The 58,494-nt window shown below is 53.5% G+C and overlaps 3 protein-coding genes across 10 annotated transcripts; all 3 read right to left on the bottom strand.

Moving 5' to 3' along the window:
* Positions 1-6,241: 6,241 nt before the first annotated feature.
* Positions 6,242-22,626, bottom strand: OAS2 (2'-5'-oligoadenylate synthetase 2). Of its 2 annotated transcripts, none has more exons than XM_081285059.1 (11): positions 22,358-22,626; positions 20,175-20,445; positions 17,180-17,358; positions 15,891-16,126; positions 15,360-15,504; positions 12,817-12,990; positions 11,378-11,660; positions 10,648-10,835; positions 9,509-9,747; positions 8,463-8,637; positions 6,242-7,298 (listed from the first exon to the last, which is right to left on the bottom strand). In XM_081285059.1, the coding sequence occupies exons 1-10, from the start codon at positions 22,532-22,534 to the stop codon at positions 8,469-8,471; spliced, it is 2,061 nt and encodes a 686-aa protein (XP_081141185.1). In that variant the 5' UTR covers positions 22,535-22,626; the 3' UTR covers positions 6,242-7,298; positions 8,463-8,468. The 2 variants fall into 2 exon arrangements, with proteins under 2 accessions (XP_081141185.1, XP_081141184.1); XM_081285058.1 differs by having other exon boundaries at positions 6,242-7,452; positions 8,484-8,637.
* A 2,120-nt stretch (positions 22,627-24,746) lies between these two features.
* OAS3 (2'-5'-oligoadenylate synthetase 3) lies at positions 24,747-41,306 on the bottom strand. Of its 7 annotated transcripts, none has more exons than XM_081287237.1 (16): positions 40,996-41,306; positions 38,912-39,194; positions 38,392-38,567; positions 36,739-36,977; positions 35,677-35,830; positions 34,936-35,289; positions 33,504-33,786; positions 30,869-31,044; positions 30,236-30,480; positions 29,732-29,876; positions 28,886-29,059; positions 27,350-27,635; positions 26,537-26,721; positions 26,026-26,263; positions 25,225-25,341; positions 24,747-25,118 (listed from the first exon to the last, which is right to left on the bottom strand). In XM_081287237.1, exons 1-16 carry the CDS (start codon positions 41,176-41,178, stop codon positions 24,928-24,930), a joined length of 3,429 nt encoding a protein of 1,142 aa, XP_081143363.1. In that variant the 5' UTR covers positions 41,179-41,306; the 3' UTR covers positions 24,747-24,927. The 7 variants fall into 7 exon arrangements, with proteins under 7 accessions (XP_081143363.1, XP_081143364.1, XP_081143366.1 ...); XM_081287238.1 differs by having other exon boundaries at positions 30,869-31,039; positions 33,541-33,786; XM_081287240.1 differs by having other exon boundaries at positions 38,912-39,114; positions 40,996-41,121.
* Positions 41,307-47,783: 6,477 nt separating this feature from the next.
* Positions 47,784-55,036, bottom strand: OAS1 (2'-5'-oligoadenylate synthetase 1; the record flags this gene model as incomplete). Its single annotated transcript, XM_081287244.1, has 6 exons — positions 47,784-48,137; positions 49,214-49,367; positions 49,922-50,154; positions 51,077-51,261; positions 53,367-53,652; positions 54,860-55,036. 6 exons carry the CDS (start codon positions 55,034-55,036, stop codon positions 47,991-47,993), a joined length of 1,182 nt encoding a protein of 393 aa, XP_081143370.1. The 3' UTR covers positions 47,784-47,990.
* Between the last annotated feature and the right edge of the window lie 3,458 nt (positions 55,037-58,494).

Raw genomic sequence — 58,494 nt, 5'->3', positions numbered from 1 at the left:
GTTCATCCCCTTTCTGCTGCTGAGACCTGCAGCTTCTTTCTGCTCCTGGGCTATTATGAAGTAGGTCCAGGAGGAGGGCGGGTTATGTGTCCCCCCCGGGCATGAGCCTCAGGAACGGGTCTTACCCAGGGACGCTGGGGCGCAGATCGGAGCTCTGGGAGGAGAAGGTAAAGGGCCTTGGGAGGCAGAGGGGAGCAAGGGAACCGGTAGCCACGGAAGGTGGGCAGCTGCCAGAAGCCAGAGGAGGCGTGGGATGGATTCTCTCTTTGCAGCTTCCAGAAGGTCCAGGTCTGGTGAGCCTTGCTTGTAGACCAGTGAGGCCGGGTTTAGATTTCTGACCTCCAGGACTATAATAGGGCATTTTTTTTTTGTTGTTAACCTATTAAGTCTGTGGTCATGTGTTACAGTCCCACAAGAGATTAGTATGTGGGGCTGGAATTTCAGGTGCCTCTGGGCGTCGAGGCCTGGGGGCAGGCTGCAAGCACGTGGTCCCTCTGCTCTGCCACCTGCCATCCACAGGAGAGTGTCAGGAGCGTGGGGCGTCAGCATTTAGAGACTGACATGAATCGGTAGGAGTTGCATGGTGTCCTTCTGTCTCTTTTGCAGATTCGAGTCTCCAGTTTGCAAGAGGAAAGCCGCCTAGTGCGGGGAGGATAGAGCAGGAGGGACAATGGATTTTTCTTTGCTCATTTCCTGTCGGTATTTTGACAAAGCAGAGATGAAGACATGTCCTCTCTCCTAATTCACCAGGAAGCTACGAGCTGCAACTGGGTGTGACTATTCCTGTTCCAGGGACAAGGACGGGGATGTGGGTGTCAGCTGTGCCCCCAGAGCCCCACACCTCTGGGGCGTTGGGAGTACAGTGGCTTCAGGGTGCTTGACACTGGGACTGTGGAATGGGCAGGTCTGAACCTGGCTGCCCTTTTTCTTGCCTCCCTCTTCAGGACCTACAGACTGCGTGGCTCGGGAGGAATAAGAGTAGAGAGAAGCAGGAAGCTCTTGGTGCTTGGAGGTCTTCGGAGAGAGTCGGGTGCAGGTCAGGAGCCATCAAGGATGGACGAGATCAGGCTCAGTCATTGGTCCTGTGCGTCTGTTTACATCCACATTCTGGGTTCTCCCTCCAGTGCCAGGGATGAATGCCAACCATCTGCCAGTGCCCCACCCTGTGGTGAACTGAGTAACAGTCCCCACCCTTCACCAAGATGTCCATGTCCTGATCACTGGAATCTGGGACAGTGGGGGTGGGTCTGGTCTAAAGGGTTTGAGGTGACAAGCTTTGGTGGGGCTGAGGTCATCCCAGCAGCCCTCCTGAGATGGAGGCAGGAGAAACGCATCCCTAGTTGATGGAACCAAAGAGGTGGAGGTATGCCAGGGGCTGGGCAGCTTCTGGGACTGTCCCCAGAAGGAACCAGCCCCCCAACACCTTGACTTTAGCCTGGAGACTGTTTTTGGACTTTGGATCTCTAGAACCTTGTGCCATATAAAGTGACACATGCAGAGCAGGGACACCTTAGGGGGCCATTATCCTGCCTTCTGCAGCCAGAGACTTGGGTTCAATCCTGGCTCTGGTCCTGATGGACTTGTGACCCCCTCTCTCTGGGTCTCAGCTTCCTTCTACCTGGACGAATCAGAGTGTGTCAGGAGTGAGCGAGAGAGAGCGCTGGTGCATCTTTAGCAGGAGAACAGATTTTCTCATCCTACACTCAGATGTGCAGAAAAATATGTGGCCTGTTTTTTTCTTACAACCGATTGTTGGCCTTCCTCACGATGAATTTCCATCCCTGGGGAATCAGAAGAGAGAAACGAAAATTAGCCCCAGTGTTCCTGGGTCTCAGCTTCCTTCTACCTGGACGAATCAGAGTGTGTCAGGAGTGAGCGAGAGAGAGCGCTGGTGCATCTTTAGCAGGAGAACAGATTTTCTCATCCTACACTCAGATGTGCAGAAAAATATGTGGCCTGTTTTTTTCTTACAACCGATTGTTGGCCTTCCTCACGATGAATTTCCATCCCTGGGGAATCAGAAGAGAGAAACGAAAATTAGCCCCAGTGTTCCTGAGGACAGTCCAGATGAGGCTTCAGAGAGGAACCCCCGACCCACAAGACGTCAGGGGCTTCACTCAACAAAAGGGCCGCTTCTCACATAGGCCAATAGGGCTCAGGTCAGGACGAACCTCTCCCTTTTTGGAACCCATGAGTGGCAGGTCTCTGTGGCAGAGAAGATGGCGGGGAGACAGGCCAGCCTGTATCTGCTCAGCCTGCAAGTCCGAGGCCAGTTCTGCTCACATTTCATTGGTTAGAACCAGTCGCACTGAGATAGGTGGGCTCCCGGAGAAAGAAGGCCAGATCTACAGGCACGAGTGACCTGTCTCGCTGTTCCTTTAGATGGAATGAAGAAACCCCACAGTGTGCTGGCACCAGATCAACTGGAACAAAACCATAATTAATTTAAACATCACCGTATTCCAAGGCTCACCGAATGTGTCCACTAATGATTTATGGGTAGGATGGTCGACCCAAGGGGAGCATTCCCAAGGATTGTCAGGGGACTTGATTTCCAAAGAGGCTTGCCCAAGGACCCGCACATTTCTTCCCAGGAAAATCACATATAAAGTTGTGAACTTGACCCTGGGCCCATCATTTGTCTTCTCCCCTAGTCCACCTCTGGGCTGTCTGGCTGTTGCTTGTGCCTTGCTTTTGACGCATCTAGAAATTCTTTTCACTATCAGAAGTGAAGAACCCTCGTGGGCGGAGGTGACGTCTCAATCTGCTCTTTGGTAGGGCCTCTTGGGACCCTTGTCCCAGGACCACATGATCCACCTGGTGACTGGAAGGCAGGCTGAGGAGACAGGGCTGACATCCTGTCTGCCCAGGAAGAGGAAACGGGGTGGGGAGAAGGCGGAGATGCTGCCCGGTTTCTGGTCTAAAACACAGGTTAAGTATTTCCTTGAAATAAGTTCTCTGGGCTTCCTTCTGACTTTGAGTTTTTAGTCATCTATTTTCCTCTCTCTGGATGTGTGTGGGAGGGGTGCACTTTTATAGACGACTCCCATTTTCTTCCCTCTTTTGAATGTATACTTAAAAAATAAAAAAGAGCTCCAATTAGCAGAGAAGGAGTGCTGTGGAGTCTTCCCTTGGAATGGAAACCCCGCCTCAAATGGAGATTCTCAGTTGGCTTCGGAAGGGAAGAAATGTTTCTAAAAAACTTCTAGCCGTGGGGGAAAAAAGAACAGAATAAATATGTTGCTTAGCCTGTGGTCATGGGAAATTAAAAGTTAGAAAGTTAAAACACATAACTAGGTGTGGTGGTGCATGCCTGTAATCCAAGCACTCAGGAGGCTGAGGCAGGAGGATCTCAAGTTCAAAGCCAGCCTCAGCAATTTAGTGAGGCCCTAAGCAACTCAGGGAGACTCTGTCTCTGAATAAAATATAAAAAAGGGCTGGGGATGTGGCTCAGTGGTTGAGTGCCCCTGGGTTCAATCCCCAATACCAAAACCAAAATAATACAACATTTAAAACACTGATAAACACTGACACTTCAGTTCAATTCTTTCATGATCATTGCATTTTTTTGGTGTCTGTACTTTGGAATGATGGATTGTTCTGGAAATGATAAGAAACACGTGGCTTTTAAGCTTCTTAGGCTCAGCCAGGTGAGAGTCCTACATGAGTTTAGCAGTCTCAGAAAGAAATGGGTGATCATTTTGTTTCTTGCATAGTTTTCTGTTGTTGCAATAACAATTAAAAGGCACATATCTGTTATCTCAGAACCCGCAGGCAAGGAGTCTGAAATGTGTCTCAGTGGGCTCAAATCAAGGAGCTGGGGGGCTGCGTTCGTCTCTGGAGGTCCCAGAAGAGGGTCTCTGCTCTTGCCTTTCCCTCATTCCCAGATTTGCCGTCTCCTTCCTCTCCCAGCAGCAGGGGTGACTAGGATCTCCTGTCTCTTCTTGGTGATCCTCTCTCACTCTGACTGGGAAAGAGTCCCTGTTTGAAGGGCTCATGTGTTTGGACGAGGCCCACCTGGATAAGCCCAGATCAGCTCCCCATCTCAAGGTCCATGGGGTTAATCGCATCTGCAAAGCCCTCTCCCTGTGTGGGGTGGCGTGCTTACGGCCCCAGGGGCGAGGCTGTGGACATGTTTGTGGGGGTGTCACTCGGCCTGACTCTGTGCTTTCCCGGGCTTCCTGGGGATTTAGCAGTATTTTCTCGGCCCAGCTCAGGTGGTCAGCTGGCCTTTGCATCCTCCATGATTCTGACATCACTCTGGCCACAGCCTTCAAAAAGCCTGTGGACCTTGCTCTCCACCTTGGGGACCGTCCCTCCCAGTCAGGGTTTCTCCTGAGGGCTGACCTCTGTGCTGACCGCGTCCTCCTCTCCTTGCTGGAACCCTGCACAGCTGAGCCTTTGTCCTCTTCTGGTGTTAACTCCCCGCCCTGCGAGGGCGACCCCACGTTCTGGCCCCTTTGGGAACAGGGGACATTCCCTGGGTGCCTCACAGCCCAGCCCCACAGCCCAGGGAAGTGCCACACCAGGGCTCTGGTCACCATCCCAGCTGGGTGGAGCCGCCGGGCTGCTCACGCTCTCATCCAAGCCGGATTTCTCCTTCAAGGTCTACACCCCACTCCAGGGGACCTGGCCCAACTCACACAGGGTGGTGCCAGGGAAGAGCTTCCTGTGCCTCTCCCTGTCCAGGGCTCTCCTGGACTCTGATGCCCATGAATGACGGATGAATGGTAAGGCCTTTCCCGCCCAGATTTGAACCACCCTCAGTGGAAAAGCACCAAAGCCCTCGCTATTCAGGCTCCTAATGATTCTTTTCTCCTTTTGTTTCTGAGGATTGGAAGCTGTGGACGCTTGACTACTGAGCTACAACTCCAGTCCTTTTTATTTTGAGACTGAGTTGTTGAGGCTGGCCTCCAACTTGTGCTCCTCCTGCCTCAGCCTCCAGAGTCACTGGGATTACAGGCATGTACCACCTGGCTCCTGGTGGTCCTTTTAACCACAAATTGTCCCCATTGGTGAGCTCATTCTTGGTCTGCTGCTCAAACTCTTCCAAATTCCTCTTGCCCCAAGGGCTGTGCTTCTCATCTCTGCTTACTTTCTCTGATACCATTGGGGACCAGGCTGCTAGGGTAGCCAGGCATGAATCCTGGCCTTGGACCTTGGCCTTTAGGTGTCCTTCATTGGATTCCTGTGACAATCCTGGCTCGTGTACCCTGGGGTTGGGAGCACGCCTACCCTTCCATGTTTCTGTCTGGGCTTCTCCCTGTTTTCTTCGTCTCTTTCTATTAAGTCTCTCTGGCCCGTGCATCTTCTCTGGGATCTGTTAAGTCAGTTCTTTTTGTGTCCTGGAGCCCATGATGGTGCCGAATTAAAAAAAAAAAAAATCAAGTTGGCAAGAACATTTATGGGACAGTGCTGTGCCTCCGCCTGGCTGGGTTGTTGATGCTTCTGGGGACGCAGCCCCAGGCCTGGGCACCCTGATCCCATGCTCTGCCACTGATCTCCACCCTGCCTCCCCCTCTCCTCCCACGGGTGCTGTGACTGCACTGTGGACCTGGGAGGTGACACTCCCATTGCATGTTCCCATAGCATCTCGTGTTGTGCCTTGGGGCTCTGCCTGAGTGTCTCATCCGAGGTCTCACTGGGACGGTGTTTCTGATTTTGCATCCTCTCTGCATATGCGAAAGAGAATTCTTCTGGGTAAAAGAATACAATTTCCTCATCAATATGGTTTCTTGTTTATCCCGAAATACAGATCCTACAAGAGAGGCCATTTGTTGACATCAGCTACTGATTTTTTTTCTGCAAAAGGGTCGGTGCCCTCGTTGTGTCCCGTAAGGACCACGGACTGCATGTTTGCCGGTCACTGTGACGTCTAGCTTGGCTCCTAATGAATTCAACCCTCTACTGAATGCAGCGAAGGCATTGGCATGAAAGTGGTGCATTCAGTGCCGATCCTCTGACACCCACGGACTATCTTGCAATTCAATTCAATTCAGACTCTAGCTGCCTGAAGTGGGTGCAGCGCCCACGGGTTAAGAGCAAGGTCTCCAGCACGTCCAGCCTGACTTCAGACAGCAGCCCCGCATGGGCTCCCCGGGTTGCCCACACCTCTGCCTGACTTGGCTACAAACTTGGGGCTTTGACCCTGTTAGGTCTCATATGTCACTAGAATGACTCGCAGGACTCAGGAGAACACTTTGCTTGCAATCACCACTTTATGATAAAGAACATGAGTGAACAACCAGATAGAGAGAGACAGGGTACAGCCAATCCAGGAGCACGCTGAGGTCAGGAGCTCTGTCCCCTTCGTGTTGGGACATGCGACCCTCCCGAGACACTGTAGTGTTTGCCCACCAGGAAGCTCCAAAGTCTCATGACCCAGAAGTTTATATTGGACCCCATTATTTGGGCAAGATTGGTTAGATCACTGACTGCACAACTGAGCTCAATCTCTAGTTCCCTCTGCTTCCTGAAGATCGGGGGTGTGGAAAGCTCCGACGCGGGAGGTCTTTCTGGCTCGAGAAGCCCCCCTCCACATGCTCTAAGTGCCCCTGGGGTCTCTGAGGCTCTTTCTCCTCCTTTCTTCTTGCAGTACTGGGAATTGAACCTGGGGATGCTCCATCACTGAGTTACACCCTCAGCCCTTTTTATGTTGAGAAAGGACCTCACTAAGTTGCTAAGGCTGGCCTTGAATTTCGATCCTCCTGCCTCAGCCTCCCAAGTCACTGGGATCACAGGTGTGTGCCACTGCACCAGCTAGGAGTCACCTTCTTAGCTGAAATTCAGGGATGGTGGAGGGGGTTCGTTATGAATGCAAAAGACACTTTTGTCAGGAAATTCCTTGGTTTTGAAGTTCTATGCCAGTCCCTGGGCACAAAGGCCGGGTGGATGCTTTGTTGTCTCCTGGGCGGGTGGGAAGACAGGCAGTAGGTGGGGGGAGGAACAGCCCTGGGGAGCTGACCATGGCAGGACAGGGCTGACGGGCAGCCGGCTGGGGGACACCACAGCAGTGGGGCAGGGAGGGTCTGTGCGTGGAGGGAAGGGGACAGACAGATGGTGGCTGAGCTGGGAGGTTGTGAGAACAGCTCAGAGTGAAGGGACCAAGGGCTGGGAGAAGAGCCTGACTCTGGGGGTGCAGCGAGGGCCCTTGAGGGGTGTAGAGAGGGCGGCTGAGGGCCGAGGCTTTTCTAGGTGGTCACCGGCCTCATGGGGTCCAACCAGGTGGGAGTCGGGAAAGGGCTTTGCAGCCTTGTTTTCAGGGGGTCCAAGACACCGGGGAGGAGAGGCGGGGCCCAGCAGGGCGGAGCGAGCCTGGGGGACCGGATTCTTTCAGAGCAATTTCCAGATGGCCTTAGAAGGTCTTCTAGCGGGTCACCTCAGGATGGAGTGGCTTCTGACCCAGACAGCAGGGTAGAGCCCAGCTCCGCAACTGCCCGGCGTCTGCACTGTCTGCGGGAGTGGACAGCAGAGATGAGGGTCCTGTGCAGCGACGACCCCTGCTAAGGAGCCGAAGGAGAGGCTTGGGGACCGTATCTGGGGATGGGACTGTGGCCAGAGACACTCTTTTGGTGCTATCGGTTCTGGTAACAAGGGGAAGCAGGGGGATTGCTCTAAAGCAGGGGTTCTCCCAGGGACAAATTCCCTCCCTGGAGGACAGGTGACAATGTCTTGTTCCACCTGGGTGGCAGCATTAGCCCCACCTGGGGTGCTGCTTAGCCCCCGAAATGAGACTCCCCTACCCTAGGGCCCGGGCGGAGAAGCCCTGCTGTAGTGACGGGGGCTGGGGAGGGCAGCCGAGGGTGCAGGCGGGAGGGCCCGAGGGTAGATCGGGGTGGCAGGAGGCCCCCACTCTTGGGTGACCGACCCAACCCACAGCCACAGTCACCTTCACCCTGGTTTTCTGTAGCCACGAGACCATTGCGATCCTCCTGCCTCAGCCTCCCGAGTGGCTGGGATCACAGGTGTGTGCCACTGTCCCCAGCCAAATCCCAGTGCTCACCACCCCTGGTTATCCTTCCCCTTTTAGTTCTTCCCTCCTAGTAGGGGGACCTGCTGTCTATGGACACGCGGGGCCAGAAACCCACTAAACAGGGTGGAGCCAGAAGCCACAGAGAGCTGCGCTCCCGTGGGGGACACGTGACCATGACTGCAGACTTGGTTGGCTAGGGAGGTGGGTCCTTCTGGCACCCGCTGGGTAGAGACCAGGGTGCTGCTCAGACTCCTGATCCAGCCCCTCCACCCCACCAGCAGAGGGCACCCCAGCCCCGACGTCGGCGGCGCTGAGGCCGAGGGAACGGCACAGGGAAGGGCTCCAGAGCTGTTCTGGAGCCCTGCTGGCCTCTTGCTTGCCGAGATGTGCAGCGGTTACTGGTGACGGGGTGGGGAAGGGGACATGGCTGCTTTAGCTCCCAGAGAAGTTCCTTGACTCGAGCCTGACACAGGACCGTCCCGGGGGGCCACTTCCTTCAGATCACCCTTACTGGCACATTCCACAGCTGCACGGGGTTTCCAGCCCCATCTCTCATGCAGGGAGACGACAGCCACTGCCTGGCTTCTTTGGCCAGGAGATGCCAGCACCAGCGGTCCCCACCTCCCACGTCACCCGTGGGGTCTGCTGGGTCCAAGATCACAGGCCTGTAGGAGGGTGAGAAGGTGTGAGAAGCTGGTTAATTCCTAGAGGATTTCTTTCCAAACTGGTGGCTTCAGAATTTGAGGCCCCGTCCTACTTACAGCAATTTTTTTTTTTGGTACCAGGGATGGAACCCAGGGGCACTCGACCCCTGAGCCCCATCTCCAGCCCTATTTTGTATTTTATTTAGAGACAGGGTCTCACTGAGCTGCTTAGGGTCTCTCTAAATTGCTGAGGCTGGTTTGGAACTTGAGATCCTCCTGCCTCAGCCTCCCTAGCAGCTGGGATCACAGGCACAAATCACAGGATCTGCTAGATGTTTTGGAAGCTGTTACTCTACACAGAGAGCACAGTGCCACTCTATGTCACTGTCCCCTCGAGGCCGAGTCCTCATTTAACCAAACACAATGTTGTGGAGCAGGCCCCCCCGCCCCCCAGCCCACCCGGCTTCCCCTTTCCTCTGTTGTCTCTTTCTTTTCTCATCCTATTCCTCCTGCCTCTGGTGTTCTGTCCCCGCTGCTGAGGACACGTGCTGAGATTCCTTGTCTATCCTTGAAGGTCGGAAAGGGCAGATTAAACCTGACCTAGTACAAACCCCCAATAACAAATTGACCTGTGGGGGACAGCGTTCTTTCTGGGGACACTCTTCTAACACCATCCTCTCAGACCTGCTGACAAACCCAGGTGGATAAGAGCCCTGTCCCTCTTCCTCCTGGGCAGCACTTCCTTCCGCCCCTAGGACTTTATCCCTGAGGACTGGCCGTGCTGTCAGCACCTCACTGCTCAGGGTCACATGTGGAATGACTCAGGGTCCAGGGGGAGGAAGAGGATGCAAGAGCATCAGAGGAAACCGGTCAATCAAGAATAGAGGGACACCTGGTTTTCTGGATCTGGGTCAGAAGGAACGTGCGCATCGTCTCGTCCTCGAAGTTGTAGTTGACATTCCAAAAGATGCAGAGCTGCTGGTACTTTGTGACCAGATCCAGGACTGTCCGGAAGCCTTCGGCGGTGTCGAAACTCTCCAACCCGCTGCCCTGCTCCCAGGCGTAGACGGTGAGCAGCTCCAGGGCGTACTTCGGGGGCAGAGACCCCTTGGATTTAAGTTTTCTTTCACACTGAGGGACGGGGGGGGGGGCATCAGATGACCTTTGTAAGAACAGGCGCCCCAGGAGCTCTCCAAGGGTCCCATGGACGGCTGGGCCACGGCGGAGTGACGGAGTCACCGTGGAGGTCTAAATACTGTCCAGCAGCTGGGGCTCTTGGGACAGTCACACAGCCGTGGCCAGAACCCCACCAGGGGCTAACCAGGGGCTGGGGCATGTTACTCGCACCATCCCCAATCCCACCAAAGCTGGGCACCATGATGTCCACTTCAGATGAAATCAGAAGGCGGGGTCAAGGGGAAGGACACTGCTCCAGGTCACACCAGAGCCCTCTGAACCGCCACACACGCCACCTTTGATTGTCTGGGACAAAGACCGCAGAGCCCAGTGTTCAGGCCGTAGGGGCCACAGCAGCAAGGGGCAGCTCCCGGAGCCAGGGTCGCGCGTTGGACGTTTGCCATCATGAAAACACTCAGAAAGGACCTTGTGTGCGGGACCGTAGAATCGAGCACAGAGGGGCTGCCCGGTACAGAAAGCGCAGCCAGCCTCCTCCCCTGCGGCTGCGGGCTGCCTGCCAGGAGGTGCCCGTGTCTACCCCCTGTGGAAACCGACCAGCAGAGAAGCCACCCTGGCACCTGCCAACCCGTGGGCCTGTCACTCCTAACTCCCATCCTCCCTCGGTGGCTTGGATTCCTGCTGAATTCTTTGGCTAATTGATGGCAGGAGGCAGGGCACGCCTGGCCCAAGTAAATAAAGTTAGTGACAGGAACGTTACAGACACCCGGCTCAGCCACGGGCGGGTTCTCTGGAGCGGCCCAGTCCCCAGCGTGGGAGAACGAGGCAGGGGCTGGCTTCCTGGCCACATCTCACTGGTAAAGGTCACGGCCAGGTGGTCAGCCGGGGCCAGCATACCTGTTTGTACCAGTGCTTCATCAGGCGGATCAAGTTCTTCAGCTTGGTGGGCCGGGAGACGATGAAATTGCGCTGCAGTTCGGTAAAACAGGTAGAAAACTCTCCCCCGGGGAGGTCAGAGGATCTGTACAGATCGATGAGCCCCGCGTAGACCTGGGGTCCGGGTGTGGAGCCGGAATGCAGTTGACCTGGATAAAAGATTTTAAAACATTTTGTGACATACAGTCCCAGGAGATGAAGCTGAACTGTACCAGAGTATTTGCATCTTGATGTCTAAGGCACAGGCAGCCTCTTCAGAGGAATGAGATGTTTTCTGAGATTATTTCAAGTTCTTGGTCGATCCAGAACACAGCTGGAGACAACTTCCATTACTGAAGAATGAGCTTTGAACAGTGCAGCTCTGGAATCCACAAACCTTGGTCCCAGGGGTAAACCTGGCCCCCTGCTTGTTTTGTAAATAAAGTTTTATTGGAACAAGGCTACAGTATTTGTTGCCGTGTTGCTTATGGCCGTTTTCATATTATAAAGGCCGAGTTGAGTGCAGGGAGATACCCCGTAGTCCTCAAAATATAAATAATTGCTATCTTGACTTTTAGATTAAAAAAAAAGTTTGCTGGTCCCTCGTCTGCACTTTGCTTCTGTACTTGCTGGTTCTCTCCATCCCTGACCACCCGCCACTTCCAGCATCTAGAATCTTCCTCCTCCAGAGCTGGGCTCTGGGGATGCTCACCTAGTGCGTTAAAGGCGGGCAACACGTCAAAGTCGACACTTTCGTTGACATTTTTGGATTTCAGAGAGAAGCTCAGCACCCTGGGGGCCTTCCACTTGGACATCTCGAACGTCACTTCGAACTGCGTCTTCTGCTGCCAGACTTCCAGCTGCCTGCGGATCTCCTGGACAACCATGCCCCGCTCGTTTCGCTGGGAGGTGTAGCTCTGAAGTGTGCTGGGGAACACCACCAGGTCGGCGTCGGAACCCATCTTCAGGGTCGTGCCTTTGGCGGCTGACCCTCCCTGGGGGACAGAGGGGGCGTGAGACCCAGGCTCTCCTGGCCCTTGAGGCCCTCGCCACCACAGTCTGGCACCACTTGGGGCTAATTCATGAGGTCACTAAGGGCAGCTTCCAATGAGGGTCCAGTGAGGGCGGAGTCCAAAGCAGAGCAGAGCGTTAGGATTTACAGAGCGTTAGGATCAGGTGCCCTGATCCCACCCGGGAGACAATAACAATGGATCCTCCACTTCTCAGTTTCCTAAAGAATCCTCAGCTTTCACTTATTTTCCTCAAATAAGTCAAACTCAGGGTGATTGTTACATTGTAAGTTCTCATTTGTTCTCTGAGGGGCCAGTCTCCTGCAGTCTGGAGACCCCGGGATGAATATTCATAAGTAAGGTGCAGGGGTCAGTAAACAATCCATCAAAGGATAGACGGTAGTATTTTAGGCTTTGGGGGTGCTTAGTTCTCTGCTACATAGGTTTAACTTCTTAATCTCCTCCTTCTCCTCCTCCATTCAATTTCTGGTGAAATTTAAGAGCTGTGGCTACAGGAGTCTTAGGTCATGGAGGGCATTCCCCAGGGGGGATTATGGAAATGCCGCCCCCTCCTATCTCTCTGTATTTTGATTCCCAGACGTGAGCTGCGTGGCTTGGTCCACCATATGTTCTGCCTCACCACTGGTAATGGGGCCAATCAATCAATACAAACCTTTTCTCTTTATCAGTTCATTTGTCTTAGGCATTTTGGTACAGTACTGGAGAGCTGACTGATACATGACCTTATTGGGGAAAAGAGTCTTTGCAGATGTAATTAAATTAAAGATCTTGAGATGAGATCATTCTGAATTCTAAACCCAATGGAAAGTGTCCTTGGAAGGGAAAAGAAGACGACACATGTCAGAGAGGGGATACGAAGACAGAGGTAGAGATGGGACCGATGCACCTACAAGCCCAAGAGTACCAAGGATGGCCAGCAACCCTAGGAAACAGGGTGAAATACGAGCCGTTAATGACAGTGACAGTCTGTCAATGCCCCCCACCCCGAAGACTAGCATCCTAGCCCCAGTTCCCTAGTCTCAGATTTCTGATGCAGGTTGAGTCCTGGAAAGCCACAGTGATGCCCCGTCCCACTTCTTCCCCTGCCCGCAGCAAACCTGGAGGGAAGGCCTGCACTCACCTTGATGACCTTCTGGACCTTGGTGGTCGAGTGTCGGAAGCAATCTTCTTTAAGGAATGTGCAGATGTCGTCCACAGCTCTGTGGAGCTGATCTAGGAAGTCTTTGTTGGGCTGGAGAAAGTCCGTGATGAACTTGTCCAGAAGGTGGCCGGGGGTCATGAAGAGTGGTGCTGGCTGGGAAAGTGGGGGACGCAGGGCTGAGCCTTCCTGGCAGCCAAGGGGGGCTGCCTTCCCCAGCCGAGCCAGCTCTGTCTCTGCCCTCCCCCGGTCAGCAGCAGCTGTCCTGTCTGTGGCCCTCAAGTGGCTTCACCTCAGAAGCGCACCTGAGAGCTTAGGGTGGTACCCGAATCCCCCGGGGGTGAGCACCCTGCTAGTTCCTCTCGTTACCACCTTGGAGAGATCTGGGTCCCGCTCCAGACCGGCTGGTGAGGACTTGAGGTGGGGAGATGAGCCCGGTCACCCGGCTGGTCCAGGGAGTCCCGAGATTACAAGGCAGGCAGGAAGGTTAGAGCTGAAGAAGGCCAGGCGGCCCCAGAAGCAGAGACAGAGACAGCAAGGTGCCAGGCTCTTGGCTTTGCAGGTGGAGGAAGCAAGACCCAGGAGTCAAGAAACTTGGGACAGCCTTGAGAAGCTCGAAAAGCCCAGGAAACACATCCTTCCCCAGAGCCCACGACGCCTCGGTTCCGGCACAGGGCGTGCCATCTGGGATTGCTTCTCCCCAGAACTGTAAGAGAATCAACTCGTGTTGCTGTAGCCACTAAGCTTGGGGCACTAAACAGACAGACAGCTGCACTAAGGGGTGATGCACACGTTGTTCTGAGGAATGAGGTCCTTCTGCTGCCCAGCACTGACCAGCCCATTGGAGGTGCGAATGTCGCTCAGCTCCATGGTCAACAGCTAACCTTGGTGGCCCACAGATATTGCAAGGGGACCTCAGAGTTCTTGGGGTAGCTCCCCCTGGAGGGCAAACTTGGAAGTGCAGGGTTTGTGTGTGAGTGTGACTGTGCGTGAGTGTGTGAGAGTGTGTGTGTGCACACATGCACATGAGCCCTCCTGTTGTTCAGCGGCTCCTGGGCTTCTGTCTTATCCTCAGTAGCTGGGGGGGGGGGTCCCCAGTCTGGACACAGAGGCAGGAGAAGAGCAAGACACAAATGACCAAAGCAGGAGCCCAAGATGGTATAGGGGAGACACAAGAACCAACGCGACCTGTGCTCTGGGATAGAATGTTCTAGAGGATATTCTCGGGGTACTGGACTCGATCTAGAAATGGACTGGATTGAGACAGTAAAAACATATGAGCCCAGCTGCATTAGCTGGTGGTCTGGAGATTATGGAGGAGCAGAAATGTCCAGGTAGGAAGGTGTCTGGTAGCCTAGTCTCAAACGTCCCAGACTAAACTCCTGCGGTGATAATGACATGCGTGTTCCGTGGAAGACGTGGTCAATGTGGCACATCTGTGCAGCTGTGTCGGGGCCCAGAGAGACCCACTGGACCATCGCTGCCACTATTCTATGTTTGAAAGCTTTTCAGAATAAAATGTCATGAAAATTGGGGGCGGGGGGAGCCACGACCAGGATTCCAGAGCAAGGGGGGCTGGGGCAGGGCCCAGGGGTCCAGTTAGGGAACCTCCTCAGGCACGGGCTCCTTCGTCAGGTGAGCTCCTTCACATGTTCATTTACAGCCCTCAGATTTCTTTACAAAAGGGGTGTAGTTCCTGCCTCCCATAGAATTGGGGGTAAATCAGTCCCTTGTCTGCAGAATGCGGAATTTGCTCCATCTGCTTGTCCTTAGAAGATGAATTTTCTCAAGGAGGCAGAATAGTCCCAGTGGTCTGACCTGGGAATGTCCTACGTGCATCGTCCCCTCTGCAGGCTCTGAGGGTACCGGGGGATCCACACCTGGACTGTCTCCTGGCCAGTCCCTCTGGGGGTTATCTCTGCCTCCTCCCCACGACCCTCCACGCCGGCTGCATGGGGTGAGAGCCTACTGAGCGTCCCCAGGGGACCTGCCCCTCTCTTGGGCTCTGCTCACATCTTCTCTTGGGGTCCCCTCTTGCTCTTTGTTCCCGTTTACGCCTCCCAGGCCTTCTGTGGGAAAGAAGAGCCCTGCAGGGTCACAGGTCGAGTCGTGTCCCCCTAAGAGCCGTCAGGGTTTTGACCTGCAGCACCTTTCTTGGAAATGGGGTCTTTCTGGACGTGGTCAGGTTAAGAGAGGTCAGGGTGGGTCCTAACCCAACACAGCTCTTGTTCTTATGAGAAGAGAAACAGCTGGACAGACGCACAGAGGGTAGAGGACATGGAGACACATGGAGAAGGACAGGTGACCATGGAGGCAGTGGTGACCAGAGGCTGCCATAGCCCAAGGAGGGCCAGCAACTGCAGAGGCCGGGAGACAGGGGAGACTCTTCCCCAGCGTCCTCAGAGACAGCACGTCCTATACACACCCTGACTTGCGGTATCTGGCCTCAGGACCAGTGACCGAGCCAGGGGTGGGCAGGACCCTCCGACAGCCTGGAGCAAGCCGTGTGTGGAAAAGCCTCTTACCAGAACATTCCAGGAGAGCCTCGGCGCCTCGCAGCTCTGCTTGAGAGAAGAGAGCCAGAGCCCGGCTTCCTCCTTCAGATGCCGCCAGGACACACCCTGTCTGCTCACGTTGTTGGTGGGGTCGGCGGGGTCCAGGATGACCGGCCTGGGAGCCCCATTGGAGGAAAACTCGTCAGTTTCGAGGACAGAGTGGGCAGCTGCCACCCAGATTTGGATTCCTGCGGGTCCCCTGGGCTGCTAGGGCTCTTTCTGTGACAGTCGGTTCTCTGGGCCTGTGTCCACTGCTTGGCAGGGAGGGTCCAACGACCGAGGACACAGGGGTTTCTCCTTCCTCCTGACCCCTTCCCCCCTCTGCACCTCTGCCCCCTATTAGAGCACGGCTGCCATGTTTGTTTCCAGGACAAAGCGTGACCCCAGTTTGGGGAGCGAGAGCATGGGCCAGGTCCCCACTTTCAGCCCCCGGGGGCCACGGGGGAAGGCCTGAGGCCTGGCACGCGGCCTGTGGGGGAGACTGCGGGGCAGGCCGGCCACCTCTGAGATCGGAGCTGCTGCAGGAGGACATTCCTGACGGTCTCGTCCTCAAAGTCGTAGTTGACTGTCCAGTAGACGCACAGGAGGTCCTTCTGCTCGATCAGCCCCAAGACAGTGCGGACGCCCTGGGCCATGTCGAAGTCCTCGGCTCCGCACCCCTGCTCCCAGGCGTACACCGTGAGGAGCTCCAGGGCGTACCCCAAGAACAAGGAGGAAATCCCCCATTTTTTCTGGCACTGTGGGAAGAGACAAGAGCAAGGGCCGTGCTGAGACCTAGTTCCCCCTGTGCCCTGGGGTCCAAGATCAAGGAATCCAGAGTCTACAAGAAGTCCCTGTCCCCATCAGAAGGCCTAACATTGAAGGCACTGTCCATCCCCAGGCTGGACAGAGTGTTGGGCAACCCCAACTCTCACCTACCACTCATGGGAATATAACTAGGTGTAGCTGTTCTGGAAAACTGTTTGGCCATAATGAAGTGAATTAAAAACTCCCCGTATGTATTTCATATGGATCCCAGGCTTGTAGATATACATATGCACATATGTGTTCCGTGTGGTTGTGTAAACACGCACACATGTACACAACCGTAAGCTGACCCTAGAACCCAGCCATGGCACTGCTGTGTGCCTACCCAAGAGAAACGAGTGTTTAAATTTATAAAAGACACCCAGGAGAATAGGCAGAGTAACCTAATTCATAATAGCTCTAATTTGGAAATGACCCAAATGCCCATCAGCAGTAGAAAAGATCAATATGTGGTATATTCACAAAATGGAACCCTTGGAAACAAGAAAATGTTCCTGCTACTTGCAACAATGTGGCTGAATCTCCCAGATATCGTGTTGACAAAAGAAAGGAGATGCAAACGCTCCAGAAACAGGCTGAGTGCGGTGGCCCTCGCCTGTAATCCCAGCAGCTCAGGAGGCTGAGGCAGGAGGATCATGAGTTCAAAGCCAGCCTCAGCAATGGTGAGATGCTAAGTAACTCAGAGAGACCCTGTCTCTAAATAAAATACAAAAAAGGGCTGGGGATGTGGCTCAGGGGTCGAGTACCCCTGAGTTCAATCCCGGCACTAGTCGGTGGTGACAGATGTTGGAATAGGGGTGTTTGAGGCATAATGGACCAAGGTGGTCTCAAGATGGCATCTGGGAGGCAGAAAGTGTTCTCCATTTTGATTGGGAATTGCCGATGAGGATGAACAATAACAGCAAGCGGTGGAACCTGGCTGGATGTGCGTCGTCTCAGTCACAAGGAAGCACATTGTAATGACATGTTCAATTTGAAATTACCTGTTGGTACCAGTACTTTATCAGGAGAATCAAGTCCTTCAGTTTTCTGGGATACTTGCTGAAAAACTTCTTCCGGAGCTCTGCGAAGCAGACCGAGAATTCTCCAGGGTAGGCAGAGGTCTCATCCATGGCTCTTTTGAGATCTCTGTAGATCCAGGGGCTGGGATTCTCACTGAAGCCTATGGAGAGGGAAACCCGGGCTCAGAGAGGCAGGGACAATGATGGGGGACAATCTCTAGGAAGGCTGGTGCGCTTCCATAACATATGACTGCGACAGGTAGTTTGCTGATGAAAATCACCAGCAGAAATGACTAGAGAGGTAGCAATGATAGGTGACATATAAACACATCTGGATCAACAACCAGGAGGAGACAGGAGGCTTTTTGCTCTTCTGCATCCCACAGGTATTTGCTGTCTCCCAGGCAGGGTCCAGGGTCATTGGCAAGCAAGGAGGTTGAACAAAGAGCATTCCCCCCTCCCCACAGTGGTAATCATTGAGTGCTGACTCTCTGCTAGGCATGGTCCATGCTCTTAATGCAACATCACCAAACTGTTCTTGGTTAAGTGCAATTGCCACAGCTAAGTTACAGAGGAGGAAATGGGAATACAGACATGTCCAGTGAATGGACGGAGGGAGGGATGATGGAGGGAGGGAAGGAGGGATGATGGATGGATGGAGGGAGGGATGATGGACGGATGAGGGTGGATGGATGATGGATGGGTCAAAGAGCCAGCATAGTTGTGGCTTGGGTGGAAGGCCCTGGGGAGAGGTGAGTTGCAGGAAGACTGCAGAACCTGGTAGTAAAGGGCAGCCAGGTTGGTTAGGCTGCTATCTAGTAAAGAGAGCAGTCAGTGAATTCAGAAGACAACCTTTATTGCTTCCTTCTAGAAGAGATCTGGGCTGGGGGTGTGACTCGGAGGAAAGAGCATTTGCTTTGCATGCACAAGGCCTTGAGTTCAACCCTCTGCCTACAAAGGAAAACAAAAGCAAAAACCTCTCTCTTCGCCTAGAGAGGGATCTCGATTTGGAACGTGCAGCTCTACCACCATCTGGCGGTGGCTTCTGGGTACCACAGGTGGGGAGGCGTGCGTTTCTTTCTCGCACTGTCCTGGCATGACAGGGTGCACCCAGCAGAGGGCGCGCCGCTGCCGCCAGCCACAGTGCCGGGAATGAGCGCAGAGCGCGCAGGATCCTCTGTAAACTGGAGTCTCGGCTCTCTACGCCCCGACTCCAGCCCGCGGTTCAGGCAGGGCGCAGGCTCACGCCCTTAACATCCTAATAGCCCTGCAAGCTGCTGTCTCTAGTCCGATCTTACAGTCGGTAGACACGGGACCTGGTGGCACCAGACTCAGGGCTGCCCTGATACCCTTCTCTCTGGCCAGGTCACCTTTCTGTGACAGGGAGTCCTCGGGATGGGTGTATGTCCTCACCTTATCAGAAGATGGGGGAACTATTGTTCTTCAAAGTCCCGTGCAATCCAAAAATTCCTTAAAACTCTGGGTGATGAAAGGCACCCTGGCCAGGGGCTTGGACGCCCTGGGTTCTGATTCTAGTACTGTCTGTGCCTGGCCATGTGGCCCTGGGGACAGTCTTTTCCTTCCATTTCCCCACATGTGCAAGGAGAGGCTGGATCTCTGGTCTAGTATTCTTAAGTCCCTCCACCATCCACCATCCCTCCATCTATCATCCCTCCATCCATCATCCCACCATCATCATCCACCCACATCCCTCCATCCATCTATTTTCCATCCATCATCCACCCACATCCCTCCATCCATCTATTTTCCATCCATCATCCCTCCATCAATTAGAAGATCCATCCATCCATCCATCCACCCACCCACCCAACTGCCAAACAATGATTATTGATAATGAACGTTGTACTGTCATCCAGAGAAGCACAGGATGGTCATGTACCTGTCCTCATGACGGTACCATCTAGGAGAGGCAGAACAAGTTATCTGGATGTCAGTGACATAGCTCACGATTGGGGACACACAGGTCACTATCGGAGCCTACAGGAAGCGGGTCTAAATCAGGCACAGGAACCAACGGTGAGTTGGAATTACCAAAAAATAAAAGGCAGGCAGAAGAATGTTCCAGATGAGGCCCTAGAGCCTGGGCCGTAGTCTGGGCTGAGCGCACGTGGCAGGTCGGAGCAGCTCAGCGAAGGTGAACCTGGGTGGGCAGCAGACTGGGGTGGGGTGAGCCCGCAGGGCCACTAGGCCATCAGCGTCCTGCCCTGTGGGGATCTGGTCAAGGGTGTGATGGAGAGGGACAGAACCACGCTTGTGCTGGGACAGATAGAACCCATCCACAGGGTGCAGAGGGAGAGGAGTAGGGAGACCCTCAGGGGGCTATGGCCACATCTCAGGGGGCTATGGCCACATCTCAGGGGGCTATGGCCACATCTCGGTGGCCTGGAGCAGCGGTGGGCGGGAGGGAGGCAGATTGAAGGCAAGAGGGGCAGGACTGGGGGGGTAGCCAGGGCTGTGGGGGAGTGGGGGAGACACCCTGATGAGAGGTGCAGCCCGGATTGGAGACAGGCAGGACCGTGGGGGCGTTGGCAAGCAGGGGACACAGGAGGCAGGCAGGTCTTGGGGGGTGGGAGGAGCACCCCCATACTCTGGTAGACAGGCTCCCATGGAAGGTGGTTGTCTTGCTCTTGATCTGGGAGGGACGCAGGCTGCAGTCTGTCCTGCCCCTCCTGTCCCTGGGGAGCCAGCCTGGTGGCTGTGGACCCGTGGGAGTTGGGGCAGCCTGGGCCCTTCCTCAGACCCTGAGGAACCTGTGCTTCCAGAAGAGCCCAGGGGACTCAGGCACACATAGCTTGGAAAACCCAGCTTCCGATTCAAGTGTCTAGAACCTTCCTGCCACCGCCAGTGGGGAGGTGGGAGGAGTTTCAGAGAGGAGCGTCAGCCAGGCAGGGGGCCCTTCCCTCCAGAGGGTCCAAGGCTACAGGACCCCGGAGGCTTCCGCCCCAGGAGCACTCACCCAGAGCATTGAAGGCAGGCAGCACCTTAAAGGAGACCGTCTGCCACCTGGTGGACACCTCGATGTTGAGCTGCCCTCCGAGTCTCAGGATCTGATACCCAGCTGTCAGCCCGAGGGCGAGCAGACGGGCCTTGAGCTGTTGCTCGATGATGTCGAGGATTTCCTGTTGGTTTTTCTTCTGGTCCTGGAATTTTGCCAAGTGGTCGAGGAAGAGGACCAAGGTACCATCTGAGTGGTTTCTCAAGACCGTTTCCCGGCTATAGGAGCCACCCTGCGGGTGACAAAGTAGCAGACTTGAGACCCTGGACTCTTGGAGGTTCACGGGGGGACTCCACTTTGACTGAAAACCAAAAATGTTACCATAGCCTTAGAATTGAGTGGCAGGCATTCCTGTGTCCACAAAAAATGGGAGATGCTCATAGGATCGCTTTCCTTATTGTCCTCAGAACTGGAGGCCACTACTCAATGGCCATTTGCAATAAGTGGACAAATGTGGGGCTGGCGAAGTAGCTCAGTGGTGGAGCATTTGCTTAGCACAATTGAGCCAGGGTTACAGCCTCAGTACCACATTAAAAAAAAAAAAAGACAAACACAGTGTATTTACACAGTGGAATACTATACAATAATGAAAATGATAAACAGCTGTGTGTAATAATACATATTTCATAGGTGTGATAGGTCAAAGAAACCACACACTAAGGCACACTTAGTGCATGGCATCATTTGTAAAGGGTGACCAAGTAGTCCTGGATAAATCCCTAGTTTGAAAGTCCCATATCCCAGGAAAAATCTCAAGTTTGGGCAATCTGGGATGGATTTACATTTAGATGAAGTTAAAAAAACACACAAAACTGGCTGGGTGCTGTGGCTGGTGCACCTGTGATCCCAGCAGCTCAGGAGGCTGAGGCAGGAGGATCTCAAGTTCAAAGCCAGCCTCGGCAAAAGTGAGGTGCTAAGCAACTCAGTGAGACCCTGTCTCTAAATAAAATACGAAGTAGGGCTGGGGATCCAGTGGTCAAGTGTCCCTGAGTTGAAACTCTGGTGCCAAAAACCAAACCAACCAAACAAAGAAACCAAGCTGCTGGAAGTCCGGAGCGTGTCTACCTGGGGTTGGGGTCCTGATTGGGTGGAGACCCAGGCTCCTGGGGGCTGGGGACACTTTGAGGGTCTGGCAGCCTGTCCAGCTGAGCACTTGGGTCTGGGCACTCCTCTTTATTAGGAAGTGGCGTGCTGGGGGAGGTCCCGAGGTCAGTGGGGAGCATTCCCTCCAGAGGGCTTGAGGGCCCAGTCTCTCTCTTGCTTCCCATTTTGAGCTCTGGTCCTTCTGCTCACATCTGCTCTGGCCATGATTATTGATTGGCCAGAGCCTACGCCATGCCCTCTGGACCTTAAACATTCCAAACTGGGAGATAAATAAACCTCTTTTCTTTAGAAAGTTAGCCAGCCTAGGTGGTTGCGGTGGCTCACACCCATAATCCCAGAGGCTGGGGAGGCTGAGGTAGGAGGATCGCAAGTTCGAGGCCAGCCTAGCAACTTATGGAGGCTCTAAGCAACTACAAGGTCCTGTCTCTAAATAAATAAATAGGGCTGGGGATGTGGCTCAGTGGTTAAGCAACCCTGGGTTCAATCCCTGGTCACCGACCTCAACCTCCTCCCCACCAAGAAAAGAAAGCCAGCCTCAGATATCACAGAAGGAAACACCCATACAGTGGTATTGGGGATTAGGACCCCCCTTCCCCACGGGTCCTGAACTTTCCTAGTGCTCCCTCCGCCCCACAGGCCCAGGACCCTCGGCCCCAGTCCTGGTGCCCACCATTCTAAACATTTCTAAAGGATGAGAACCATCCTTCCTGCCCCTTGCTGATGAGACTCTCAGAGCAGCCCCTCGCAGATTCATTAAGACCCTCCAGCCTCAGTAGCTTCCTCTGTACAATGGGCCCACGGAACCTGCGACAAATCAGTTGTTCATTGATTGATGAACCGGTGGCGGGGCAGCCCTCTGCGGAGGACATCGGACGTTCAAATCTGAAGACACCCTAAAGTGGGTACCATCTCCCCCGCCCCTCGACCGGCCCAGAGAGGGTGCGCAGCTTGCCCAATGCCACAGCGGGGTAGGGGCAGAGGCAGCCGCGAGGCCTGCGCCCCTCTCCACCTCCAGCCACCCCGGCCGGGGCCACGCTCACCAAGGCCACGCTCTGCACCACGGGGAAGGGCTGGATTTCCTTCAGGGCGGCGCAGATGGTCTCCACCGTCCCCTCGATCTGCTTCCGACAGGGTTCGGAGGGCTTCAGGTGGCTCTGGACGAACTCGCCCAGCTGCGGGGCGGGCACCGAGGACACCTGCGACTCCCAGTTGCCCATGGCGCCCTGCTGACCGCGGCCCTGCGCTCTGAGCCCTGCGCCCCGCGCACCGCTTTGCGCCGGGGAAAAGGAAAGCGAAGCCCGCGCAGCTCCGCCCCCGCGGCCGCCTGAGGACCGAAACTCAGCCGAGCCTGTCTGTCCGGCCGCCTCTGCGCGGGAACCAGCCGCCAGCTAAGCGCAGCTCGCGGGGCCACGCGGGGGTTCCCGGGCGCCAGGTGCGTCCTGGGGCTCACGACCCGCCCTCCCTGGTCCTCAGGGTCCCCACCTGCAGAAAGTGGCACTTTTGTCAGGGGTCAAGGGGAGCGTTAAATGATTCCTGTCACATGCTCAGAGCAGGAGGGACCGAGCGAGCGTGGGTGGATCGGAGGGAGACAGAGAAACGCAACTTCTGCGCACAGAACTGGGAAATCGAAACTCAGAGGGTTTGCCCCGCTGCCTCTGCCCAGCAGTGATTCACCCACGAGGCAAAAGTCCCCAAGGCTCAAGGGAATCATCCCCTGCTGGGATGGTTGATCTTATGCACCAACTTGGCCAAGCCCAGTTGCCCAGATATTTGGTCAAACTTACTCCAAATCTTTCTGTGAATGTATTTTAAAGATGAGGCTAACATTAAACCAGTGGACTTTGAGTTAGGAGACCACCCACCGAATGGGGCGGGCCTCACTCAATCAGTCGAAGGCCTTAATAGAAGGAAAGATGGAGCTTCCCTAGGGAAGAGGGGGTTCTGCCCCCAGCTCTGGAAGATGTGCCTGGCCAGCATCCAGGGCCAACCCAAGAGGTGGAACCTGGGGTCCTGAGTTCCAGGCTTGGATTTCCAGCCAGCCACCCACCCACGAAGCCAGGCGCAGACGACTGACCGACACCCACGGAGCTCAGCACCTGGGGTAGGGAGGGGCTGTGCAGGTGGCCCAGACGGTGGGGCTGTCCCCAGCCCTCAGCTGTGAGGGTCCCAGGGCTGAGTGGACGGCCCCTGGTCCTGTGTCCTTGGCGGACATCTTAAGCAGAGGCCCTGGACAGCCGGGTGCCTAACATCCCGGGCAGAGAGGGCTCAGGGGCCTCCATCCTCTGTCCCCTGGGGTGGGCCCCTCCTCCATCCGATTCACAGGTGGTGACTGTGGGGGACGCTGGGCTGGACATTTTACATTATTTAAAGGCAAAAACCACATCTGGATTGCCGTAGCTGCAAGTGACAGGAGCTGGCCCGGGCAGTCAGAGAGACTGTGCAGTGGGGACGTCAGTGTCCCCCACGGGACTGCCCGGGTTGGCCCAGCAGCAAGCCAGCAGAAGGGAAGTGGGTCAAGAGGACCCTAGTTCAGCACGAGTAGAGAATGGCCACTGACGTCTGGACGATCAATCTCTGAAGAGGTTCGTGGCCCAAGGAAAACGGAGCGCAAGAGAACCACTCACACTGCATACGAGCTGCCCTTCTGCGCGGCCAAGGACCTGTGCCAGGCACCCGTTACTAGGCACAGGGGCGGGGCCTTCCCACGGGAGAAGCGCTTCGTAGGCGACACGGAGCCTCAGGGTGAGATGGAGTCTGAGTGGTCACTGCCGTGCAGCCTGGCCGTCACAGGAGAGACGCTCAGAAGGCAGAGGCCATGGCAGGGCCCGGGGACGCCTCCGTGCCCCAGGTGTGCACTCTGGGGCCGAGACAGAAAAGAGCCCCCTGGAGCCCTCTGTCCTCTGCATCAGGCAGACGTGACCAGTGGTTAGGGGACCCGCTTCAGAAGACTCCCCAAGTCAATTCAAATCAAAAGAGAGCTTTAGTTACCTGGCCAGGGGCTGTCACCCACCACAGAGATCAAGGTCTGTGGGAGGACAGCCGCTTCCTGGTCCCTCCAAGGAGGATATGAGGACAAAAGCCACAACTCAGACTTGCTGGTCGTCGTGTGAGCCAGCCAATCATAAAACATTGACCAGGGGGACCTGTGGGCTCCAAGTGACAAATGGAAGCTAACATGCATTAGCTCTGCCGCTCCAGGGCCACAGCCCCGGGTTCAGCAGGTGCTGGACAGTCGCATCCTGAATTGGGCGGGGGGGGGGGGGTCGGCAGGCCAGGGTCAACTTCAAAGTCGTGTAGACCCACGGGGGCACTCACACCCAGGACACAGCTCCCCAGACCACCGCTGCACCCTGAGTAGGGGACAATTTGTGGGGTACAAAGTCCAGAAAGACAATTTTTTAAAATAAGAAAACAGCTTTTATTTCAGTTTCTCAGAAACGGCTCTTGCAACAGTGTTTTATAGGAGGCACAAATGGAGTCCGAGGCCCGCCCGGGACAGTCCTGCTTTATAATGGTCTCGTCTCACTTATCAAAATCTCATATCTACAATCTGTATTTTGTACTAGTCTATAACCTGTGACTTGCACTCTTACTGATCGTATCGATCAGTTCACACCGAGACACAATCAACCCCAGTGCTGCCTCTTTCCCTGTGCACGGGTTCCGAGGCAGGGGGCTGCCCGGGAAGGAGCAGGAGGGCCGGGGGCAGGCGAGGGGGAGATGGTCTGCAGAGCCACTGGGGCTGGGGTCCACTCCTGCCGTCCAGCGCAGCCACTGACCTCCTGGACTTCACACAGCAGCCTGGGGGAGAGTGTGGCAGGAGACGCTGGTCCCCGGGGACTGCAGGATGGAGCCCTGGTGCCCGGCTGGGGAAAGAGCAGCCCCCCTGGTCCCCCCAGGCTCTCACCCTCACTGGCCACGGCTGGATGGCAGTGCCGTCCCTGTCCGTGCAGCACAGTGCAGACATGCAGTCCTCGGCTTCCTTGGCCAGCAGGTCCCAGCGGGCGCTGTGGCCCAGGTTTCCCGTCGGGTCAGCCGGGTCCAGGATGATGGGTCTGCAATTCCATCCAGGGTCAGTGTGACTCCTAGCAATATCTAGGGCTGCCCCTGTGGCTTTGGCTGGACTGTCCTCTCCCCGTATCTGACACTGCAGGGGCTGGACAGGGCTCAGGGGCTCCTCTGCCTAGTGGCCCCTTGACCATGCTGCATCCAGGCAGACGTACTGATCCCCCTCGGCTCCGTGCTCCCCCAGGGCGCGCAGGCCTTGATGCCCACTCCAGCCTGGCCGCCTCTCTCCCTCCCGCATCCTGGGCCGATCAGGCTCCTCTCTCTACTAAGGCAGATGACATCATGAGTGTCTTTAAAATGTCCCCCTGTATGGCCTCTGCCCAATGACTAGACATGTGTCACGAGCTTGGGGACATCTCTTCTATCTCTGTGCCCATTTCAGAGGCGGGAAAAACCCAGAGAACGAGACGCCTCATGCTCCCTGGTGGCTCTGCAGCGAGCGCTGCCCTCGACGCGCTTCAGACAAACAAGGGACACAGTGTCCCTGGCCTAGGTCTCTCCCGCTCGCCCGGAGCGCGCTGATGCTAAAGGGCACTTGTTGCGTAGCTGAGGTTGAACTTGGGGTCCTGCTCTCTCTGCTCTGTGCCCTGGGGGTGGGGGGAGCCCCAGCTGGGGTCTGGGGACCAGGCTGGCCTGGACCTGGGCTTCTGAAGCTGCTGTCTCAGGAAGTCCCCGATGGTCTCGTCCTCAGTGCTGTAGTTGACGGTCCAGTAGATGCGGAGCTGGCGGTACTGCGTGATGAGCTCCAGGACCGTGCGGAAGCCCTCGGCCATCCCGAACTGGGGGTCCTGGCCGCCCTGCTCCCAGGCGTACACGGTCAGGAGCTCCAGCCCGTGCTGGGGGGGCAGGGAGCCTTTCCCCTTGGGCATCTTGTGGCCCTGGGGAACAAGGAGAGTGGCGATGGTGGGGTCGGAGGGGCCATGCCCCCCCCAGCACCTACACACCCATCAGATCCCGGGACGCAGCCGTCAGCCCTGATAATGCTGTATAGGCTCCTGGATCCAGCTATGCCTGAAGCTGCCTAATCCAGGGCTTTCTAGTTACATCAGTCAGAGGGGAAAACTGAGGCCCTCCAGGGCACCCTATTCCTCCAACCCAGGGGTCTGGGACTGTGCCAGGGGCTGTGGTGGGGGCCAGTCCCTGGGCCGCACCTGGACCTGCCGGTACCAGTACTTCACCAGCCGGATCAGGCTTTTGAGCTTGGTGGGCCGGGAAACGATGAAGTCGCGCTGCAGCTCCGTGAAGCAGGTGGAGAACTCGCCGGCGCAGTGGTAGCTGCGGATAAGGTCCCTGTAGACCTGTGCGTGGGGGGGCCTGGAGCCCGCCCCCAGCTGGCCTGGGCAACGGGGAGGCCATTTGGCGCCATTGCCCAGAGTCTCCCAGCCACAACCCAGATTGATGTCCGTGACCCCCCAGAGTGGCTGTCCCTGGGGTGGCCTGGGATGCCCTGAAGGCACCGGGGGCTCCGTGGGGGCAGAGATGGGTGGCAGGTCCTGGACCTGAAGCCTCTGGGGACAGTCGCACTGCAGGGGCAGGGGCAGAGGTCCCCCTGTGGTCTGTGGCACTCAGGGGCACTGCTGAGCACCAAGCTTGCCCTTTGGAACAGGACAGTGCAGAGACATTTCCACAGGAACCTTCCCCCCTTCTTCTCCCAAACTCAGGCACCAAGTGAACTTAGATTTCGGGGTTTTTTTCACTCTGCAAAGTGCATGTTGGTGGCACTTCTGGGGCCAGGATCCTGTGGCTTGAGGCCACTGTTATCACACAGAGCATTTTTGAGGAAATTAGAAAAAAGTGCCCTTTTCTCCAGACTCTCTCCAGGAAAGGTGTGATAGACCTTCACACGGATAATGTGTGTGATGTGAACCCATGTAGCCCGGATGTGCAGTGAGTGCACAACCTCTACAACTGTGCCTGTCTGCTCCTGTCTTTCCCCTTCTCAGGCCTACACCCGGGAGCCTCACCTAGCGCATCAAAGGCTGGCAGCACGTCAAAGTCCACACTGTGGTCCAGCATCGTCTGGGATGTCAAGGAGAAGCTCAGCACCCGGGGGTTCTCCCACTTGGAGATTTCAAACTTGACTTCAAACTGCTGCTCCTGCTGACAGGCCTCCAGCTGGGCCCGGATCTCGGAGATGATCTCAGCCCGTTTATTCCCCTGCTCAGTGAACTGGGTGAAGCAGCTGAGGAACACCACGATGTCGGCGTCCGAGCGGCCTCGCAGAGCTGTGCCTTTGGCTGAAGAGCCACCCTGGGGAGGACAGGGGAGAGGTCAACCCCACAAGCATGGCTTGAGGCCCTGCACTTAAGGTCTGGATTCTGAGTTAGGAACCTGCTGTGTGACCTTGGGCAAGTGTCCTAACCTTAGTTAGGAGCCCCACAAGTGTCTCACATCTTTCAATAGAGCAGGATCAGAAGAAAACACAGTGTGCTAGAAGTGAGTTAATCCCCTCAACAAATGCAAAACTTCTCCTTCCATCATGGTTTGGGGCTGGGGTGGATTTGAAAGTTTTTCTCTGTTTTTGCTCAGGCCTGTGGCTCTCAAACTTGACTGTTTCTGAGAAGCTTTTAAAAACAGCCAACAGCTGAGTCCCTTCCTCATTTGAGGTGGGATGGCACTTGGGCATCATGTGGTGAAGCCAGGGTTGAAACCAGGCAACGAATCCATCCTCCTCGACTCTTATGAACGAGGAAGGGAGAATCAGAGAGACTACAGTATTTGCCTGGGGTCACACAGCATGCCAGCAGGCCTGGACCCTCCGTTTTGACACTGTATTGAGATGACCGGGTCTCCACTGGGCCTGTCCAGTTGTAAATGGAGGCTGTGTGAAGTGCACAGGATGAGGTGATCTTTCATGCACACCCACGTCCTTCCCACCTGGGGTCAGCATCCTGGTTATGTCTGCGGGAACTGCCCACATCCAGCTCCTGAAATCCAGGTGGGGCCACCTGCCGTGTGACCCAGGATTGACTAGTTCCATTCTGTCTCCCCAAGCCAGGCCTAGGAGACTCCATTCCAAGTCTTAACTTGAATTTTGAGAAAAAAAATTCCCCTTCTGAAAAGTAGAGCCATTTTTGTAGATTTGAATGGAAATCGGACTATTGATTGTCACTCTGTTGTCAATAAATTTGTGCTTTTGCTTTAAAACAGTGAAACAAAAACAAAGCAGATCTAAGAGCTGGAGAGAAAAGCTGAGTCCTGATAATGCTATGTAGGCTCCTGGATCTAGCTATGCCTGAAGCTGCCTAATCCAGGGCTTTCCAGTTACATCAGTTGGTGCTTTCCTTTGTGTCCTTTGTTGAGCTGAGTGTCACTAGCAACTGCAAGAGATGTAGGCTTATCTGGATTCTGCCTCCACCATCCACCCATACCATGTTCTGGCTCCTTCTATATGCCTGACCTTGTGCAGCAGGCACAGAGAGGGGTCAGACCCAATACTGGCCTGGGAGAGATCAGCCACCAGCAGGACCCATCTTGCCTGCTGCTCTCTGGGGACTCACCTTGACCACCTTGAGCACTTTGATGGGAGAATTCCGGAAGCAGTTTTCCCTCAGGAACGAGCAGATGGTGTTGATGGCCTTGTTCACCTGAGCCAGGAAGTGGCGGTTGGGCTGGAGAAACCGGCTGATGAACTTGTCCAGGTCCCTAGCTGGGGTCTGGTGGAGGAGAGCTGGCTGCAGAGAGAATGGGTGGGGTGGGTGAGCCAGCCCGGCAGCTCTCAGGCTTCCTGTCTCAGGATGCCATCTCCTCTTCCCACAAGGTCTCCTGCGGCTGTGATGCCATCACATGGGTCCCCAGCAGAGCCCAGCTGATGCTGGCACCATGACCTTGAATTTCCTAAAAATGGCAGCTAAACACACCTCTTTTCTTTATAAAGTTTTCTGGCTTCAGGTATTTTGTTACAGTAATGAAAACTAGATTAACAATATCCTTTCATGAGGTGCAGATGGCTTACCTCTTAGGTTGGTTTCCCTAGACACAGCCTGATCAGGGGATTCTTGGGCACGTGATTAATTGGGGCCATGCTCACAGGGAACAAGGGTAGCACAATAAGGGGGTGGGAGGAGATGAGCTCGTGCCTGATCCCACAGGGAGCTTGGGAGCGTGACCCACATCACAAGAGTTGGTCCCACCTTGAGACAAAGGTAGGGTCTTTGTATGTTGTGTCTCTCAGGCACTGGATGAGATGGGACAACCTGTGCTGCTCTTGGAGGTCCATTCTCCAGAACAGGGGACAGTGGTAACCACCTCAGCCAACACTCCAGAGCTGGGAATGCCACACTGGCAGGTAAAGGGCACCAGGCAGGGGAGCCAACGATGCTCCCTCCCCAGGGTCTGCCTCTTACCAGCACATCCCAGGGTGGCACAGGGGTTCTGTCCCCACTCATACAGCAGGCCTGGGTCTCCAGGGCCGCTGCATTCTGGGCCAACAGCTCCCAGCTGCCTTGGCCCACATTCCAGGTGGGGTCAGCAGGATCCAGGATTAGAGGCCTGGGGACAGAGTTTGGGGGGTGGGGGCAGGTGGTTGGGAATGTGGAGGGTCTGGGAAGAGGCGTGAGGGTTGGGGACAGTGTCAGTGTCAGGGTTGGCCCAGTATTGCCCACATTCAGAAGGAGCCCCAGCTGGCTGCTGGCTACTCGGTGGCCCCTCACTTTGAGATATGGCCACCTACTGTGCTATAAAACTGGCTCTGGTTTTCTCCTGTGTGCACACTTCCCCATCAAAGTCCAGAGGTAAGAAAGATGACTGGTGACCCCAAGCCCACCCGGGAGCCTTCCTGGACACAGACGCCAGGTGACAGTGGGCATAGAGCACAGGGTGGAGGCGGGCACCGGGGAGCTGGTGTGCACCTGGGTTTCCGAAGCTGGCCAAGAAGGTGTGTTCTCAGGGCTGGGTCCTCAGTGCCATAGTTGTCCGTCCAGTAGACACAAAGGTCCTGGTACTGCTGGACCAGCCCCAGAACAGTCCGCAGGCCTTGGGCCATGTTGAAACTGTGGTTCTTACAGCCCTGCTCCCAGGCAAAGATGGTCAGGAGCTCCAGGGCATAGGCTGGGGGCAGAGAGGGCCCTGGCTGCTCTTGATTTTGAGCTGCCACCTGTCATGGAAGGTCAACCCAAGATCAGTGCCTCTGAGGTGAGAATGGGCACTGGCCTCCAGAGGATGCTCAAGAATTGGGGCAGCGTGCAGAAGTTGATTGACGGGCCTTGGGGTGGGAAAGCATCAGGAGTGCGAGGAGTGGGGAGAAACCCATGGGCCACACAGGGACGGGGAACCCCAGCTACGAAAACGAAGGCCTTCATGGAGGAAAGACACAGTGACTTCCGGATCTGGGCAGGAAAGGGAGGAGCTAGAGGCGGTTCTTCCGCTTGGGATGGCCAATGGGATGCAAAGAAGAGGAAATGTCTGTGTAGGGAAGGAGCTGATTGGCCCAGGCAGTTGTCATGACAGCACTGCTTCCGGGGGGAGGGCCGAGGGGCACTCACGTGATGGTACCAGTGTTTCACCAGTAGGATGAGGTTCTTGAGCTTGGCGGGTCGCGTGTTCACGAAGTTCCTGCGCAGCTCTGCGAAGCAGGCCGCGTGCTGGCCATCGTGGCCGCCGCTGTTGAACAGGGCCGTGTACACCTGGGGCTGAGGTTTGGTGTCGGCTCCGAGCTGCCCTGTGGAAGTGGGACCGCTCATTGTGCATCTGGGAATGAAGCTAGCAGCACGCACCATGCATCCACCATTAGTGCAATGGATAACGCTCATTAATGCAATTAATTTCAACATTAATTATGTGACATTGCAATCAATCATAATATATTGCAATATTGGATAACAGAACTATCATTAACTTTTTTTTTTAGTTGTAGGTGGACAAAACCTTTATTTTATTTTTATGTGGTGCTAAGGAGCAAACCCAGCGGCTCACACGGGCTAGGCAAGCGCTCTACCACTGAGCCACCCCCCCAACACACACACACCCCTTTTTTTTAGTATCAACCCTGAACTGGGTAGTCCAATAATTTTCACATAGAAGTTAAGGGAATGAGCTTCCAAGATGGATAATCCTGGGTTCAAATCCAAGCTGTGTGATTTGTGTCTTTGGGGATCATAAGCAGCATCCTCCTTATAAGGCTATTATAAAAAGCATGTGAAATCCACATGTAAATTGCTCCAAACTGCTTTAAAACACCGAGTGTTCAATAAGCATTAATTACTGCTATTATTCATGTTGTCATCTCCCAGGAGAGGGGGAAAAATCAAGGAAGGGAGAGGAAACTGGAATTGAGGCCCAGCCTCTCCTTCATTCTGGAATGAAAGAAAGCCTGACCTTTCTCCCTGAAAGGTGTCTCAGAAGAATCACCCACCAATAGAGAGAGGCCCCTGGGGACAGGGGAAGAAAAGTCCCCTAGGAGAAACTGAGACCCCAATCCAATGCTGGATGCAGTTGTGAAATCCAAATTTACGGCCTGGTGGGGAAGTCCCAGGCTGTGGAGTCATCACCTAAGCTGGCCTGGGAATGAGTGAGGCCCTTGGAGCCCAGCTGGAGACAAAATGAGAACTCGGTCCCTTGAGGGATAGTTCTTCAGCCCACAGCAGAAGGAACTTCAAGAGGAAAAGGAAAGAAAATAAAAGTTCCATACAATAAAGTTCCTCACAATAAAAAATTACAAACCACACAAGGAAATGATCCAGCCAGGGGTGGGGTGGGAGAGGGGGAGGGTATGGAGACACAACTGATGGGAGAATTTGTGATCACAGGACAATCTGAGAGACAGAGCATGTTTAAGGTGATCCAAGAAGATAAGAGGCACAGAGACCCCCAATGGAAGAAATGAAGTCCAAGGGCAGGCAACAGGTTGAGTTGAGAAAGAGCCAAATAGAAACTTCTAGAAATGAAAAAATAAAGTTCTTATTTAAAAAAAAATCAATCAAGAATAGGTAGATAATTAGATGCATTTGAAAAGAGTAAAACGAAAAACAGATCTTAGCAATGAGAAGCAGGCAGCGTGAGGGGGGCGTTAGAGATAAAGAGTCGGGGAAGTCATCAAGAGAAATCGGATAACAGGGAACATGGGCAGAGGAAATATTGCAAAGGACCCCGGGAGACATTTCCCCAAAACTAAAGGAAGGGTTGAGTTCCTGGACACAGGAGGCACCACTGATTCCAGACAGAAAATGGAGCAGTCCGTGCACAGACGGATCACGGAGACACTGAAGAACACTGTGGATGGACCAAGAAAGTCTCAAAGTCTCCCAAAAGCGGAGGGAGAGACCAAGCAAAAAGCCACACATACAAATAAAAATAGATTACAAACAAAGAAATGACCCTTAAAGGGACAGCAGACTTCTCTTCAGCAAGGACAGAGGTTATAGGACAGTGGACCCTGAGGGAGAACACCCATCAGACCCTTCAAGCAGGAAGCGGAAACAGAAAGCTTTTTTAACTCAAGTCTAAATCTGGAAAGTTCCAGCAGATTACCAAGAAGTGTTATCATGTGAAGTATACTGTTGGAGTAAAGTTAAAAAAAAAAATAGTAAGTGTTTAAAGAAACAAAGGAACCACACTCCAAACCTTCATTTGGAAACCCACGTCCAAATAGTCATAGATCAAAGAGCAAAAGATGATGTCAGGATGCAGAGTACAAAATATACAGGCCTGAATGGATTGCTCCACATTCTGCCTGGAATCAGTGGTGCCTGTGTCCAGAGCCTCCTGCCTCAGCCTCCTCAGCCTCCATAATTGCATTTCTTTAGGACTGACAATGACTAAGATTCACTTCCAAAAGACAGAAAATGAATCCTAAAGTAAATTCTCTAAAGCAAAGGAGGAAATGATACCATGAAATTTCCTTTACAATCCCCAGCAGATCTGGGGAACTGTTACTGTTGGGAACTGTGGGTGGGCCGTATCTCTAGTTTCCTTTAGCCTGAAACCTTTCCTCACTAAGATCTGGGTAAAGCTCTACATCGGCTGAGATCTGCCTCAGATCTCAAAACTACCTCAAAGTAGTTTTCAGTGCCTGATTCAGTGGGAGACTTAGAAGCACGAGGAGGATGGTAGGTGGCGCCTGTATGTGCTCCCTGGTCCCCAGGGTTTCTCTGTCACTTCCCCAGGCTCAGGCGTCCTCACCCACGGCATCAAAGGCAGGCAGCAGGCTGACATTCACCCAAGTCTCTGGGGCGGCAGACACCAGCTGGACCTGCAGAGCGCCAGGTGTGTTCTGCTCAGGAAACGTAAGGCGCAGCCCAGAGACTGGGTCCTGCCACCGCGATGCCAGCTGTGTCCGCATCTTCTTGAGGATCTCCCCTCGGTGGCGCTCCTGGTCCTCGAAGTTCGTGAAGCAGTTGAGGAAGAGGATGAGCTCAGCGTCGCAGTCACCCCGGAGGTTCGTGCCCCTGCCGAAGGAGCCACCCTGCGGAGGGAGGAACAGCTGGGACCAGGTGGCTCTCTCGCTGATGATGGGTCTTGGGGCACCTCAACAGGGCCAGACCCCACGAGCCTTTGACTTCTGACTCTTGGGGGCCCAGCAGAGAGCCAAGCTGTGTGGGCTTGCACCTGCCTCTTTATCTAGAGCTGAGGCAGAGTTCACAGCCATGTTAGGTGGGGCCGTTCTGAGCCACAGTGACCAGAACTTCAAGGCCAGCAGCAGCAGCGCCCACCACACATCTGGAGCAGCAGGTACAAGGGCAGGCTCCAGACCAGATGGGCCTCAAATGCGCTCTGTGGTCTGTTTCCATCAGTCAACATCAGCCCTTCCGTCCATCCGTCCGTCCATCATGCAACAGTGTTTACCCACTTCCACGCACCGGGGCAGGTGGGAGCACTTAAGTAAAAGATTTCCGCTCAGGAACTTGCCTTCTAGCTTGGGGAGGGGGACAGGGACACAGTGGTTCCTGAGAAAATGCTAAGTGTTCCTAGAGGCCAATAGGCGGGTGGGGCTGGGCGTCCAGCCAAGATGGCCCTGGGAGGTAGCCTGCTCTACCCAGGGCTTCAAGGAGGGAGAGAGGTCCCCCACAGAGCGCCCTGGCGGGTAGCAAGGGGGGGAGGGGGAGGACGGGCAGCCCAGGGCCACGTTGTCCTACAGCCCTGGAGGCCACACAGCCCCAGAAACCAGGGGCCCCGAGCTCAGGAGGGAGGTGATGACTGCTGTGTGAGTGGTTTTATTTTTATTATTATTTTTTAAATATTCAAAACAAATCCCGGCACTGGACTATACAGCGAGACCCCGGCTTTCGATGGCTGGGTTGGGGTATCGGAGAGTGCACCCCACACACCTTCTGTTTGTCACTTTGAGTTCCGTGTTCAACCTCGGGAATTTGGGTGCATTATCATAAAGTGGCTTTGGGTTAACAGATGTTGCCCGATGGGGTTGGCGGGGTCCTGGGCACAGCAGGCAAGGCTGGGGCTGGGCTGGGTGAAGGTCTCCTTGGGCCTTCTGGTCGACCTCCGGCCACGCTCTAGGGCGTGGGTCCCCCCTGCCCGACCTAGGCCACGTGAGGCAACCTCTCCCCTTTCCCGCGTCCCTAGAGGGCCCCATGGGGTCCCCACCTGCCCCGCTCACCTTGATGACCCTCGAGGGCCTGTAGGTGCAGTTCTTGTGGAGGCAGCGCTGGAGGACCTCGATGGCCCTCTTCACCTGCTCCTGGAGCCGTGGGTTGGGCTGCAGATGGTCCTGGATGAAGCGATCCAGCTCCCTGGCGGGGACCTGGGCCAGGGCAGAGGCCGAGGCTGTGCCCAGGGCCGACGGGGCGCTGCTGGCGGCTGCAGCGGGCTCCCGGGCTGGACTCATGGGCCGGCTGTCCCCTGCCCAGTGACACACAGTGTCGTCCAGGCTCCTGCTGTCCTCAGGGGTCCCCTGGTCAGAGTCTCGCAGGACACAGTGGCCCAAATCAGAGCACCCAGCACGTGGGAGGTCCTGGAAGGTGGTTGGAGGAGCGCGTCACCGCACAGGGTCTCCATGCCACCCCCTGCCGCCATCAGCCGCCCCTTTGCTCAGCTGGGTGACTGAGGCTCCGCGAGGGGAAGTGAGGGGCTCGGTGCCTGTGGACAGATTAGAAAAAGGCGCCCTCCCGGGGGGAGACTGCAGAAGGCGCCCCCATGGTGGGTGGAAAGGCCTGGGAGAGGCCCTGTGCTGGGGCCTCCTTCCTCCACGGCCTCAGCCGGTGACTAGAGGCCACCATGCCTGCTGCTCCCACCTTCCAACTCTGTTCTGTGACATGTGGCCCTGGCGCTCCGCGGATGCTCAGAAATATACCAGAACGCATAAATAGGGTGCAAGACCCAAGGGCCCCGGGAAACTCACCAGCCCCTCCCAGGGCTGCACGGGGCTCCCAGCTGCCTCCAGAAAGCACGGGTGGTGACAGCACGTCCGGGCCTCCTGGGCCAGCACATCCCAGTGCCAGGCTGTGCCACTGCCCACGTCCCATGTGGGGTCAGCAGGGTCCAGTATCACAGGCCTGCAGTTCCAGAGAGACAAGGTTCAGTTAGCAAGAAGGTCACCAGGGCTCTGGAGTCAGGCAGAGCTGGTTACAATCCCAGGTTAGTTATTTTCCAGCTGTGTGACCTGGGGCAGATGACTTTCCTTCTCTGAGCCTCAGTCTTCTCATTTGAAAATGAAGATAACAAGGCTCACTTTGATGGACTGTTGTAGAGATGAATTTGGAGCCAGGGTTCTGAACCCTGGCTGCATATTAGGAACCCAAGATACAAGGACAATTGCTGGGAACTCTGAATTACACCCTGTGCTTTAGCAATTCCATTCCTAGGTCTACATCCATTTGATGCATACACATCAAGACACATGCAAGACACATGTGTATATCAGCATAGCTGCCAACTGGGAGCAATCCAATTAGCTATCTTCAGTAGACTGGAAATCATATTGTCCTAAGTCCCTACTATGGAATACTAAGCAGCAATGAAAAAGAATGAACTCAATTAAATGAATGGAACTCAATGACTTAATGTTGAGAAAATGAAAACCAGGCACAAATGGACATAGTGCATGACTCTATTCAAATCAGATTTAAAACCAGGCAAAACTGGACTGATGAAAATCAGAATGGGGTTTATCTTGTGTGTCGCTGACCAGGAAGGACTCACGGGGGTGCTGGGAGTATTCTGTGACTCTGGGTGGTGGTTTCATAGCCCTTTGTAGACGGTCCTCTAAATGAGCATGTTATCTGTCAGCGAAACCTTCACACACACAACATGTGGCCCAGGCATTGTGAGATTTTTTCACAAGTGAAAAAGGATCACCTGGGGAGTCCTAAGGTGCAGCCGGGCAGCACCCCTGCTCCAGCACTGTCCGTCAGCTCTGCGAGGCCCAGGGACAGGAGAGCACGTGGCGGGTGTGAGGACGTACCTGGGTCTCTCCAGCTGCCTCCGCAAGAAATCTCCGACTGTAGGGTCCTCGAGGCTGTAGTTGATGGTCCAGAAAACACGCAGGCCCTGGTACTGCTGGATCAGGCCCAGGACAGACCGGAACCCCTGGGCCAGGCTGAAGGCGTCCTTCCCACAGCCCCGCTCCCAGGCGAAGATGGTCAGCAGCTCCAGGGCGTAGACCGGGGGCAGCGGCCTGCTCCTCGCCTCCTCCTGGAACACCTGTGAGCAGGGTGGAGGGAGGGGGAAGGCCGCTCGTAGGCCCCTGGTGGCTGTGCCTCGGGGCTGGGGTCCCCGCAGGCTGAGCCTGGGGAGGGAGCGGGACCAAGTCCCACCCCAGCTCCCACAGCAGCTGGCCTGTCTCCCCGGGGGCAAGGGGTCACCAGGGCGGAGCCAGCAGGACCCGGGACTGTCTACCCCCCCCCCACAGATCCGGGGTGCTGGCCAGATGGCCGACTGGAGAGGAGGAGGCCGTTGGCACCCACGGAGCAGGGCACCAGGCCCGAGTGGGGCGGGTCGGCCGTCCACCCAGCCCTCGTCCCCGTGCAGACACATGACTCCTGTTTCTGGGCCACGTATCTGGGGGTCCACATTTCTAGGAGTGACCGGCTCTATGCCTTGGACAGAGTTGCAGCTTCTGGGCTGGCAGAGCCACTCGAGAGGGGGTGCTCTGACTTCCTCGGTGACCTGCCTGGCTGGTGGCCCCAGCAGCCCTGCTCTCTCTGCCCACCCTGTCTCTGGGGTGCGAACACACGTGTGCCCAGAACCGGATCCTGCTGGCGTCCTCCCAGCACCTGGGCGGCCTGGCTAGTCTGCCCTTTTAACAAGCACCAGGCTGCGAGCATTTCCTGTCCCCAAAGAATCCTATCTATGAGGGAAGGACCCGAGAAAGACCGATGCACCTTTTATATACAAGTAGAGGAAGAAGTCCAGAGGAGGTTAGGAACTTGTCCAGGGTCACACAGCAGATCAGTATCAGAGCCAGAACCGGAATCAGAACTTTCTCCTACCCAGACCTCCCTATGATGGGTGGTCCAGTGGGGGGGACCAAGCTATGTGGCTCAAGATTTTGGGGAAGCTTGTCCCTCATCTCCAGGCACAGTAAAGCATGAATAGGGCAGATGGGTATTCCTGAGGCTGGGCTAGGAAGCTTACAAACTCCACATTACCTCATGCCGTATGTAGAATATTCCAGACTAGACAAAGCCCTGAATGTGGAAAACAAGCCTTTTGGAAGGCAACGAGGGAGAGTCATGTTGGGAAGTCAGGAAAGGAAAGACTTCAGACACGGAAAGAACAAATAACTTAAGAAAAGATGACTACACCTGATTACATTAAAATTTGAAAACTTTTGCTGACAAATGACCTTTAAGCAAAGCAAAATACAAGCCACAGACGAAGAGAATACATTTGCACTATATCAAGTAAATAAGAATTAGCATTCATAATATATAAAGAGCTTCAACAAATCAATAAGAAGAAGACAGCTATGAAAGAAGATAACGGACAAAGGACATGAGCAGGCATATTCCAGAAAGAGGCCACAAAAGGTCACTAAAAATAAGAAAATATTTCCACTATTATGAAAGCATGGAGAAGTCAAACGTCTGGAGCCAGAACCTTGGCAGAGCTTCACCTGGCGGAACCAGTGCTTCACAAGCAGGATCAGGTTCTTGAGTTTGACCGGGCGAGTGTTGACGAAGTTCCTCCGCAGCTCAGCAAAGCAGGCCGCGTGCTCACCGCCCTGGCAGCTGCTGTTGAGGAGGGTTGCGTAGACCTCAGGTTTGGGTTTGATTCCAGGACTCAGCGTCCCTGGGGACATAAAGCACTGAGTTAGGATGGGCACTAAGGACGCAGGCCCAGCTCTGCTGGGCACTGGGAGGGAGTAGGGAGAATTCGGGTGGGAGGCACTGGGGGAGCAGCTGAAGGAACCTGAGGTGCCTGGGTGGGGGACCAGCCCCTCCACCCAGGACCACAGACCCTTCTCGGGCCCCTCTGGTCCGAACCCGCCGTGCTTATTCAAGGAGCCAAGGCTCAGAGACAGGTATAGCCTTGCCCAGGTGGCCCAGCAAGTTAGTGTCAGGGCCAGAACTGGATGACCTGTCTTGCCCCCAGGAATCCTCCCCCAACGCTGGAGTGAGCCGGGGACCCCTCACCCAGGGCGTCAAAGGCAGGCACCAGTTTGACATCCATCCAGTTTTCACGATCCTCCGATACCAGCTGGAACCACAAGACCCCGGGCATGTTCTGCTCAGGAAACTGGAGGCGCAGGCCCGGGATGCGGTCTTGACACCAGGCGTCCAGTAGCCCCTGCATCTCCTGGAGGATCTCCGCACGACGGCCCCTCTGGTCCTCATAGCTTTCGAAGCAGCCAAAGAAGATGACAAGTTCAGAGTCGCAGCCACCCCTGAGAGCTGTGCCCCGGCCAAAGGAGCCTTCCTGTGAAGGGAACGGCAATGGGAGAATCCGGCTCTCTCCACCACTCACGTCCACCAGCTCTCAGGGCAACCGGGCTGGGTGGAGACTGGGGCTGTCAGTTCCAGGCATTTGGTGCCGTGAGGGAATGTGGCCAAGGCAGCCAGCTCTGAGTTTCCAAAAGAAGCAATTTTAACACATCAGTTCACGATTTTCAAATGTTGGCAACTCACTTTAAAAACAACCAGAAGAGTCAGGCATGAGAGTGCATGCCTGTAACCCCAGAGACTCTAGAGGCTGAGGTGGGAGGATCACAAGTTGGAGGCCAGCCTCAGCAATTTAGGAAGACCCTGTCTCAAATTGAAAAATACGATGGGCTGGGGTGTAGCTCTGTGGTTAAGCACCTCGGGTTTCAGTCCCTGGTACCCAAAGCAACAACTACTAAACACCCAGAAACTAGTGGGCAAGAGTTGAGCCCTTTGCTCAGGATGGGTGCAAAACTGTGGTGTGGCTCATGGAACGTCTGAGCCCTTTCTGATCAGCGTTTCTGCAAAAGATGAGGACGAGGGCGAGGACGAGCATGAGGACGAGGGACGGGACCTCCCAAGCCTCTGCTCTGCTCTGTCCTGGCATCTGACCCCTGATGTCTTGCAGGGAACTGGATGTGGTGACAATCGGTAGCAGATGTTGGAGGGTGAGGCCGGAAGGGGGCACAGAGCTGCCAGCCAGTAAGTGGCAAGAGCCAACTGTCACCCCAGCTGGGACCCGTACTTATCCCAACCTCGATGCCAGTCCCCTACAGCCAGCGCCCACTTGGGAGGACTTACGGGGGTGGGGGATGAAAGCCCTGGGGCCTCCTGCTCCCACCTCCCACTCCGAAGCCAGCCGAGGTGGCAGGGCTGTGACTTCCATCCAAGGAATTGGGGTCCCACGGCTTTGTCCTTAACATCACTGACTTACAGTAGTTTTGTTGTGAAGATTCTCTAACCTCGGCAAAAGCAGGGAGGAGCCTGAATTTGCCTTGCACCCCATTTCTGGCACCCCCCTTTCCTCTGGGTGTGATTTCACCCACACTCCTTCTCGAGTAGGCCGATGGCGATTCCCGGGAGCAGGCAGTGGTGTCCCTAGCGGGACTTTGGCAATGTCTGGAAACACTTTTGGTGGGGATGACCCAGCAGGGGAGCCCCTCAAGGGTCATTCTGACATGGCTCCGGAGGCTGGGGACTCTTCTCTTTGCTTTCTGGTCCAGCCAGAAGCCACAGGCTCATCTCCTACCGCTCTGTCCAGCCCTGGAAAGGGCCACTCTCCAAGGCCCTTCCTGGGGGGCTGGGTTCTGGAACTGAAGTTTACAGATGCCCCCTACGAAAATCCTCATAATGACTCTATGAGCTACATCTCCTACCACCCCAGCTCACAGACTAGAAAAAGCCGCTCAGAGAGGTGCAGTCACTTGCTAAGGACACTCAGCTAAGGAGAGGTGGGGCTGAGATTAAACCTGTGGAGCCTGTCATCCCATCAGCTGGGGAGGCTGAGGCAGGAGGATGGGGCGTTCAAAGCCAGCCTCAGCACAAGGGAGACCCTAAGCCACTCATTGAGAGCCTGTGGCTAAAGAAAATACCAAATAGGGTTGGGGACATGGCTCAGGGGTCGGGGTCCCTGGGTTCCATCCAATAGAATAGAGCAGCCCATGCCCTCGGGGCTCGTCCTGGTGTGTGTGTGTGTGTGTGTGTGTGTGTGTTAGCAAGCACCCTGAGGCTGTACCAGGAGTCGCCCCATCCACAGGCCAAGTCCCCGAGGGGTCCCGCAGTGTCCCCAGGCCACTCACCTTGACGGTCTTCAGCACCCGCAGCGTCGGCCCGGCACCCCCTCGGCGGCCCCCGCGCTCCCTGAGGGCGGCGTCCAGGGCGCCCAGCGCGCGCCGCGCAGCCCCCACGAACTCGGGCGGCGGCTGCAGGCGGCGGGTCACCAGCCTGTCGAGCGCGGCGGCCGCGGTGCCGTACACGTCCATGTCGCTGGCTGAGCCTCCCCGACCCGGCAGATCGCCGGGTCCTGGGGATGCGCTGAGGCACCTGCGCTGCCGTCCCGGTCCTTGTCTGGTTCCCGTCCAGCGCCGCGAGTGCCACTCTCCGAGTTTCGGTTTCGTTTCCCGTTTTCCTCCTCCCCTCCGTCCCCTGTGGCGGCCGCGCCCGCTGCCCAGCCCGGGTCAGCGCACCTGCAGCTGGACCCAGGGAGGTGTGCCGGCCCTCCCGCGGGGCTCCCCCGCTGCCCACGGGGAAATCGGTGACAAAGTCCGGAGGAAGCAACCCTACCCTGGCAGCCAGGAGATCCCAGTTCTGGCTAGCCTGTTTGCGGTGCAGCCCCATGTGAGACGCTTAGCTTCTCTGGGCCTGGATTTTGTTATCTGTCAAATGGAGGAAATGTGCCCCACAAGCTTGGAGAGAACTTGTCTCAAAATAAGAAGGGTGGGGATATAGCTCCCGGGTTAAGCGCACCTGGGCTCAATCCCCAGTGCCACCCCCCAAAATAAATAAATATGTAAATAAATAAAAAACAATAAAATAAATGAATAAAATTAAATAATAAAAATTAAAAAGATAATTTAAGGCAAGAGTTTTAGATTTTGAAAAGGAAGGGTTGTGGAGTCAGATGGACTGCGGTTGGAGCTGGTGCCTATCTGTATAACCTTGTGCAAATTACTGACCTCTCCTGATCTCTATTTCCTCATCCATAAAAATGGGATTATAGGGGCTGGGGTTGTGGCTCAGTGGTAGAGTGTTCGCCTACCACGTGACAGGTTCTGGGTTTGATCCTCAGCACCACATATAAATAGATAAAGGTATTGTGTCCAACTACAACTAAAAAATTAATATTTTAAAAAGGGATTATATTTATGAGCCATTACTAGACAGCAGGCATTGTTCAAAATACTTTATATTTAATCCTCATAAAAACCCTATGTGGCTGGGTGTGGTGGCGCACACCCGATCCCAGGGGCTTGGGAGACTGAGGCAGGAGAAAGAGTTCAAAGCCAGCCTCAGTAATTAAGTAAAGCCTTCAATCAACTTAGCTAGGCCCTGTCTGAAAATTAAAATAACACTAAAGAAGGGGGTGTGACTCGGTGGTTACCGTGCCCCTGGGTCCATCCTCAGTGGGGGTGGGGATGTCACTTAGTGGTAGAGCTGCTTGCCTAGCAAGAGCAATGTCCTGGGTTCAATCCCCCTGCACTGGAAAGAAGGAAGGAAGAAATTAAACGAAAAAAGAAAGAAACTAGATAAGTAATGGCAGTCCAGAGACCTGAGTCAAGACTGCAGACTAAGGGCCTCAGCCAGCTCAGCTTCAGGCTGGAATGTCTCAGTTATAATGGGCCCTGTTATTTATTTTTTCAGATTTACTCTTAAGAAGCCAGAGTAGGCTCCCAAGGTCAAGCTGATGTGGCCGTGCAGATTGTCAGGAGCCAAAGGGGACCTTGGTCCTTGGGTGAAGCTGGGATACTGAGGTCCCTCTAGCTGGAGGGGCATGTGAGGGTTCTGGGGACCGGCCCACGCTCCAGGGAGCTGTAGGGGCCTGTGATTGCCAACAGAGGGCGCTCCGCTGGGACGGGCTTCCTGGGAGGTCTTTTCCCAAAAGCATACTTTGCAGTTCTTCCCCGAGGACCTCAGAATATGACTTTATTTGGAAATAGGGTCTTAACAGAAGTAACCACGTTAAAATAAGGTCATCAGGGTGAGTCCTAATCCAATGCAACTGGTCTCCTTATAAGAAAGAGAAACCTAGACAGAGACACAGGCACCAAGGGAAAAATCATGTGACATTGGAAGCAGAGATGCAGGGAATTCAGCCACAAGCCAAGGACACCAGAAGCCAGAGGCACGGAAGAGACTCTTCCAGCCACCCCTGCCCACACCTCTAACAAATGATAAGGTGATTTACTAGATAATCATATTTATTAGACTTTAATTAGATAATTAGAAGTGAAATAGCTCTGTTTATTAGGATTTTCACAGACAGCGCCTGTCTCCTGTGACATGAGCCCTGACAACTCCCTCATCCACCTTTGCCTCCCCAGCACGGCCCCTGGGACCTGGCCCAGAGCAGGGCCTTGGCAATGTTTTTGAATCATCTTAATCATAAGCTCCGTCCTTTAGGATAAACCATATATCAGGTGCCATCACCCAGTTGCTCCCTAAATCCTCTGCTGTCACTTTTAGAGCTGTGATTGTTCCCCATGTGACAGAGGAGAGCCGGTTTCCCTGAGGGCTCAAGGGACCCGTGCAGGGTGATGGCCTGAGGAAGAATCAGGCACTGGGGGGATCCTGGGGGACCCAGGGGCCCCGGCTGTTGCCTGGAGAAAGGAATTGTGGGAGGAGAAGGGAGCCAGGGGACCAAAGGCCGCAGCAAAATCTCCCTCTTTTGAGCTGGGGAACCTCTACAGGCAGCCGAGGGTGCCGGGTGGGCCTGTCAATGGTGTGTCCCAGGTTCCGCCACCTGCCAGCTCCCAGCTGTGTCCTTAATGCCAGCGTGAACTCTGCCCTCCTCTCTTTGGGCTAAACATTAACTCTCCTCTGTTGGTTTTGTGGAGCCCAGAATGCGGGGAGGGCCCTTCCCCTGGAGATGCACGACCCGTTTCCACTCAGGCACCTTGATTTGCATCCAAAGTTGATCCTCCTCTCACACCCATGCTCCTGGGTCGAAAGACACTCCAAGTTCACGGACCATTCCTAAACTAACGTGTGCGATTTCTCTTGATTTTGTCCTTGAGTTAACAGCACCAATCAATAGCGCCCCCGAGGTTTCTGTATACTTGGTCCTAAAATCTGGATCCCTCAGAGACCTGTGGGTTAGAGGCTTGGTTCCCAGGATGGTGCTGTGGGAGGTGGTGGGATCATTCAGAGGTGGGGCCTGATGGGAGGTTCTTGAACAGCCTTCAAGGCAACACTGGGACCCCCGGTCTCTTCTTCCTTCTCTTCTGCCCCCTGACCATGGGGCCAGGCATTTTATTTCTCCATGGGCTTCAGCTATGATGTGCTCTCTCCACATGGGCCCAAAGCAACAGAGCCAATCAACAATGAACTGGAACCCTCACAACTGTGAGCTTAAATTGTACATTTCCTCTTTCTGATTATCTCAGGTATTTTGTTGCAGTCCTGGGAACTGACTCGGGGATTACTGCATTTGCACAAATTATCAGAGCTTAGCTGAGACAAAGCCTTCTCAAAAACACATTTTTGAAAGAAAAACTGCTGTGTTATTTCTTATAACTATACAAATAATACAAGTTTACTGCAAAAAAAGATACTAAACTCAGAATATTCAGAAAAGCATAGAGATCACAACCAAGTATTTATAACCATTAGAAGCATTTAAGTCTCCCAACTATTACCAAATAAAGTTAAAGAAAATATAGTAAGCACAGTCTCAGTGAAACAAACCCCTAGGGATACCTGTCACAAAGGACATGAAAGGTGATTTGTAGGCAAAAAAATAAATCCGCGTCCCAGTTGTTAGGATGTATAGAAATGGGTCGAAAGACACTCCGAGTTCACGGAGCATTCCTAAATTAACGTGTGCAATTTCTCACATTCGGGGCAGAACATCACAAGTTGACTCTACTATTCACATCAAAATAGAATGGCGAAGAGGAGCCAGAGTTTTGAGAGACAGAGAAAGGAGTTTCCTGAAGATGTCAGGACTCACCAGCCCCAGTACTGAAGACAAGGTCAGATTAACTCAGGGAGACAAAAATACACCGATGGGAAGAACCAGAGTCCCCAGACAGACTGGCCCATGGATGGGCTCTGGGTGCACGTCAGAGTGGCCTGGCAGAGCAGCCAGGAGAGGAGGGGTCTCTCTAACAAACACTGCTGGGGATAAGCAGGCACAGAAGGGTGGACCCAGCCCCTGACCTCAATGCCATCTAATAAGACATGCTTTAGGTGCCTGGGCCTTTGGTGACATATCCCCGAACTCAACACCAAGACTTCTAGGAGTTTTATTTTCAGGACATTGTGTTTCAGCCTTCATTCCATTCTGAGTCGATTTTGGCCTATGGTGTGAGGTAAGGGTTCAGCGTTATTCTTTGCACATGGATATTGAGTTTTCCCAACACTGTTTGTTGAAGAGCCTGTCTTTCCCCCGTTCTGTAGTCCTGGCAAACTTGTCAAAAATCAGCTGACACAGGCGAATCTCACACCCACACCCACACCCACACCCACACTAAATGCACAAATAGACAAGGGGGACTGTGTCCTCCTAAAAGCCTTTTGCACAACAAAGGAACCGTCAGTGGACGGAGATGTTTAAACATTGCACTTGCTGTATAAGTCCAGAAGGACCCTAGGGAGGGCCCAGAGGAGCCAAAGGAGTGTGCTGGAGAGAGGGAGCTGACATCTTCAAGGATTTCCATGTTGTCCTTCTGGGAAGGACTTTCATTGGTGGTGGTGGAGGGGATGATAGGACCTTGACACGATGGGGGGCAGTGGATGCCGTGGTTACCATGGGGGATGAGGCAGGGGGCAGCCGGGGGTCCAGGCCACAGAGAGTTGTGGATGTGGTTAATACAACCTGGCATCCACGGGGCTCAGCTGATCCTCAGCCCAGAGGGAGACCACCCACTGTGGGTCATTAAAAGAAGCCAAGGTGACGGGCCCTGACCTGGTTTTTGGACCTGAGGAGGTTTTCAGGCTGGAACCTGGTTGACTAAGAAGGATGCAGGGCACCCTGGGGTTCAAGACCCTGTGATGCCCCAGCACATACAGGAGCGCTCTCTGCTAATGGACCAGAGCCCCTTATTCAGCCTATTGTACCGGCCACTTTAAAACCATGTGGCTCATCCTGTGATAAAGGACAGCCACCGTAGCCCATTCCCCTCTCCACGAGGAGGAGGACTCCGTGGTTAAGTCCATGTGTCGCCTCGACTGGGCTGAGGTAGCCACGGGCTGTTATTTATGGGCACGTTCTTTCTGGGCGCATCTGTGAGGGTGTTTGTAGGGGAGCTTGGCACGGAAATCGGGAGGTGGGCGCCATCCTGTCTGCGGGGCACCCACGTAGATCCCGGAGGCAGAGAAGGGTGCTCTGCTCTCTGGTTGGGCCGGGACTTCCACATTCTGCTGTCCTCAGACATCCGTGCTTCTGGTTCCTGTGGTCACCAGGGTAGGAAGACGTGGGACTTCAGTGTGTGAGGTGCCCGGGCCACAGGGCAGTGTTAAGAGAGTCAAGTTCAAGGATGGAGGGAGCGGGCTGCTGGTCCTCAGGTCCTTAGGGTCCTGCATTTATTACAGGGAAATCCATCCATCAGCGCTGCTGGGGATCGAAAGGAGGGATGTAAGGACAGAAGGAAGACTGCTGGCCCGCCACTCTGGTGACCAGGGACCCAGGTGATAAGAGCTTTGGTTCTTCCGTGTTTATTCATGAGCTGAGACCGTCTGCATTTACAGGAGCTTCACATTTTGGAGTCTTAGAAATGAAATGCAGCTTCTTGGTACCCTGGACAGCACGTTGACGTAGAAACGTGAGTGGGCGGAGCCTATTATTCAGCCCAGGGCCCCACCCCGAGGGCAGGGCTGTCCTCTAGACCTCAACGCAAGCCGCATTTGTCACGTTTTGGGTAGGGTAGCTGCATTGAAAAAGGAAAAAGATGAAGTTCCTTTTGATTTAACTCAAAATCTCAAAAAATGGTCACTTCAATACGCAACCGAATTTTTCAATTATCAGTTGTCAAGAATTTGACTTTCTTTGTGCAAAGTCTTAAAATCCTGTATATGTGCTGTACTCGCAGCACATCTGGATTTGAGCTGGCTGCATTTTTTTTTTTAAATTTATTTTTTAGTTCTGGGCGGACACAATATCTTTGTTTGTATGTGGTGCTGAGGATCGACCCTGGGCCGCACCCATGCCAGGCGAGCGCGCTACCACTCGAGCCACATCCTCAGCCCCAGAGCTGGCTGCATTTTAAGTGGCTAGTCCTCCTGTTCTAGAAATTTTCTAGAAATTTTCCTAGACCTGTGCATAAGGATCAATGAGGATGCTTGCTTGTCTTAGGATTACTTATAAAAAGAAAACGGGAAGGATCTCAAACCATCCAGCATCAAGGTGTCAACTCCATAAGAATAGGGATTTTTGTCTGCTTTGTGACTGTGTTCCCAGGGTCAGACCTGTGTTTGGCACAGTAAGAGTGCAAAAATTAAATATTTCTATGCCTGGAGCAGTGACGTAGACCTGTGATCCCAGCAGCTCAGGAGGCTGAGGCAGGAGGATCTTGAGTTCAAAGCCAGCCTCAGCAATGGTGAGGTGCTAAGCAACTCAGTTAGACCTGACTCAAATAAAATACAAAATAGGGCTGGGGGGTGTGGCTCAGGGCATGGACCTCTGAGTTCAATCCCTGGTACACCCCCCCCCCAAATAAAATAAAGTAAAATTTTTCTAGTTGAATTGATGGCACACACACGCATTGGCATCTGTACTTCTTCTGTACTTCTTGGCTCTTTGCCTTGAAGTTAATAAACACCCAAGAAAGACCTTTGCTGTTATTTTCATTTATTGTTATTGATAATTGAACAGATGAAAGTCGAGGCTGAATTCTGCTCTAAATCTCTCTCGCCAGAAAGTTTTCAGAGACTGGGTCGGGCGGAGGGGGCTGGGCTGTGGGAAATGCACCTGGAAGAAGCAGGAAGGGGGTGGGTCAGGGGCTGGACTCTGACCCCAAGGGTGCCTCTCGCTTAGGACACAGGCAGTGCCTCGATTTCTCTGGGTCCACAGCTGCACCTGGTATGGGGCGGCTCTTTGGGGGACTCTGGAGCCGCCTCCCCTCAGACACACAGGGGGTCACAGGATGGTGCACGTCCAGTTCCCGTCGTCCTGGGGAAGGGGGTCTGCCTGGTATGTGCTCTGGCACCAGAGGTCAGCGTCTTCGTCTGTCCTGATGTAGCCCTCCTGCTGAAATGGCCACGCAGTCCCAAGGTCCGCCATGTGCTGGAAAGGGGAAACACGTGGTCACATCAGGGCGCCTTCTTCCCACCTTAGAACTGGATGTCAGTGACAGTGGACATTGTGACTGTCCAGTTGGACCCCTCTCAAGGAAGGACTAGCAAGTCCCAGCTGCTGGGAAGGTGTTGGTCCGGGAGGTGCTCACCCAGAACATCCCTGAATCTGCTCCCTGGGAACCTGCCTGCGACATCACCAGTCCCCTAGTATCCGAAGGACCCCAACCCTGGAGTGGAAACCTTCAAGTTCAGGTCCCTCTGCCCCTACTTAGTCATGTGACACAGTCAAGTCACCTGAGGCTGAGCCTCCCATTTGCCAGGAGGCTGGTTAGCACAGTGACCTGAGCACAGGCTCTGGAGACCTCAGAGGTTTTATTTTTGGTATCAGGGATGGAACCCGGGGTACTTAACGACTGAGCCACATCCCCAGCCCTTTTAAAATATTTTATTTAGAGTCAGGGTCTTGCCAAGTTGGTTAGGGCATCACTCAGATGCTGAGGCTGGCTTTGAACTTGCGATCCTCCTGCCTCAGCCTCCTGAGCCCCTGGGATTACAGGCGTGCACCTCTGCGCCCGGCATCCACAGACTTTTAATCCCAGCCCCACCTCTCCTTAGCTGAGTGTCCTTGAGCAAGTGATATCACCTCTTTTTCTCATTCCTAAGATGGGGTGATAGTAAGTGTAGCTCAGAATCATTGGGAAGATTTAATGAGGTCACCCGTGTTAAAGGGCTTGGGATGAAACCTGAGCCCGAAGCAGACACTCAGTAAGTGGGGATTGTATTATTTATTGCTACTCTTAGTAGAATGAACTCTGGACATGGGTTGTGGAAATTCCAGGACTTCTGTGATTGGGGCCAAAATGACTCAAAGGGGAAGCACAGCCCGCAACTCCTTGAGCATGGGTGACCTCTAGCAAGAAGTCATTTCTTTGAGACTTGTCTTGACCTTTTGCTCAAGGTCACCTATATTCATAGAGCCATCCAGGTCACCCAGTCACACGGAGAAGTTTGAAGCTTGTATGGAGCGGGTGGGATGGATCATGGGAAGGAAGCAGAAGGTCTCACCGGCACATCCCAGACGCCCACTGGGGACCCATCCCGTTTCTGAAAGCACCGTGACTTCAGCCAGGCTTTGGCCTCCTGCGCCAGCCGATCCCAGCCCTTTGGATTTCCACCTCCCACATTTCCTGTAGGGTCTGCAGGGTCCAGAATCACAGGCCTAAAAAGAAACATTTGGAAATGGATGGGGAGGAGCCAGGGCGGTGTCCAGGGAGCCCAGGTGCTTCTGCCAGAGCTGACAGGAACCTGGGACAAGCTGGAACTCGGGCAGGAGGGACCCAGCAAGGCACTGCCCCTCAGTGGGCAGACCCATGAGGAAGGGACCTTTACACATAGGCCCGGATTCCAATCCCACCTCTGCCCTTGAGCGGTGCTGTGCCCTGGGGCAGGTCACCTGACCTCTCCTGCCTCAGTTTCCTCATCTGTGACTGGGGGAGATCTGAACATGCCTGGCTCAAAGGACGCAGCGTGGAGATGAGCTCATACACAGTGAGCGCTCAGCGGTGACTGGAACCTGACAAAGTGTCCGTCCAAGTCCGCAGCACAGGGAGGAGTTTGGCTGTCGTGTTAGGACAGGTGAGTCCACGCAAGCTTTCCCCTCCTGGCAGTAGTTATTATCATTGCTGCTGCCATTCTTATTTCAGTTCTGATTGCAGCTGTGCCCGGGCATTCCTTCCTGTGGGGGGCTAAGCCATGTGGGGACGGGGTAGGTACCTGGGTTTCTTGAGCTGCTGGGTTAAGTAGGTTCTGATAATGGGGTCTTCAAAGTCGTAATATTTCGTCCAGTAGATGCAAAGCTGCTGGTAGTTTATGACTAATCCCAAGACGGTCTGAAATCCCTGAGCCGTTTTGAACTCAGATTCTCCACTCCCACGCTCCCATGCGTAGACTGTGAGCAACTCCAGGGCATACTGGGGTGGCAGCGGCTTTCCGAGCTTCTCCTTACACTGAGAAGAAGAGAACAATCAGAAATGGCAGGTCCAGCTTCTGTGTAAAGTCCATTCTCACAGGCTAAATCCAGCCTGCCATGTTTTTGTGAATCAAGTTTTATTGGCACACAGTCATGCCCATTCACTTATATATAGCCAATTCTGTTGCAGTGACAGAGTTGTGTTTGGACAGACACCACATCTCCTGCAAAGTCTAAAAGATGAAGTATCTGACTCTTTATAGGAAAAGGGAACTGAGCCCTGATGAGAGTCTGAGCTCTGAATTCTTACTGCTCTGGATTTGAATCCACTGTCGGACTCTGGCAGATGGTTTAGACTCTCGGAGCCCATTCTGCATTTCACAAGTACAATGACCAGCACATAGATAACCAGGCACCTAAGAAAATAAGACACCAAAAGCGAAGACCAGAGGAAAAAAAGAGACACAATAGTCAACACACAAAACCTTCAATATTGAAGGATTGAGCACACAGACTTTAAAATAACTAGGGATATCATATCCAAAGAAATAAAAGCTTGACATATGAGGGAATTAGAAGCTATAGAAAGTACCATGGCAGATTGGAAAAAGAATGAAACAGAAATTTAGGACAAAAATGACAGCTAACAACTATAAATTAGACACAGCTAGAGAGAAGCTCCATTAACTGGAAGGTAGATTAGGAGAAACCATCCAGAATTAAGCCTAGAAAGACCTTCTTCCCTCCATGTCCCCTCCTCTCCCTTTCTTTCTCCCTCCTCCTGCAGCTCTCCTTTCTCCATCTCTCCATTACCCCCTCCACCTCTCTTTCTTCTCTCTCCCATCTTCCCTTCCCTTTATTTCCCTTCACCTGCCCCTCTCCCTCCTCCTCCCTTCTTTCTCTGCCTCCCCTTTCTCCTCCCTATCCAGACCACAAATGGCCTGGCAAGATGGCCATACCAGTTGGAACCAGTGCTTGACCAGACGGATGAGGCTCTTGAGCTTGGTGGGATGCTGCTTCAGGAAGGCTCGCTGTAGCTCTGTGAAGCAGGTGGAGAACTCGCCCTCCCGCTTCCGGGAGGTGCACTCCTCAATGAGCTTGACATAGATCTGGGGGCTGGGTCTGTAGCCTTTGGTTAAATGACCTGTTAGAGTGGAAGTTTGAGATGTCAGTCCTCCTCTGAGGTTCTCGGGGTCACTCTGTGGGGTTCAGTGGAAAGGACAGAAAGCATCATTCCTTATATAGTCCCACATTTTGGGTAGCAGTAGCTTGATGATGGCCCCATAAGAGTACAATGCAGCTGAAAAATTCCTGTCACTTAGTGATGTCATATAGACACAGCTAGAGAGAAGCTCAGTTAATTGGAAGGTAGATTAGGAGAAACCATCCAGAATTAAGCCTAGAAAGACTTAGACACAGCTAGAGAGTAACTCAGTTAATCGGAAGGTAGATTAGGAGAAACCATCCAGAATTAAGCCTAGAAAGACCTTCTTCCCTCCATGTCCCCTCCCCTCCCTTTCTTTCTCCCTCCTCCTGCAGCCCACTTGTGATTGTGCTGTTGGCAGTGAACCTATTGTGCTGCCAGTCACAATACTTGACAGAAATAAATGCTGATGTCACTGGCTGATGTCCTTGCTGGTCTAGACACTTTGCCTTTATTTGAGTGTGCACTCCTGCTTTAACAACTCAGTTTACCAGGACACAGTATGTGTGGCCACAGCCTTATGGTTGTTGTGTGGACTGCATCTCTTGAGGACTGCGTTCTTTCCCTCCTGCTTCACGTGATCTAATGTGCTTGGTTGAGCAGGGTTCTAGAAGCAATAGGCTGTCCAGTTTATCTAGATAAAGAGGTCTAGACACACATGCAACCCAGACAGCCTCTTCCTGGTCATGGCGTACAGTAGGCATTCATGGAAAATCTGTGCTTGTGGGGCTTGGTTGGATGGCTCCCTCCTCCAGCCCACTGCCATCCCCCAAATACAGACCTGGTCACATCATGTCCCCACTTGATGGAAACTTCTGCCCATGGTGCTCAGGAGAAGGCCATTACTGAGCTTGGGGGCTTCTGTGGGACGGCTCTCTGGGCAATTTCTGAGTGGCTCCTCCCTGTCCTCCTCACTCCATTCCGACTGTGGCCTCCTATGGTTTCTCCGCCTGTCCTGCCCTCATCCCACCTCCATCCCTTGGCCTCTGGTGCTGCCCTCTGCCTACAACTTGCTTCTCCCCTTATCTCTTCTCTTTCCATCTTATTTTTTCTAACCATTGTACCCAAGTGCCCAATGCAGAATGCATTTAGAGCATCAATATGTATATATTCTCATGGCTTCTCTAGGCCAACAGGAACCCCCCGTAGGACCATAGTAGCAGGTTGTGGTTGCTGTGTTGCCCTCCAACATTTAAAATAAATGTTCCGTGAAGTCCCCGCTGTGAGTTCACTGTGATGGTCCAGGGTGATGTTCGTGTAGAGTTGGGGAACAGGTGGTTGTGAAGACCTACAGTGACCGGCTAGATGTAAGAGCTTAATGTAGATTATCATTTAATTCTTAGCCAGGCTCGGTGGTGCATGCCTGTAATCCCCTCCTCAGGAGGCTGAGGCAGGAGAATTGCAAATTTGAGGCCAGCCTCAGCAACCTAGTGTGACTCTAAGCAACTCAGCAAGACCCTCTCTCAAAATAAAAAATAAAAAGGGCTGGGGATGTGGCTCAGTGGTTAAGCACCCCTAGGTTCAATCCCTGATACCAAAAATAATAATTTTAAAAAAATCTTTAAATAATGACAGACAGAGGAGGTGCGATTAAGTCAGTTTTCCTGATGTAAAAATTGCACCTCTGAGAGGTTCTGGGTCTTGTCCCCTTGACCCTGCAGACACCCAACCCTCAGTATGAGTGTAAGGTTCCCTCAGCACTGGGAGAGGATAAGAGGAACATTAGCTTTGAGCTAGATCTAGGTTGCTCCATCTTTCAAAGATGCAGCCCACACACTTGCCACTAACAGAGGCTGTATGCTTTGCAGATATTCTTTAAGAGATGCCCCCATCCCCTAGTTGTGCCAGTTTGCTATTAAACACCTCTTCTGTGATCTTATGGGTTCACCTGCCCCAGGGGAAACTCTAAAACCTCCCCACAGCCTGTAGCTTTAAATGGTCATGCTGTTTGGGTAAAACCCTCAAACCATGTGAGATTGCAGCTCAGAAATAGGAAAGAGGACCATGGAGGAAGAAGGCTGATCCCCGGGGCCAGGAGTGCTCACCCAGGGCATCAAAAGCGGGCAGCACATCAAACTCCACCTCTTCACTGAAGTCAGAGGAACTCAGCACGAAGCTGAGCACGCGGGGATTGGACCATCGTGGATTCTGGATCCGAAACTTCACATCAAACTTCTTTTTCGGACATGCTTCCAGTTGTTTCTTAATTTCTGTGATGAACTCTCCCCGGCGTTGTAACTGATCCTCAAAACTGGTGAGATTTTCAAGGAAGACAACCAGGTCCGCATCAGACCGGCCTCTGAGGGTAGTGCCTTTGCCCGAGGAGCCACCCTAAAAAAAAAACACACACACACACACACACAACAAGAGTGATAATTGACACTTAGTGAGAAGAGCCTCGCCATATAAAGAGCTAAGCATAACCACTAACAATCGAGCACTAGCCACGGTTCAGAGGGCATTTCAAATCTTCACTTCTACAATGCTCACAAGGACTCTATGCATTTGATACTGTTATTGTTTGTTTCCATTTTACAAATGGGGAAATCTGCACAGTGAGATTACATAGCAGCTTAATCACCCAGCCGGTAGGCAGCAAAGATGCCAGCCAAGCCCTGGGTGTCTTATTGAAGTGTCTGTTCTTTACTCCCTTGTCCTCTGTTATCTTCTCTTGTTACACACCTGTATCAGTCAGCTCTGCATCCCTGTGACCAAAATACCTATCAGAAACAAATTAGGGGAGGGAAGTATATTTTGGCTCATGGTTTGAGAGGTTTAGTTCATGGTGGTTGCCTGATTCCATGGCTCTGGGCTCAAGGTGAGGCAGGGGGAGGAAGGGACTACAGGCATGTCCCCAGTGACCCACCTCCTCCAGTCATGCCCCAGCTGACTATAGTCACCATCCAGTGAGTCAATTCAACCAGGATGGACAGATTAGGTCACAGCTCTCACCATCCAATCACTTCACCTCCGAACATTCCTGCATTAACCCAGGAGCTTTTGAAGGACACCTCATATCCACACCATAGCAACACCCCAGACTAGCTCATGCTGATTTGCACAGTTATTTTCCTTAAACTGCATGGTCCTGTGAGATGAGGAAATTGGGGCACAGAGAAGTTAAGTAACTTGCTCAAGGTCTCACAGCCAATAGGTGCTATTTGCTTTTCAAACATGCTCTGAACAGCTCATGAGACTGTAGAAATGGTGAATCTCCAGCCTCGCCACCCATCAGCAAATTGTTTATCAGAGCTGGGGCCCCATTTCCCCATCTCTGATATGGACATAGCCTGGGACAGAGGATCATGAACTTCACCCAGGATGCGTCTTAACAATGCGGATGCAGGACCTCACATCAGAATTGATTTTAACAGACTCTGGTTGTATCTGTGATATGGGAAAAACCAGAAAGGAGCCTTGGAGACCTCTGTGCCCCGGCTCACTGTGCATGCCTGCTCTGTGGTCTGACTCTCTCCCTCTCTGTGGGACTTCTTACCCACGCAGCCACCCCTGCCCTGGACAGCAGCATGGGGCTCACCTTGACCACCTTAGATACCCGCACGCGTTGAGAAGCACCTTGGAAACACCTTTCCTTTAAGAAACTGCAGATGATGTGGATGGCCTTTTTGACTTCCTTGCGGAATGGAGTGTCCGGCAGGAGATGGTCTTCGATGTACTTATCTAGGTCTGGGGCAGAGACGCTTCTGAGAGCCATGGTGCCCGGTGGAGGGAAACAGCCTCTGAGACCTGCCGGCTCAGCCTTTATCCCTTCTGCCGAGGAGCCTGAGCTGTTGGTTTCGTTTCCTTAGCAGGAAACTTTGCATTTCTGCTTAGCAAATCCACACCCCGCCCCGCGCCCTGAGGATTCCAGCCCAAGTGCACCCGCCCCTCCCCCACTTCTGTAATTTCCCTGTGTCCCTGGACCAGCAGCTGGTGTTTCTTGAGACTCTGAAATGTTGTTTTGAAGCTCCCAGGCAAGAGAAATCCCATCCACAAACCAATTTAGGGCTTCCTTCCTGGTCTTTTGTTGTTGTTAAAAAATTATTTTGCAGCCTCTCAAGATTTTTTTTTTTTTCTTATAGCCATGTGTACATAGGCAAGAAGGCAAGAAGACGAAAACCAGGCAGAGAGAAGATGGCTCAGGACCCCAAGCCCCCAAGCGTCCAGTGGAGAGGTTTTCAGATGTTTTTCTGTGTCACACAAACACACATGTAGTTCATTCATTCATTCATTTTTTAAATGGTATTATACTCTTCTCTCTCTCTCTCTCTCTCTCTCTCTCTCTCTCTCTCTCTCTCTCTCTCTCTCTCTTTCTCTCTCTGTACTAGGGATTGAACCCTGGGGTGCTCTATCCTTGAACCACATTCCCCAGCCCTTTTTATTTTATTTGGAGACAGGGTTTTGCTAAGTTGCCCGGTTGCCTTAGAACTTGTGGTCCTCCTGTCCTGAGTGCCTCAAAAGAGAGTCAAAAGCTTCACTTGTTATGCCAGATTCCTGGGACCCCAACAGACCCCCAGGAGCCGAATCCGATGCAATCACACAAGAGTCTTTATTACAAGATCGAGCCTGGACTCACAACTGCTCCGTTGCAGGGGTCCCAGGGAGTGAGCCCCAGTCATTTGTGCAGTGAGATTTTATAGGTTTTGGGGGGATACTCTATGCGTCACAACATCACACAGCAAATCATTCCACACCGCGGGAAAAATCAAACAACAACTCTTAACATTGATTAGCACATTCACTGGCGGGAACAAGTTGGGTAGGGGTGATTGGTTAGTACAAGAGGGGGGTTCGTTTGAACTGATTGGTTTAGGCCACGAGGGGGGTACGTGCTGAACTACATGGTTTCCCAACATGTTATCAACCCCCATAAACTACTGGGGGGTCATCTGGAATCCCAGGTATTTCCCTGTCTCATGCTGATTGGAGGTTGCTAGGGGTGTTGCTATGGGTCCCCACCTAGCCTAACTGAGTCAGGGACACCTGGCGCCTCAGACCTCTCCTGTTATTTACAGACAAACAACTCAGCAGGGTGGGGATGTGCCTAGGAGTGCTCTGTGGTTCCAAGGACAAGGGTCACGTCCCCTTCCTTAGGACAGGCCTGGAGGTAGAAGCTGCTGTTATTTATTTATTTTTAAAAATGGAGTCACATCGGTTTCTCACACTCTTTTCTGTTTGTTTTTTTAAATATTCCTCTGCATTTTCATCACAGATTAAGAAATAAAATCAGATACTGTTTTATTGACATATTATAATCGTACATAACAGTAGGTTTCATAGGTGTTTATTTGTATGTGCGTATGATAAAAATTGGTCCATTTCATTCCTCGGGATAAGGCTACCTGCTGGTGGAGGGCAATTTGCATTCGGACAAGGTCAAGTTCCTCTGTTATGGAGCTGTACAGGACAGTTCTACTGCCCTAGCACTCCGCCCTGCTCCATTTATTTATTTTTTTTCTTTTTTCCAATCCATGCATTCAATGCTAGGTTGAAATTTCCCTCGAAGTTGTACTTTCATGTATTTTGGTAGTTTTTTTTTTTTCCGCCATTTTCATTTTCTTCAAAATATTCTTAAACCTCTCTTGAGACTTCTTGGCCGCATGTATCATTTAGAAATGTGCTATTGAATTTTGGAGTTTTCTGGCTCTCTTTCTTTTATTCAGTTCTCCTTCCCTTTCATTGCAGTAAAAAGAAATTTTCTTTCAACTTCGTTAAGGTTTGTTTCTGGCCCAGAATGCAGTCTTTGTGGTCTACCTTGGTAAATGTTCTATGTGGGCTTAATTAAGAAGGATGTAGTTTTTTTTTTTTTTTTTTTTTTTAGTTGTAGTCAGACACAATACGTTTATTTTATTTATTTAATTTTATGCAGTGCTGAGGATCGAACCCAGGGCCTCCCATGTCCTAGGCGAGTGCTCTGCCACTGAGCCCCAGCCCCGGCCCAAGAATGTACGTCTCGGTTTTTGGCTGGAGTGTTCTATAGATGCCAAGTGGCCATGTTCTCAGCCACCCTTCTTAATCAGCTGGACAGTTACCTGGACCCACGGAGGGGTCGGGCCTGTGTGCAAAGCTCGCCTTGCTTGCCGGTTTCGGGGTGAATTGATCATGGCAACTGTAGCTTCTAATAAAATGCAGACTTTTCGCCAATTATCTAGAAGCAGATCCAACTTGAGCGTCCAAGGAAACTGTCCTTAGAAGACCAACTCCCAATTCTTTGGAAGATGTCAGAAGAGTGCCCCCCCCCCCCCACCACGGTATAGAGCAGGCTGCAGCCAGATGGGAAAGTGGTGAACTATCGAGGAAATAACTAGAGAAATTCAAGGATGCCCAGGGGTGCCCTTGTTGTCCTTTGCTGGTGGCCCTGTGATCACTTCCTTTAAAGAAACAGAAACAGGAAACCCTGATGATTGGTTCTTGTGTTACTTGAGAAAGCTTTGGCAATAGCTGTGGCCAGAGGCCTGTCCTCTGGGCGGGACAGTCTTGGTTTTGGTTGCATGACTGAGGCCCATCATGCTAGGGAATCCTGACCCTCTAAGGTCCCACCCACGTAAGAGAAGGACAAGAGGCGAGTGATTTGCTGGAGGTCATGCAGCAAATGGGGACCCAACCCAAGCAAATTGCACCTCTTAGATGACTTCCTGTTTCCATGGCGCTCCTAGGATCATCTCACCCAGTGCACATCGGGTTGGGCTGAGGGGGGCACCTTGGAGGGTTGCAGGACGGGAGTGTTCAATCTACGTGGCCATTGCCCAGCTGGGGCAGGAGCTGCGCTGCCTTCACCAAGATCCACAAGCCCCGGGGCGCCTTTCCTCGGCTTCACCTTTGAACCCCCACGGGAGACCTGGACCTCCAGATCTCAGCAGCTTGTCCTGGCCTCTGGCTCCTGCCCAGAACAGACACCACCTCTGAAGCTTCTGCTCCCAGCTGTGCAGAGACCTAGGGATCCGCTCTCCGCCTCGCTCCTCCCCCATGTCAATGCACCACCAAAGCCAGCCCCAGCGCCTTTCCCCACGTGAACTCTGTGAGGGCGCGGAGCCCGAGCTCAGGCACTGGCTGACTGAATGGCTTTGTCAAGCCCCCACTTGTGGCAGGGACTCTTCACAGACGACTCCACGGATGTCCCTCAGTAACTCTCTGAAGGTTCTACTCATGAACCCATATTCCAGATGAGAAAAT

The sequence above is a fragment of the Spermophilus citellus genome, assembly GCF_964194105.1.
Source record: "Spermophilus citellus genome assembly, chromosome: 3".
In the NCBI taxonomy this organism is placed as follows: Eukaryota; Metazoa; Chordata; class Mammalia; order Rodentia; family Sciuridae; genus Spermophilus; species Spermophilus citellus.
The sequence above is the reverse complement of the archived record's forward strand: the minus strand, read 5'-3'. Positions and strand labels throughout refer to the sequence as shown.

Excerpts from the sequence above, each read along its gene's own strand:
- OAS3 (XM_081287237.1), bottom strand. The coding sequence starts at position 41,178 with ATGGACGTGTACGGCACCGCGGCCGCCGCGCTCGACAGGCTGGTGACC. Across the intron at positions 39,195-40,995 it reads GGGTGCTGAAGACCGTCAAG|GAAGGCTCCTTTGGCCGGGG; the intron begins GTGAGTGGCCTG and ends TTCCCTTCACAG. Across the intron at positions 38,568-38,911 it reads GCCTGCCTTTGACGCCCTGG|GGACGCTGAGTCCTGGAATC; the intron begins GTGAGGGGTCCC and ends TTATGTCCCCAG.
- OAS2 (XM_081285058.1), bottom strand. The coding sequence starts at position 22,534 with ATGGGCAACTGGGAGTCGCAGGTGTCCTCGGTGCCCGCCCCGCAGCTG. Across the intron at positions 15,505-15,890 it reads CAGCAGCTCCGATCTCAGAG|GCCGGTCATCCTGGACCCCG; the intron begins GTGGCCGGCCTG and ends TGGGGCTCCCAG. Across the intron at positions 8,638-9,508 it reads ACCCAGATCCAGAAAACCAG|GCCTGTGATCTTGGACCCAG; the intron begins GTGTCCCTCTAT and ends ACCCTCCTACAG.